Source organism: Typopeltis vanoorti, chromosome 14 (genome assembly GCF_054136105.1).
Source record: "Typopeltis vanoorti isolate ZY-2024b chromosome 14, IOZ_Tvanoo_1.0, whole genome shotgun sequence".
Classification (NCBI taxonomy): domain Eukaryota; kingdom Metazoa; phylum Arthropoda; class Arachnida; order Uropygi; family Thelyphonidae; genus Typopeltis; species Typopeltis vanoorti.
In genome coordinates this window covers 71,785,653-71,857,741 of record NC_143562.1, presented here as the reverse complement: position 1 = coordinate 71,857,741, position 72,089 = coordinate 71,785,653, and the positions used below count along the sequence as shown (strand labels likewise).

General features: G+C 34.0%; 2 protein-coding genes across 2 annotated transcripts; one reads left to right on the top strand and one right to left on the bottom strand.

Annotated features, from left to right (window-relative positions):
• Positions 1-11,915: 11,915 nt before the first annotated feature.
• LOC150099636 (uncharacterized) lies at positions 11,916-23,706 on the bottom strand. Its single transcript, XM_090403721.1, has 6 exons — positions 23,552-23,706; positions 22,663-22,718; positions 22,162-22,269; positions 21,481-21,516; positions 14,598-14,636; positions 11,916-12,721 (listed from the first exon to the last, which is right to left on the bottom strand). The coding sequence occupies exons 1-6, from the start codon at positions 23,631-23,633 to the stop codon at positions 12,626-12,628; spliced, it is 417 nt and encodes a 138-aa protein (XP_090259847.1). The 5' UTR covers positions 23,634-23,706; the 3' UTR covers positions 11,916-12,625.
• A 12,215-nt stretch (positions 23,707-35,921) lies between these two features.
• On the top strand, positions 35,922-63,247 carry LOC150099635 (uncharacterized). Its single transcript, XM_090404123.1, has 6 exons — positions 35,922-36,150; positions 36,653-36,708; positions 45,480-45,587; positions 48,292-48,327; positions 59,588-59,626; positions 62,996-63,247. The coding sequence occupies exons 1-6, from the start codon at positions 36,048-36,050 to the stop codon at positions 63,035-63,037; spliced, it is 384 nt and encodes a 127-aa protein (XP_090260249.1). The 5' UTR covers positions 35,922-36,047; the 3' UTR covers positions 63,038-63,247.
• Positions 63,248-72,089: the final 8,842 nt, after the last annotated feature.

The following is a 72,089-nucleotide window of genomic DNA, read 5'->3' as shown; positions in this document are numbered from 1 at the left end:
TTCATGAACTAAAGTCTTGCCATCCGTTACCACCCCCCCCCCTCGGTCCAGCAGCAACGTCAAGCCTCAGTTAAAATTTGGTTGAAAGTCGTACATTTAGAACAAGCATTAGATATTTATTTTCATTCCCGAAAAGAAGGTTTGGACCAAGTACTTTTCAAAAAAAGAACTGAAATTTCGAAGATAACTTGAGACGGACAAACTGCTGTAGCCACTGTCTCTTAATTATTGAGAATAATATTGAGCCTGTAAGAAGATAATAGGCAGATATCAAAGAGTGGCTGTGGAGGAGTTCAGTGCAGGGGAAAGCAGAGTATTCAAGCATTGAGCCCTCTAACTCAGGGCTCAATGCTTTATACTCGTTGCTTAATTTGTACAATCATGATATTGGAAATAAATTGACAGGAAATATGAACTTGTTTGTTGATAGTTCATAATTAGGATGAGTATAGTCAATGAAAGTGAAGTAGATGACTTGCAGGATGACTTAAATAGGTTGTCGGTATGAGCAAAGTTAAGTTTTGTGGAAAAAGCCAGTTTTTACATAAAAGCAAGTGTGACGTAATGCTCTTCGCTAGCATGTGATCATATGCTCAGTACTATATCGATGGAATTGAACTGCAAGAAGTTGACGAGGCAAGGAACTTGTGGGTGGTTGTGAACAGAGAACTGGAATTAGAAGAAATATTGCAAAGGTGGCCAAAGCAGCACTTCATATTATTTGATTGCCAAAGAATACACTGATAACCAGGGATAGGGAAGATATTGTTTCGCTTTATAAGGCAATAATAAGGCCACATCGGGAATAATGGGACCAGAACTGGTCACCTGGATTTCTTGGTGATGTAAATGCAGCGTACAGGATCTATAGGCAAGCGACGAAGATTGATGTAGCTCTGTGTAATGTTTCATATACGGATAGATAGAAGGTTTGTGTGCTCCGAAACCTAGCTAATAGGAGAAAAAGAGGAGATATGATGTAAGCATACCAGTATACCAGTATACATTATTTTGGGAGTTTTGCAGCATACATACCGATCACGTTTTTTTTTTACTGTACAAGAACGAAGAAAACGAGAGGTCATCGTTGAAAATTGGGTAAGTGTTGTTAACAAGAGTGTTATGACGGTTGTGAGTGCTTTTTCTGTTAATGAGTTTAAGGAGAGTTATGAGAGGTATTGTGTGAATAATGGATAGTCTGTCAATGGACGGTTTCAGCGATGAGTTTTCTGACTCCATGCAAACATTGTTATAATAATGATAATAATTATTATTAAGAGACTCAGCAATGGAGACCACACTACAAGCACCAGCTATAATACTTATTCTTCAATTTCATTCAGACTACTTGCACACGCAATATCGCATAGGGATCCATTTAAATCACGCACCAACCTATGAGATAAAGATCTGACTTCATTTCATTACTATCGGCGTTCATTCTCAACTTCCAAGTATGACCTATCGTCCTTTACGCATTGTCCATAAATTGAAAAATCTAATCAATTGAAATCTTGCACGATCCTTTCAGAAGTTTGTAAATCTGAATCATAAGACGACTTACTGGAACAAAATTACTTCTTACCTTTATTTCAAGTCCTGAATATCCCTAATACCTATGGATTAACTCGAAATTTCTTATTATGTATGGAAAATAAACGAGTTACGTTCGCCAATAATTAGACAAGGACATGAATTTAAAATATCTACAAATACTTTGGATACTTTCATTAGGCGAGGAAGATATCAATACAGTGACGCCTTATTGCATATTTATTTATTCTTTTTATTAAATCAATTCTAAAATTAAATACTATCTTTTTTTATCTCACTTGTACCGAAAACTACACAACTCATTTCAATTATTTTGAGCATGTATTCACATTTAATTCCATTCAATTGCTGAGCTATTTTGACCAATTTGTTTTTCCTGTTAACCAGATTTGAATTGTCCTTTGAGAAATCTCGTTCTGCAATTCTAAACAAAACAAAACAATTGATTAATTATAGAATAATTATATCATATAGAATAGATAGAATAGAATATAGAATATACGCAGACACACGTCACGGTGAATTTTCTAAAGTAAACCTTTGTTATTCATGGAGCTTAAGTGCTATAGAATTGTAAATATGGAAGCAGCATATAGTGTTGGTGTCCATAATAAAAGGAGGCGAGAGAAAGATAAGGGGAAATTCTCAAGGCAACATTCTCCACACAACAACCAGTCAATTGTTGGGTGGAGAATTTCCACGCAACAATTGACTGGTTCGAAAAGACGTTTTAAAATTCCATTTATGCTGGCTAACGAACTTTCATTAACATTGATTTCACCAATTATGCAGAAGTTTCGATCCATTTTTAGCATTTTCCTGTATAACAGGCGAACTAAAAGAGGTATAATATACCTAAGCTGCAAGCTGTACTTTCAGAAAACTACACTGCTTAATATTGTTTCTTCCGACGTTTTTAATGCATTGAATGGTTGCTTCAGTAATTTGTAATGAAGTGCAAAGGACACGAATCAGGTTTTGAAAATTTATGTAATACTGATATGACATGACATTCTTTAAACTAGTCGTATTAGACTAGTACACGATTAATATTATACGATCAAAGATTATACGATTAGACTAATCGTATAATCTTTGATACACCAATAGGAAGAAAGACAAGCTGCCATAAATAACAGTCTCCTGTGTGTTTGCGTGTGCGCGCGCGCGAGTGTGTATGTATACCCATAATTTTTTTATTTGATTCTAGTAATGAGATTATAGGGGTTGAAGAGGTCAATTGACTTTCGGCATTCGACATCACCGTCATCAAAATATCTACTGCACAATCGCAACAATATTTCATCAATGCTATTCGAACTGAATGTACTGTCTAAATAAAGTTAGATTCTACATTAAATTTATGCTTATTTTACACATTTCCTTTGACAACAATTATCACATAATAAGAGAAGTTAGGAGTTGGCTTACCGAGAAATCTGTTTGGTCTTTCCCTCCTCCTTCCGCTGCCTGCAATGATACAGAAATACAAGCAAAAAATTATTTACTATGAAGGATATTTACTTTAAATGTTTCTTGCTGAATAACTATAAGATTTCTATTTATGCTAGTGTGATCTTCTTCAACTGGAATTCTCGATTTGCGCAAAGAAATAATAATGAAACTAGAGCAACCAAATTACCAAAGTTTTAAAAGACGCATCTCACAAAACAATACAATAAAGGCACTTGAATCATATAATAAATAATAATAAATAATAAATAATAAATAAATAATAATAAATAACAAATAATAAATAATTTGTTATTTCAAATGAACAAAGACAAACTAAGTTTGTCTTTGTTCATTTGAAATTTTGAGAAGCGTAGATCGGCTTAAATAAGAAATGTCGTTTCGTAAGAAAGAAGTCAATGAGCACACAGGGCATACAAATATTGAGTGAGATCATTCATTACTGATAGGTATAAAGATTCATTAAAGGACAAAATAGTATAGCAGTTAAATTAGCTTTACCATTAGTTTTCGGTGAGAACTACTACCAGAATATTAATTTTAATTAAACACGTGCAGTAACTTAACTAGAAGCATTTATTGGATATATCATTTCTAACAAAATTTCGTGGTGCTGATGGATCGGGAAATATCTAATTAAAAACCGCATATAAAATAAGACGAAAATTTTAATAGAAACCTTTCCTTACATGTGTGTTATTCACATTCGTGTAACCATAATCACATAAATAAAATCATTATTTTTCAATAATTGCATTTCGTGTATTATTCCATGGACGATATTGTCTTATTTTTTAGGTCTGGATAAGTTGTCGAATTATAATCATATTTCTTTTTGCTTAATTAACCTCTGTCTTCAAACTTTCAGTGATTTCTTTGTAGCAACAGTGGAAATCTATTGTAATGTTTGTATAGTATGCCCACGCTTTAGAGATCTTCGCTTGGAGACTTGCCAAGAATAGTCGATTCATGCTGAAATGGAGAAAGAAATGAAGGACGTACGAATTGGTCGCAAACAGCTTAATCACGTGCTTTATAGTAAATTTTTCCAACTGTTATAGACAGTGGCGTATTTAGGTATTTCCTGCCCCTAGGCCAGCAGAAAGTGCCGCCTTTCATATGAGAAGCGTCGTCCCCCCATGACCTGCTGATAGTTAGCTGATGTTCCCAACCTCCAGTGACTGAAGTTGCCGTAGAATCCCACTTGCTTCACATCGCGTCACTTTCTTCTGGATGGTGTCATTTTCAATTTCGGACAAAGTAGAAATTATTTCCGTTCATCTCTCACGAAGACTCGGACAGGCATCATCACGAGCTGACCAATGGGTAGGCGAAGGAAGTTTGATTACTTTTGCAGAAGTTTCCAGGTGCTTTCTTAGAACACTCCACCGATGTGTTGAAGATATGAAAAATACGTACAGTTTCTGAGGGACATCAAAAAAGGTTGAAGTGTAGGGACAGGATTCGGCAGCGAAAGTACTAATTAGAGGCAGAGAATGTCCAGCGCACGGTGTGAATTCTGCCAATGGATTTATTTCAAGAATTCTTGCTTGCAGTCCTGTGTACTTGCCTGACATGTTACTAGCATTAACATATGCCCTCTGCAATTTATTACATCTATCCCGAGCTCGTTTAGTGAAGTCAAAACCTCTCTCGTAACTTGTGCCTTACGTTAGGAATGAAACGCAAGAAACGTTCCACAGGAGTTCCATGTTCTTTCGCATATCGTACAATGCAGGAAAGCTGATCAATATGAGATAAGTGTTGAGTCAACACTTATAGAATAGTACTTAGCTATTATAAGTTCTTCCACAATAAATCTGATTACTTTCTCTCCTATGATTGTAATAAATTCCTCATACGGCAAAGGAAAGATACGAAACGAAACGTTTCCTTTTTTCACGCGTTTGGCAATGTGCTCAGCAAGAAAGAGATCAATTTCACTAATCCCTATTGTCTTTGTGTCAAGTTACCGTCAACAATACAGTAGCTTTCCGTGCACGTGTGTCTTGGTCCGTACAGTTACGCAGAATCTAATTACATGCCAATATGCTTGCAGGCAAAACTTACAATGAGGAAAATAAAATATTTCTGTAATTGTAAGTAGATGCGGCATATAAGTAACATGTTATAATTACAAAAATGAGAGTCTGGAATTTCCGCAGCCCCTCAAAATTAGCCACTATAGGCACGAGCCTATACTGCCTATACCGAATTACGCCACTGGTTATACAAGGTACAGAGTTAACTACAATGATCATAAGAGAAAAGTTAATTTACCGACGTGTAATAATAAACAACTCACCCCACATGACGGATTGATTATCTTATTATCGGAATGGATTCTCCTTCTGTTGACATGCGCAGAAGTGTCGAAGGGTCTCGAATCTGTGGGCTACAATTCAATCATTGTGCTCAGAAACAAACCAAAGCAAACCAATTAACAATATTTTTTGGTGAGTGCACCAGAATTTCCAAACATAATACACCAAGAATATTTAATATGAGAAAGAACATGACAAAGAGTAGTTTAAAGGTAAGTTCATTTACTGTGAACTATTGTTTTTCCATCCTTCTCCAGTCTTCCTCCCGCAAACTTAACCCAACTGATTATAAATTTCGATAAATTTCATATTATAGGAAGAATTCTATATATTAAATATTTGTATATTTTATTCTATATAATAAATATTAAATATTAAATTCAATATATTAAATATATTTCGATATCGTTAAGTGTGGTGAACTGAACTATATAGGATTTCTGTAAAACATTTCCGCTATATCAAAAATTCTACGATGATGGTTCAGAAACACCTATTGTTTAGAAATTAGTTACGATGATTGTTTAGAAACTTAGTCTACGATGATTGTTCTAAAAAGGTTTGTGTTCATGCGCGCTTGTCCTATTCTAATACATATATGCATTATAATGGCGAGATTTCGAGTAAAAAAGCTCAGTGAATTTTATTACCAAATTTGATTGAGTGATTCGTATGCTTGCTATTCCGCTACTGCCATTTTATTTAAAACATGTGTTACAAATAAATATAATTATATGATGAAAGAAAAATATAATTAAGAAAATTACCTCATGTGCTTTGCTTTCCTCATTACATTTACTAATCACATACGCTAAATATGGCTTCACTGTCGAAAAATTGCGATGAAAGACAACCTTGGAGCTAAAAATTGACTAAAATTAGATAGAAACATTCTGTTAGCTCATTTCTCTGTTTGAATGCATTTGAATTCATTCTAATATTCACTGCATTCTTTAAAATGTAAGTTTGTACCGTGCCAGCTATTATTGTGATAATCTGGATCTGGTAGATTTTAGCGTATTATGTATATTAAATTGTGTTTTAGGAATGCTTTCGTTATATAATACATGCTTAATTATCCAAAGGAAATTTAATTAAGATTATAATATTACGAAACTTATCCTTGTAGGAAATATCGTGGTTTTCTACTTTCTAGTTTTCTAATTTCCAGTTTTCTAGTAATATTGCAGTTTCCTAATTAAATAACTGTTAACGAAATATCAAGAACAGAAAGTTGAATCTGGATTTGTAATTTATATTACTGGTAACTAATTTTTCTATTGATTTTGATAAACATTAGAAATAAAATTTCCCAAATAGTCATAGCTTTCAACTTTTGTATCTCATATAATTCGTGTACCTAAAATTCGACTGAAAAAATTTCAACATGACCGTCAAATTCATTCGCGTTTGGTGTTTCCAAGACATCTATTTGTGTCGAGATTTCTTATCGCAGTACCATTTTCTGGGGTGCCCCCTAATCTTTGTCACTTGTTTGCCAGCTTCCTTTTTGGTCTGTCAGCCTTGTCGTGAAGTATCTTTACGATTAGGCTACTCGTATATAAAGGAGAATTATTTACTTAGGCAATATTAAGTGGCTTATTATCCCATAATGCAAAGCAAACATCCTTGTTTGGGTGTATATGATGCTGTGCATTCTGGAAAGGACTACTACCCAGACCAGTTTCGACCTTTATTGAGATCTTATCAGTGGGAGCCAGACTAAGTAAAAACAGATCTGGACAGTGACCTTTCCCATAACGTATAGAATAGTAGGTGACCAGTTAGGTGGACCTTGGTCCACCTAACTGGTCACCTACCATTCTTCTGTATTCCTGTAATGATATCAGCAGCCACTGGTCAACATCTGTGCACAGTCTAACTCCAAACAAATAGTACTCCTGTCCCGTCTCTTTCTTTCATTTCAAATTCCATCCGCCTCTTTTCATTAGCGCAACATTTACCATTCGTTGTGTTTATCGACGAATACAACCCAAACATCTTTTGCTTTAACACTAGTCGACGTACGGTATTGGGTTGTTTACGTTTGGTTACACCTTCTGGTTGAAACTAATATTAACAAATCGGATATTTAATCTAACGTTTTAAATAATTAAATGATATTGATTAATAAATAAAATTCTTAAATATAAACAAATTGGAAAGAGAAGGCCGAGCAAACCTCAAAAAAGGATATTAGATGGTAATCAGACAGGAACAGACCAATATGGTCTATATCCTTAATTAGTGTTATGATGATTAAAACTAAATCTACAGTTTCCAATATTATGTTAAAAAATAAACTACTTACTCTCCCTCTGATCAACTTCATACAACCAGAAATTGTTCTTTTGTTTTCTTCATTTTCTAAAAAAAAAAGTTATGGAACACACTCAATTTTATTTAAAAAAATCCTATGAAGTGCGATAACTGAGACATATAGACTTAGATAGAATAAAATGTTAATTTTGATAGTTATATTATTCCATTAATATATATATATAATTTTCCAAATTCACCCTTCGTGTCATTATTGGAAACACAGACAAAATGAATGAAATTGTAGATTTAACCCAAATGTAACATTCAATTATCAATTGCAAAGATTGTTGCTAAGGAGCTTGGTAAATTAATTGATCTCTAATTAAAAAGAAAATTTCGTGAATATTTTATATGGCACGTGTTGTGTACAAAGCAAGGTTCAAACTAGTTCTAACATAAACATTTGAAATCCTGTAATAATTTTATAGCAATTAGTAAACAAAACATTTTTATTCCATTATTGAACTCCCAGAATGTTCACGTTTATTAAAAAAAAAGAAAGGAAACTAAAAGGTATATTTTCACTATGTCGCATATTTCGATTTATTTTGAATGATGATTGAAGAATCTAGTGATATGCGACGGGTATACTTGTTTCTTATCGGTATTCTGTTCATCTGTCAGTTGTACACGTCTACTTTACAAGACCGGATAAACTCACTTTCAATTGAATATCCTTGTAAAGAACATTCGCGTCCTAATCGTAATTCAAATACAGCACTTTCCAACATCGGGGTTTTGTCATTACTGTCTGAGGTACGTCGGTAATAACAACAACTAGTCTACGGCTAATAATCATTACGTTCATAGGAAAACGAGATGCGAAAAATACGTACTGCATAGAATATTTTCCTATTCTTTTTCTTTTCGTTCTTCTGGCTGTTCTATTCTACAGGAGTACCTAACGAGAATACCAAAATTCTCGTGGAAAGGCTTAGACATTGGTTATGCATTTTTACTAAATAGCTTAAGGAAATTAGAACGTATATCAGGATATTCATCAAAATGAATTTTAATACACTTCCAATATTTCGGCAACGTCACGTCGCCATTTTCACAGGAACTTAAAAACATCACACGTGCACGCAAGCACAACAAACAGTAAACGACAACGAAGCAGGAAGCTATTCATTCTCGTAAAAGTCCTGATGGTGTTCCCTATTGGGCAATGTTGGTATTCTTGGACGAATAGGCTGAAGGTCTTCTGATGTAGGTTTCCCAAATTTGGAACAGTCTCATGCAACCAAATTTGTTGAGGTTTGGATTGTTTCTTAGGGCTGAGGCTGATTCCATGAAAACCTTTCGTATTTGAATTTACTACGGTGTGTTATCGTGATTTTCTTCCACGGTATTCTATGTGGGTATCCAGCGCATGGTCTGCAAGACCAGAGTGGCTGCATTGGTGAAACCGGAAGTAATCCTTGTGTTCTGAAATTTTGATATTCACTGTCCTGCCTGTTTGGCCAAAGTAGGACAGTTTACAGCTGAAAGCGACCTGGTATAAACCAGGTAAGTCTAGGGAGGTTGGTCTTTAGTAGAGCGGATAAGGGATGCCAGTTTTTATATGGTCTGTAACAAGAAGTTAAATCATGTGTTTTTAGGATTTTTTAATTTTTTTCAACGTGCCTCGGATATAGGGTATGGTGATGGATTTAAAGTAATCCTTGTTTTGAGGGGGGTGCGGCGTTGTGGTTTATTGGTTTCAATTTTTTTTTTGGATTTTGTTTTGGGCGATAGCCGTTGGCTGATAAAGTGTTGAGAATGTGATTTAGTTCTGTGGTTAGGGATTTGCCATTTGAGCAGATAAGTTTAGTCCTGTTGTATAGTGTCTTAATGACTCTATATTGTTGTGGTGGGGGAAATTGTTGGTGAATGTATCTGCCTGTATGAGTGGCTTTTCTATAGACTGAGAAAACCAAGATTCCATCAGGCTGGCGGGTGACTAGTGTTTCTAAGACAGGAAGGCAGTTGTTTTTTCCTTCTTCCAGGGTGAATTTGATTCTGGGGTGTTGGTTGTTTAAGTGTGTTAGGAAGGAGAGGAGTGCATCGGAGCCATGTGGCCGAATAGCGAACACATCCTCAACATAGCGAAACCATATGGTTGGTTTTTGTGGGGCAGAGGTTAAGGCTTTTTCTTCAAAAGTCCCCATATAAAAGTTGGCCAAGGGTGGGGAGAGTGTGGAACCCATGGCTGTCGCATCTATTTATTTGTAGAATTTTCCTTGCCAAACAAAATAGCCTGACTTCATTGTGAACTGAAATAGGGCTGTAATATCGGGTGGAAATTTATCTTGGATTAGCTCTAAGGATTCTTTGAGTGGGACTTTTGTGAATAAGGAGGAGACATCAAAACTGACCATGACGTCAGTGTTTTTAAGTGTTAGGTTTTCTATGCTGGCTTTGAAGTGGGCTGAGTTTTTTAATATGTGAAGATGTGTTGCCAGTATAGTGTGTGTGAGTTTTGGCCATATGTTTAACTAGTTTGTATGTGGGGGAATCAATACCATCTACTATGGGGCGTAGGGGCACATTTTCCTTATGTATTTTTGGGAGTCCATAAATACGGAGGGGGGGGGGTATGGAATTAAATGGTTTAAATTTGTTTGTGACTTCTACAGGCCAAGATATAACCCCCTTAAGGAGCCTCTGGAGTTTTCTAATTTGAGAGTTGGTGGGATTGTCATACTATGTACATACATTTATTCTTACCTCACTTCTCTGATAATGTATGTCTAGAATGCTTTTCAATTAGGTTTTCTATAGGGTTCTCTTTCTCTGTCTCTCCATAGTATGGGATGATCTTATACTTGCATCACAGGCGATTAACTAGAGGATATTTTACGGACTAGTATGGGTTACCTGATCGAAGTAGTGATTGTATTTTGAATAATGAAATAAAAATGGTCTGGTTTTATACACCTTAAGGATTTTCACTTGGTTACTGAAATAGAGCCAATAAAACGAAGAGAAATATATCCACTGACTTGATCATTGCCAGGTGTGGTTTCAATACGTTCATTCACTGACAGGGATCAAGATGTTGTCCGTGTTTTTTAAAACCGTTTGTAAGAAAGCATCTGTTAGAAATTTGAGGTTTTCTTTAGCTACCTCTTCCTCTTCATTAATAAGAAAACGAGTATCGTTTCTAATGTAATGTTATTGCCAAATGTTTGTGAATTTTAATTATGTGAAAAAGGCGTGAAAGTGTTTATTAGCACATGTGTTGACATTAAATCAGTCCTGTCTTTAGTGTCATGTGTGTGTGTGAAGAAATGCCAAGTTATACAGAAGGAATTGCCTGTTCTGGTACATGATTGTGTATGACTGCTCGACCACACCTTGGAAACAGTTAGAAAAATTAATGCTATGATTCGCATTCAACATGTATTTCAAAACCAATTTTCTCTTGGTCCGATAACAGCGCTCTAAGATTTCTCATCCTCCGAAGTTTTTTTTTTTTCCTGTTGAGGCATCATTGAGGAAATAATCTTTCAAACCCTCTTGTCACAGCACTTGACCTTTCCATAATAGATTGATTTACGGCGTAGTTCCTGAATTAATTTATGTCTATAGAATCAGCGTCGTGTTTTCAGACAGAGCTTTGTTGTAAATAACGTTTTCGTGGCATCTGCAACAGCTCAACTGGTTAACATGAGCAGAAGGGTATGTGTCATGATTTGCTACTTCAAATTACAGTTTTCCAATCCTCTGATTTCAAGTCATGATCAGCACTGCTACACAAGTTTAACTTGAAGTTTATCTGGAACAATTATTGTAATGCACTCAGCAGAATAGAATGAAATCTTGACAGATATGTCCTCAGTGAAACTTGAGTGTTGGAATATGGGTATGTAGTGCTTTGTGGAAATATATTTATCGCTATAGATATCATGAAATCCCAGTCTTGAAAACAATATGTAATTGTATTATATAATTAATTATTCATATTAATTTAGTAATAAATGACACAAAACGACCAAGTGTTTCTTTTTGTTTATTTTTTTAAAAAATTTTTCTTCCCTTTTCCGTGTAGTTTGCTGTACCGTTTGTTAAGTTTATTTCTGACATCATCCAGTTTCCATTAGCTTAAATAATGTAAAATACTATCCATCTATTAAACTCAGAATATGCGTATTTAACCATCCAGGTTGCTCAATTTCTTCCCTGCGTCTTTGTTCAATATTAAGAATAAGAATGATGCCGTGTTTTGCGGGTCATTTCGCTTTACAAATGAAACAGAAGTTATATTTTTAAAATTCAGAAATAATAACATTTTATTCAAAGAACAAAAAAGTTACATCTGCTATGCACAATATTATTCCATTATCTTATATTAGATAAGTATATGCTATTATTAATTGATGAGTTTGAAATCTAGAACACCGTTTCTCAACATTGTTTAGCAGGATAAATTTCAAACTGAAGTGAGTATATGACGAAAGATAACTTGAAGTGTTATTCTGTTTTAGAAAGTAAATACAATCGTTGTTATCCAAATGATAAGTTTGTTATACTCACGAAGATGTTGTTCTATACATATTGTGCTTTGTATTACTCTCATTATACCAACGTTCAACGCGTGCCCGCTCACACAAGCCAACATATTCAATATATTCTTCAATGCTATCGAAATAAGCTAATCTCACGTACATAACTTTCAATTGATTATGCAATAATTTTCGTATACGTTTGTGGAGTTTTTTTAAACAAAATTTATCTTTCCAATTAATATTACTACTAAAGTACCGCAAATTTTTAAAAGAAGTGTTATTTCAATCAGAGTTCAAGTTTCATGATGCTCATTGTTGTACAAAACATTTCTGTGAACCAGTAACGTGCTGAAAAGGGTATTTTTTGTTTTAAAATATAAAGACTTAATTGTAGGAATATTGAGAATCGTTGCTCTTCAAGTATTCAGGTTAAATCTTCCAATACAGAAATCTAATACGTGGCTACTTCTTTCGCCATACATTTTCAATTCCTACTTGAGGGGGAATCAGCACATTTTGGCGAAGACGTTCTTCTTCAACTAAGGTTTCCACGCATATCTTTAATAAGAGAAAAAAATAAGAGAGAACACATGAAAGAGCTATTATAATTTAAAATCAATGAATCAATCAATAATATTTTTATATATAAATAAGTGTTCTATTTTAATAAATTTTCTTATGTGAATGAGAAAATTGAATGTGTCATACAGGATATTTTAACTCCCTTTTTTTTTATATACTTAAAAATTTTATTCATTTTTTGCTATTGTATAAATTGATCGTGCCATACAGGCTTTCGTCTATCCACGCAGCAGACGAGTCTTAGCTAGTAGTATGTTGGTCAACTATTACGTAGGTAATTCACTCAATTCAGCATGTTTTGACAGGAATATGGGCGCTTGCAGTTATTTGTTCAAAGAATGAGTACGATGGTATCGCAAACCAGTCAATGCATGCAAGTCGATTCGGGCTATATTTCAAATCTATCAATACCAGTGGTTTAGGAATAAGTTTCATTATTTTTAGTGTACTTTACCAACAATCATCAGTCGAGAGTGTGATAGATAAGTGGAGTCATACAAAGTGTAAATTAAATCTTTTATTTTGGAATATTTTTGCAAATTTTATTACCTCATTATGTCTGAATATAAGAAGAAATGTCGACAGCACAGTATTGACTATTTGAAATATGGTTTTATTCAGTCTCAAATATTTGAAATATGTTATAATAGGGGGCGTTACAAAATTTATGTATTGCAAAGTGGGCGGTGGCCAGAAAAGGTTTGGCAACCTATGATTTAGAAGAACAAGAAGTGATCAAAAAAAAAGGTGGGGAGCAAATATTGACTTCATTTAATATTCATTTAGAAATTTCATCATGTAAATACTGCCTTATAAAATTTATTATTATTATTATTACTTTTTTTTAAGCAGGAGTGGAATTAAGCTATGTTTTAATTTAAAAGAATGCTAATAGCTTTGCTGTTATTTCTCACTCTCGTAAATAATATTCATTCTACGATTAAACTCACTGCTGAATTCTAGGTAAATACGTTTTACTATTTATGGACACAGAAACAGAAGTATTCGAGCAGAACACGTTGAGAGAAAAATATTTGAGGTTAATTCGCCATGACGATATTTGTCATTATTCGTTCACTACATGATATAGCTTACTGATTCTAAACTAATAAAATAAAAGAAAAACCAATTGGTTCATTACTTGACCTTAATCCTACTAAAATGATTACACTACAACATTTGTCAACAAAATTCTACGTTTACCTCCAAAACATGAATATGAAGTGCAAGACTTCTGGGAAAAATACTTCTCCCTTATATACATTAATTAATAAAAAATAAAGGTTTTCTTTAATTCCCTCAACAAAATATCTAACAACATGAAACCTTCAAAACATCCTCATTCACTTCTCAGAATGTATTGAACTAATTAGAACAGGCATGCAGGGTCGGGAGAATCCCGCGAATCTGAACACATAAAGAGAATGAAAGGGATCCGAAAATAGGACGGACAGTATTTTCAAAGGAAACTAAAAATCACGTATTATGGCAACAAGACCAAATGTTCCAGAGAGATTGCAGAGATTTTCCTCGAGTCACCAGCAATTCGCAGCTAATCAGACACAACTCGATTTTTCCTCATGATGTGAAACACAAGAATATTCAGGAAAATTGTTGCGTTTTCAATAAATTATTCTATCCATTATGTTTGATTAATGTGGAAGAATACGAGCAAAGATATTTCTAATTCAAATACAATCACTTTCCATACTGTGGATTTCTGCAACAAGAATGACTTAAATCATTTTATGAAGATCGCATAATTTAAATTTTTCTTTCTATAAGTGCTATACTACTGTAATTTCTGATAAAATACAGAGGGAATAAATGTTGAAATGAAATAATGACTTACCATGGTACTCTTGTAATCAGACTCACTAGTTTCTTTTGGCTGCAAGTAATACATAAATGTAAGTTTCTCTCATAAATAATGCTTTAGCTAATCTGGGTATTAGTATATATCTTTGAAAGAATATATATATATATATATATATATATATATATATATATATACACACACTATATATATATATATATATATATATATATATTTTACCTTGGGTATAATAAATGTTAAAGATACCAAGCTATTTTTAAATTTGGTTTTACTCCATTTGCCAAGTAAACAAACAGACAAACAAGTCAAGTTTGTGTCTGCAAGTGTTGCAAGTCTAGCTGAGCCTGCAATTAGTGCAAGACCAACGCAACTCACGGTAAATGTAGAATTAGCTCTGATCACTAATCTTAATATTTACCCTTAATGCAAACCACATCTCATGGAGGAGATGTATGATGCTTTGTATTAAACACACGGACCACTACCCAGACCGGTTTCGACCTAATGAATAAGTAAAGCCGTCTCTAAAAATTCGGACGTTCCCTAGGCCACTCAATTATGGGCGAAAGACCGTCCATCTCAGCGTTGGCTCCACTCGGTGATGGCCTTCCCCCTACCACTACCACTGAGCAGAACCGCTCATATTCCGAAGAAAAGCAGTCACCGACAAAGACCCTCACCGGGCCGTGCCGGAAAACACATTCAACGGAGACTCAAATTGCTCCCTTAAGGCTAAAACTTTAAGACAGCGAACTCATAATAGTCCCCACCGGTTTCAACCATTATTGAGGTTTCATCAGTGGGAGCCAGGCTAGAAATACCAAGATTTAGTAATACAGAGCTTATAACTATTTTACCAGAACAAGTTACCATAAGTGTTTTAACCTTATTAAATAAAAATCTCAGGAGGAGATATAAATGTACAAAGTATTTTACCTTGGGTATAATAAATGTTAAAGATACCAAGCTATTTTTAAACTTGGTTTTACTCCATTTCCCAAGTAAACAAACAGACAAACAAGTAATGTTTGCGCTTGCAAGTGTTGCAAGTCTAGCCGATCCTGCACGTAGTGCAATACCAAGACAACTCATGGTAAAAGTAGAATAAACTCTGATCGCTAATCTTAATATTTACCCTTAATGCAAAGCACATCTCATGGAGGAGATGTATGTCGAAACCGGTGTGGATAGTAGCCCCTTGCATTTAATACAAAGCATCATACATCTCCTCCTTGAGATGTGCTTTGCATTAAGGGAAAATATTAAGATTAGTGATCAGAGCTTATTCTATTTTTACCATTAGTTGCCTTGGTCTTGCACTACTTGTAGGATCAGCTAGACTTGCAACACTTGCAGGCGCAAACATTACTTGTTTGTCTGTTTGCTTACTTTGGAAATGGAGTAAAACCAAGTTTAAAAATAGCTTGGTATTTTTAACGTACAGATATTCAATAGGATTGTGATCAGAACTCTGTGGAGGCTAATCAAATGTGATGATGTTCATGTCTATATATATATATATATATATATATATATACTGTATATATCCTGAAAGTGTGTGTGTGTGTGTGTGTGTAGAACACTCATAAAACCACAATGAAGCATTATGTTTATGTGGAAATATCGTTCACAGTTACCTGTTAAAATCTTATCAAAACAATGATATTCACATATCCGTGTATTCTAATTTTAATAAGCAAACAAAATTTGTTCAGAGACAAATTATATAAATCTAAACGTCTTTCCACTAATGAAGTAAATCAAATTCTCTGCATGTTTTTCCTAAACATTGTTCAAAGTAAAGTTCCACGATGTACGGATGTATCTAATGGTATCTGAAGTTGTTGTCAACGACCACATGGACCTTTGTGGTGTTACCTCCACTTGTAACATTATTCGACTGTTTGCATTCATTTCTACAAATATTTGTTCTCTCGCTTTGTTGCCCGTTTATAGCTAGCACCTCCCACTTGTCATTACTTGAATATTACTAATGCAGCCCAACCACTCAGTTTGAATGTTATAAATGATAAAGCATCTACTTATTTTTGAGTGTTCCTCAACTTCATCATCATCTCTTGGACTGGATGTCCATGTATTACGAGAAATATCTTCCCGATGTTTCCCCATGATGAATTTTATTTCCTAATATATCTTCTTCCTTATTTGATGTATTTTATGCTCCTGTCTTTAAAGTACGCACTAGTATATAACTGCATCTTAATGCATCCTGATTTTGTATGTCCTGAAACTATGCGTCCTTAGAGAATGAGGCTCTTTCCAAATAGCCATAATTATTTATAAAACATCAATTTTCTTTCTTCTCTCACTTAGACTTTTTATGTCACGAAAGTTTTTTAAAGCTTTGATAGATTACTCCCATTGGTCGCTTAAAGATTTTTTTCTATTTTTATTACTTTTATATATATCTTTTGATTTGTTTTAAATTTATTTTTAGTTTATTCTGCAAACCCTGATCTAGAAACCAAAGAAATCACAATTATCCGTAACCCATGATGGATTCGAACGTGCAGAGATCGTTGAAGAAGGAATACCACTCTGCCACCAGGCTGGAAAACACAGTTTTCACAGACTGGCGACAAAGCCTTGAAAATGTTGATCTACTGGTGATCAAATATTTCTTCGAGTTTCAACGTACATTAATAATACACAGTTTAATTATCTGTGTGTTCGGTTCTACTGTATTCAAATTCGATATTAAAATAGTATTTCTGTAAACATAGATAAAACAACATAAAAGTGACTTTCCTACCACTTGTAAAGATATCAAAATCTCTTCATCATCCGAAACCTCCAAATCACCCAATGAAAAAACCAGGAATTTACAATATTCACTGTTCCTGTGTTGTCTGCTACGTAGGCCAGACGGGGAAATCGGATAATATCCGCACATTTCACACAACCTCTACTGACCATGATGTACTCTGGGACAGAACACACATGTCCTACATTGATAAAATTTGTTTCACAAGAAAATTCAACGCGGCAGCAAATATGATCAAATTCCTTCGCAGTGCAACAAAAATCAAGGTTTGATTTTAAATCAAAAGTTTTTTCACCGTTTATCAAACAATTACCCAATTCAGACCTCGGACAGAGTGAAAGTGAACCACAGAATGTGACATCAAATAGAATTGTTTCCAGCTAACAGGTGTTAACGGTTGTATATTTCTGTTATTTGGTTTTTTAAAGAACTTTTTTGATGTTCATAATACTAAAAAATGAACTTGTTTTTTCGTGATTTCTTATAATTTGTGCTTTAAACTGTTAGTATTCTTTACCCCTGAAGATGTTAGTCTGACGACAAACGAAACTTGGGTTTGTTCTTTAGTACTTGTTTCGTTTTAAAACCATTCTGTTTTAATAAAAATGTGGTCACAAAACCGAAAATTCGATTGAACCTTTTAACCAGAGCAACCTCCGCATGATTATATTTTCGATCAGATTTGTTTATCAACATTTAGATGGAAATGAATTTTATCTGACCTTTTATTAAAATAAAATCACTTTTATTAGTGTGCCCTAATAGATGAATAGGTGAATCCTTGATGAATCCTTGGACTCTGTGGATTTGTCACGTAATAATAATAATAATAATATTAATAATAATTAACTTTTACTTAAATCAAATGAAAATTTCACGGATTCTCATTAAATTTTAAAATTGTTTGCCATTTACATATTATTATTAATTGATTGATTCTAATTCACTAAATCATTAAATCTAAGTGTAAATTTATCCGCAAGCATCACGGTCATTTAAAAAATACTTATTGGATGAAAATATATGTCGTACAGTTTTCCAGTATATTTCTACAATAAAGAATATGATTTTCAGTTTCTGAAATTTATTCCCACGTCAGATAATTCACACGAAGAACTTAACAGTAATAATAATATAATTAATGTAATTAGGGTGAAAATAGACATTTCTTACAGATTTACGCAGGTATGATTTATGTTATACATTATTCTTTCTGACAGTTTTGATAACGTGCGCATATCACAAAACTCTGACCTGAATCACTTGTTTGCGTCGTAACTACCGTACGAAGAGAAACTTAGATGTTCCACAGCAGAAATTCGGCTGCACCTGTTATGGAATAGTATGAAGAGGTGGGTGTTAAACGACTGCCCTGGCCTGCGCCGAATTCTGACCTCAACCCCATCAAACACAAGCACCAAATTGTGACCTTATGTTTAATTCCTTTATAATTGCATTCCTGGGGCCCAGTTCATAAAATAACATCCTGAATTTTGCGCTTGTCATCCCACATGTGGCAGTTATCTGATATTGGCTAGATGAATAGCCGCACACTAAACATATTCTTTTCATAAATGAATTACAAAAAATATTTAAAAAAAACTGGATTCATCCTGATTATATTTAAGACTATATAGTGCCATTCTCATGGTTCAAATGATAAAAAATATTAACTCTTCCACTGGAAGGTTCGTGTACTGCAATTTACATCAATAAAAAAATATTTATTTAAATTTTATATGACACATACTTATCTATTGATCATGGAGGCAGATATGGAATAATTACAGAATTTAAGAAAAATAAATAAAGGCAAATATAAAGGCATTTCTTATCTTTTATTTAACTATCTTAATAAAAAACGAAAAGTGATCAGAAAAAATGTGTGGTTGTAAAGCGAATCGCATTTTCAGAACCGAATGTTTCCAATATTGAAATTTATAATATTTTGGGTGCCCGAATTATGCGGTGTGGGAGAATTTGTTTTATAAAATAATAGAAAATTTGCAAATATTTCATGGCCAAAACGACGGCACTGCAAAAATGAATCAAGTCTGGAAAGAGCAAAATGGGATATTTTTTAAAATGCATTGAAACCTCGATAATCTAACTACTATATCTAAAAATAATTGTGCGGACAACCCAGTTATTTGAATTTATGTAACATTCCAGGTTTGTTAATAACCTAAACACCCGGTGAACAGATAGAAAGAAAATACTATTTCATCGTAGCAGTCGAATAGAGATAGTATGGCAACACTACTTGAATTCAATGACTTCGACAGAGGTGTGAACGTGGGGCTGTCACATTGATGGCATTTCCAAACGTACCATTGCTGTTCAAATAGAACAGGTTGTGTGGCAACACGACGTGAACTCAGTGACTTCGAGAGAGAGAGAGAGAGAGAGAGAGAGAGAGAGATGTCATCATCACACAGGTGGCATGAACATCCGTGATGACATTGTCGCTCTACTAGAGTATCCAAAATCAATGCTTGGCGATGTAATCAACATATGAAGACGTTCTGTCATTAATAGTGCAAGAAAATATCCAGGGTGGCCGCTTGAAATGATTGACAGAGACAGAAGAGTGCTGAAACAGGTGGCATGCAAAAACCGGCTACAGTCGGCACAGATAATACGTGACGACGAACAAAGCCGCTCGTCGGTCCTGACGCAAAGAGCGTGTGAATTAGACACTTGACCTACTGTGGAGCAATGGATGAAGGTTCACCTGTTTCCCGTCTGATGGCACTTGCTAACAAATGTTCAGCAGGCGGCCTCCATACCCAGAGTAAGGTTTGTAGGAGTACGAGGATTAATGATGTGTTATGTATTCGACTTGTTTGGAGTGGCACCATTGGTTGTTGACCATGGTTCAATGAGTGCAGCTCAGTACCCTGATATTCTGGATACTCAGGTGCTGCATACGCTGTGCAGGTGTTATGAAACGGACCCGTGTTATTATCAAGACGACAATAGCAAATGCACCAAAGCTGCAGCGCTGTTATGGAATGGTATGAAGAGGTGATTGAAATTAAAAACACTGTCCTGGCCTTCGCAGAATCCTGACCTCAATCCCATCAAACACCTAAGGGACGAATTGTAACGCGATCGAGGTCCAGAGCAGCAGGCTCTCGATTTGTCGTTGAACTCAGTGCTGCTGTGGTGGAGAAATGGAGATAAATTACACCTGACGTCTGGTGGAAACATTTCCGCAAATTGGTGGAAAGATTCCTTCAAATGGTGCCGGAAGCGATCAAAGCCAAACGTGGACATTCCCGATAATAAGGATCGCCAGTTCGTGTCAATTGTAAATGGCTAGTCTTCGGACAATTATTGGCAAATAGTGTACAAATAACTGTCAATTGCGAATGTAAAAGGACTTGGAAATGTTCGGCGCTGAACGAAAGGTACGCCTGGCTACCTCAACAATATCTTGGAGTTCGAAAGGTGAAGATATACAGACATCTTTGGAAAGTACTCAAATGTAAAATAAAATAATGTAATTTAAATAACTTTTTGATAACGAAAACCAACAAGAAGGAAAATGTGTTACTTCTTCAGCAAACACAAATGTAATTTAAAATTAAGAAATGGGGATTCTTCATTTCAATTACATCAAATTTGGTATAATTTAATGCATGCGCACCGGCATACACGCATTTAGTGTATATTGCCAGTGCATTTGAAATTTAGATTAGATATAAATGCGAACTCGATTGTGTGTGCAATGAAAAGAAAATACTCTAAAAGAATAAGCACGGGTTAAAGTGGGTTATGCCTACAATTAAGAAATAAAAAAAAATTACTAAACAAGATGAATTCTTGTGCTGGATTTCGTTAAGCTTGTGTTTGGAAAAATGTTTTTTTATTAAGCGATCTAAAGCCTTAAATAACGTATAAGGGTCGAGATTTCGTGAAATATGTAATAATAAATCCCAGCACTAGAAAAAAAAAAGTCCCAAATCACAAAATGTTTGCGATTTGAATGTCATTCTTGTTCACTTATCATCTGCAAATAAATCATCAAATGCCTCACACATAATCTCTAAGAATTAAAAGTAAATTATTATTATTTTTCTATTTAAAAAGCAATTTCTAAATACATACCCGATTCGGTGTTTTTTCATCCATGCAGCCATGGAACTAAATGGTAAAAAAAAAATCGTAAGTCAGAATTTCTTCATTAGCGTTAAAGTCTAAGCATTAAAATATATGCAGATACATTGATCTAATATTTTCTAATGAGATTTTTAGATCTATTATCATTAAGCGATATAATTCATGGTATGTGAGTTCTGTTAATAAATTCAGATTTAATAAAAATCCTTTAAAAAATGTGATAGATGGAAGTATTGCATCATCCAGTGTCATGTAATTCCTTTGATATTACAGGACACGAAATGAGTCTGATATCGTTTCAGTTCTACTGGTTTTATTATGATAAAAAAAAATAAAAATAAATAAAAATGTAAGTGATGGCTGGAATTATTAGAATAACTTTCCTAAACTTTGATTCTATATTTAGATCTAAGGTATAGTTGGAATGAGTGAAGTAGGTCAAAAAGATGAGGCGCGTAATAATTAATCGAAATTAATTCCGCTTATTTTACAAACAGCATTTACAACTTAAACACTATACATACACTTTGCTTTATGAAACAAATTAATTACTTAATACAAGGAACAATCTCATACTAAAAGGAAATTCAAATAAAATTAAACAAATTCGTTATAAAGTATAATAAGGTAAACAATACTAAAATATCGAACAGATTTAAATACGCTTACCTCTTTGGAACTATTACCATTATTGCATGAATCAGTTACGAATGACAGTTCTGGAGTTTCACTCTTAGGGAAGTGTAATGAAAAGCATTCTGTAAAAGCGAGTCGAATCTGAAAAAATGATAAAAGCGCATTAATTTCTTTCTTGTTTGATAGTTTTAAATTTCACCATAATATAAATTTTGATAAAAAGAAATTAATCGGAAGAGGGAGATAGCATAAGGAAGTCCAGTTTAAAACTATATGTGAATGAACACGATTCAATAACAGGAGAATAATAAAATGTAATATATAGATGTAAAATAGTTAAAAGAAACTACGAGATGAAGATCATAACTGAGTTTGATATCATATTAGTATTTCAATAAAATAAGTAAACATTCAGTACTTCAATGTGAACATAGATCACATTATTTACTAATATTTTCAAGAATATCCCTGCTGTCAAATTAAGTACATTAATTACTTTTAATTACTATATATTATAAATCACATTAAACTTACCTCCCCAGCTAAAAGCTTTAAACAATTAGCAGTTCTGTTTCGGGTTTCTTCATTTCCTTAATGATACAAAGAATAAATTAATTTAAATTTCAGGGAGCCAGAGAGAGAGAGAGAGAGAGAAAATGTATAGAAATGGGAGTGACAATCAAAATAGCTAATTAGCAAATATGTTTAGAATTTTGCTAATTTCCAAATTGGCAAGCAATTTGGAAATGTTGTGTATTATTCAGCAAGTATCTTTGAATATGAAGATCGCACTATTATAACGCTACAACTCAATTTGAAAAATTTAAACAGTCTTAAAAAGTTTACAGAAATGATTCCATATAATGCAAAACTTAACTATTTTCCTTTTCTTTTCCGGTTTCTTACTTATGTGAATACTGTTAACCCGTTCTTCTCTTTAAACTGCTGTAATTTTTCATGCATAATTGAGAAGGAAACAGCCCTTATGAATATGAACACTCATATTTGTTTCAACACAATCAATTCATAAGTCAAATTATCCGATAAGAATTTTGTTATTATTATTATTATTATTATAGCTACTAACCAAATAATTTTTATGTCTTGGTGTGACACTGCACCCTGTATTGTCAAAATCAAACTTGGTTTGAAATATTACTAATACTTTTTTCTGCACAAGAGGATTCTTGTGTATTTAAATCCTAATCCACCCAAAATACTAATAGGATACGTTTATAACTTTCTTAGGTGGTATTCCCATAAAAAAGAATCTGTTATATTTTATTATATTATATAAACGCCATGGAACATTCAAAAATTTAGAGTTGTTTGCGCTGCCTCATACTACAAGGAAACATTATTCGAAACAGGAAGAAATATAAATTCTTACAATAAAAATCAGTAAAATGGTTGGAAAACTTACTACAGAGAAAATCGTCTTCTCCATTAAGGTTTCCAAGCAAAGCCAGGAAGATACATAAAAACGCTATGTTCTGGATAATCATCGTTTACTTTGAATATCTTCAATAGTTGTTGATCTTAATGCAACTATGGCAACTCGCTCTTCCTTTTATAACGTTTCTGTCGAATTTCTGTGACTAAATCCAAAGTTCATCCAGCAACCTTGAATTACTTCCTTCCGAATTTTGTACAACAGCAGGAAATGAAATATAATTAGCAGTAATTTTTATAAGTTTATCAGAGAGACCTTCGAATTTTATCGAAAAAAAAAAACAAAAACAAGGACGCCTACACTGATACGAGCAACCAGGAAGAAACACAACGCACGATTCCTGATACATACTTGATTATATTTTAATGTGGCACGTTATGTTAATTATGAAATCTTTCTTTGCAAGAAATTTCAAATAATACATTTGGAAAAGCCTGACGATGGGATGTTAGGATCATTGTTATTTGAGAATTTATACTAAACTTTATTTTAGAATATAAATCTGAGATAATTTAGGGTCGTTATTACATATTTTTCATTGCATAAGTAACTCATTGAACTGATTTAAGACGAACGTTCAAGTTCCACAAAGCCTTTTGTTCATGAGAAAGTGCACATCAAAACGATAATCTTCATAGTATTATCGCTTTATTTGTATTACTTGATATTAGCCACCACATAGCCCTGATGACAGTTGAGGTCATGGGGCGTCAGTCCGCTCCACACTCCAGTAACGTATTACATGATTTTAGGAAAAATGATCCAAAATTCTCATTGATCGCTATCATACGCTTGTGGAAATTATACCCCGTAGGGTTGCTGCAGTCATCGTAGTGGAAGGAGGTTTTATATCGTATTAAGCTGGGCGACATCACTCTTTGTTCCTCATGCTATGGTGGCCGTTGACAAATCCTATTTTGTCAGTTTCACGAAAATGGCACCTCCGGAACATTGCTAAACGTCTTGTATTATTATTATTATATTATTATTATTATTATTAACTACGAAATAAGAAAAACCAACTGGGAACACATGGCATCAGATTCAGCAGATTTCTTTACGACAACATTAGACTCAAAGTGGAGGAAATATATAAGAAAGCTGCAAAGAAAGTCAGAATTCGCTCACAAACTACTCAAAATCCTTGGATAACACAAAACGTAATACACTGAAATACACAGAAAGGACGCTCTATGGAAAGAATTAAAGCGATATCCATATAACAAGGAATTAAAAACTGAATATAGGATAACAAGGAATCGCCTTACCACACAAATAAGAAATGCAAAAAGAAACTACTACAGACAAAAATTAACCTCTGCACAAAACAACATGAAAGAAACCTGGCACATGATCAACGAAATACTAGATTGTGCTCCCAACACCACCGCCTCCGAAACCATAAAACACAGCTTCATGAAAGACGCAAAACGTATCCAACAACTAGCAAATGACTTTAACCAATACTTTGCAGACTCAATCCAAGAACTGCACAGAAATATTCTCGCAATAATAAAACGTGATACTCAACTTGAACCAAACAAAACAGACATTATATTTCCCAACAATAAAAGAAGCAGAACTTCTCTCAGCAATACATCAAATCAAACCAAACAAAGGCCCAGGAAATGATCGTATAAGACTAAAGGATATCAAGCAACATGCAACTAGCTTAGGTCCTATCCTACTAAAATTAATAAACAAAATATTTAAAACAGGACAGATACCAAGTATGCAGGACCGCCATAATCACACCCATATACAAATATGGAAAAAGAAATTTAATCAGCAATTACAGACCCATAGCAACATTACCAATTATCAATCAAATTATGGAGCGGATCGTACTGAAGAAACCCACAGCATACACAGAGACCTTTCATGTTATCCCCAAAACTCAATATGCTTTTCAGAAAAATAAGGGAACAACATCTCTCTTGGAAGACTTTACAAACGTAATTAATACTGCCTTAGACAAAAACAAAATTGCCATGGTAGTCTTTGTTGATCTAACTAAAGCATTTGATACACTTACACATCAAACCTTGTTAGAAAAGCTTAGGCATGTTGGAATAGACGGGCCTCTGCACAGGTGGTTTACAAACTACCTCCAAAATAGAAATCATAACACACGTATCGGTTCAAACCGAAGCAGAGAGCTACCAGTAACCTGTGGAGTGCCACAGGGAGCTGTACTCTCCCTAACTCTATTCAACATTTACACGCACGATATTAATCAGCTACCTTTCAAAGATAAGGTATTCCAATATGCAGACGATACAGCGATAATATCCGTCCATAATAACACAAACATAGCCCAAACAAATATGCATCATGACATAAATCTGATCACAGACTGGCGCACCAAAAAATCCATAAAAAATCCACCTAAACTCAAATAAGTCAAAGTTAATGATATTCAGAAATGCACTGACTAGACCAGTTGATAACAAATATATAACCATCCAACATCCACTTTCCAACATAAAGAACACACAGAACAGCAAAACCACTACAATCACTCAGGTTGAAACAATACGATACCTTGGAAATTACTTCGATGCAGATATGAACTGGAACAGCCACATAAACGATCTGCACAACAATTTCCGAATAATAACTGGCAAACTCTACCGGTTAAAAGATATAGTTCCCACACGCCTAAAAACACTTACATACAAAACACTATGCCAAAATATGTTAAGATACGCTATAACAACGTATGCTTTCAGTGCACCCTACAAACTAAATTGATTAATGTCGCTACAGTACAAAATCATAAAAGTGATCTTTTGGAAACAAAGGGACAATAACGACTTTATAAATATTTCAATGTCAGAACAGAAAATACTGACAGCAAAACATTTATGTCACTATGCAGCTTTGCTAAAACATTATTTTGATGCCAACTGCAGGACAGTCAGAAACACATATCGCATAACAAGACCTCAGACAACTAATCATATCACATATAAATACAATAATCACTACGGAAAGGCCAGACGAAACTTCTACATCCCAGACATGATAAATAAATTACCTTTGGAATACAGAAACCTTACAAACTATACAATAGCTTGAAAAGAGTTCCATGAACAAGAAACAAGTATCCAATATACCATACAAACTTAATGAAACACAATATATTCGTTCAGGCTTCCAGTTCAGCGACGCATCAGTAGATTCCAAGTTATTGTGTGTGTGTGTGTGTGTGTGTGTGTGTGTGTGTGTGTGTGTGTGTGTGTGTGTGTGTGTGTGTGTGTGTGTGTGTGTGTGTGTGTGTGTGTGTGTGTGTGTGTGTGTGTGTGCGTGCGCGTGCGTGCGTGAGTGCGCGGGCGAATTTCTTAATCATAGATTTCTTAGCTTCTCAATACAGCAAACAAACCAATAAATAATAACCAACTGGTGTCATCCTCAACTAAGCTTCGAGAATGAAAGCAGAGAAATTACTTCTCATCCAAAATGCATCATATGTAGCCAAATGCATGTAATGTACGTAGAACATGTAACCCAATATATGTAATGTATGTATTATATGTAAACAAATGTATGTAATGTATCACATGTAAACAAATATAAATAATGTATCAAATGCAATCAAATGAATGTATGTATGTAATAACTACATATGTAAGCAATGTAATCAAAAATATTATTATTACTATTACGGGCGACTCCAGGGAGGCATTGGACTCATGGAGAGAGGCCTTAACATCATGTCCACACAACAATTTGACATTCTCGCAGTATCTATCATACCTTGCCTTGAACTCACTCACTGTCATAGCACCCACAACAGATTCTGGCAGCTTTCGGAATATTTCATTAGTTTGCTATTTAAGATTCTGCTATATATTTTGTAACAGGAATTTAGTATACTGATACCTGTATAGTTTTTAGGGTCATCTCTATTACCTTTTTTAAAGATAGGAATCACAATTGCTTTTTTCCATTCTATTGGGGGGATACCAGTTGAATAAATTTTATTTAAAAATAATAAGAGTCTTTCTTTGAATCTTGTTCCTGCGTATTTACATAGTTGTGAACCTAGCTTATCTTCTCCAGGTGACTTTCCGTTTCTTGTTTCTTTCAGGCTGATTTCTAATTCTTCTTTAGTTATTTCCTTTTCATTTTCGTTAATTGTTTGCCAGTTGACTTTTTTGAAATATTTGTCTCTCCACAATTCTGTGTAGTAATTTTGAAATTCTTCTAATTTCAATTCAGTGTTTAATTTTATGTTTTTTTTGGTACCTGCATTTAAGTGTTTCAAAATCTTATAAGCATTGGGTCTTTTATATAAATCATGTTCTAAATTAGAACCAAATTTGTTCCATGATTCTCTACTTCTTTTTCTGACTTCTCTTTTAGTTATGGCTCTTATTCTTTTATATTCTATTTCGTCTTCTAATCTTTTACTGCTTAACCATTTGCGAACGGCTTCTTTTTTCTTCTTGATTATTTCTTTGATTGTGTCATCCCAGATCTTCAGTTTTTTCCTTTTATTGAATTTTTTGGTCTTTCCTAAGCTTTCATTTGCTGCTGCATTTATATATCGTTTTTATATTAAGCCATTCTATTTCTATTTCTTCATTTTGTTTTATTTTATCTAGATATTGGTTAATTCTTTGTTCGTATAGCCATTGTACATTTCTGTCATTCAATAGTCTAGTTTTATAAACAAATGTTTCAATTTTTCTTTCTGTTCTTGTTACTTGTAACCATTTAGGTGGTAATCTTAATTTTAGTTTAACAAGGAAGTGGTCACTGCTTATTTCATATCCTCTGTGAACTCTAATATCTAGTGAAAATTTTGATGTCTTTTCATTTAATATAAAGTAATCAAATATTAATTTCCATCCTCTTGCTGCCCAAGAGTATTTATGTATGTCTTTATGTTTATAGAAGGAATTCATTATATTATTTTTAGGTTATTATAAACTACAAAGTCAATCAAGTTTTTACCATTCCTATTTAGAATATGTTCTCCATGTATTCCTATATTATTATTAATTTTTGTGTTTCCTATTCTTGCATTTATGTCTCCTGCTAAAATTACGTAATCATTCTTATTTATTTTATTATATATGTTTTGTAGCTGATTATAAAAATCAATGTTATCCTGTTCTCTTCCTTCTTTTAGGGAATATAAACCAATTATTGTTAAATTGCCTTTATCTGTTTTTATTCTAGCTTCTATTATTCTTTCATTCCATAATTTATAATGTTTTAACTGTTTTGAAAGGGAGTTATGAATCTTGAGTCCTACTTGTGCTCCTTGGTCTCTGTCGACTCCACTGTATATCACATTACAATTTTCGGTTCTCACAGTTCCCTTTAATTTCTTTTTTGTTTTCAGTGATTACTTCTATTTTAAAATGTCTTTCATTTAATAATTTGTCTAATTCTATTTCTTTATATGCTATTTCTCTTACATTCCAGTTTGCTATGTTTATTATATTTTGTTTTCTATTTTTGTTTTACTTTTTCCATTCCAGGGTCGTTTCCCATAAATTCAATCAGATTATCTTTTTCTGTGAGCTTAGAAGTAAAATTATGTTTTCCATATCAGGGGACTAGCCTGTCGATGGAATAGTTAAGTGGTAGGGATGCTGCCTTAAGGCTTCTGAACTAGCCTTCTTCCGAATTTAAACCCATAGGATATATTGAAGGGGGGAAATAGTAGATTACAGAAGAATTATAGTAACGTTTATAGAGAGAACATAGTTGTAAGGCCAGAAATGACCCCATGGCCCTCGAGTATTCTAATGGCATAAGGGTCATAAAATAAGAAGAATTGGCATTAACGCCTTATAGGAAAGATTAAAATAAGTGGATCTTCCTCGAAATACAAGAAGGAGAGGATAGATCCAGCTAGGGGCCCATGGGAGTGCCGCTTCCCTTACAATCAAGATGATTGCCCCTTATGGCCCTGTTGGTCCACGAGTCCTTATGCAGTATGTTCGGACCACCCCACCACACACAAACACACACGGTGGGTTCCCCTATCCGGCACCCAGGGGACGCGTCCCTACATTATCAATGTAGGTGGCATAAAGAGATAAGGAACTTTTGATTCAGCGAAGAATTTCCAAAGAACTGAAAATGGTTTCATAAATACACGATAACATGTCAATCAACATTGTTTAAGTCACATAAGCACAGAAATGAAATATTTGCAGAATTATGATATGCAGTAAATGCCAGGTTACATTTAAGAGGAAAAGTGATTTAATTTGCAGGAATAAAGTGAGAATTTTGCACTTTGTCTGTTCTGGCCTTGGCCAATATAAACGACATTCAAGTAGAATGAGAACAAACATTACGAATTTAAGTACTTGTATGATAGGAAAAGCAATACAATCGAGTTGCTTCAACAACAGGAACTAAGACAGCTAAGAGTAGAAAGAGAACTTAGAGATAGGGAATCTAACAAAACAAACGCAGTTAACCCCGTTATGAATGTAATAATCGACCAATACTTGAAAACGGAAGTATGCTCAATTACATTTTTTGACAGGCTGTTCTATAATTAGAGTACATTCGTTACAAGAAAACTTAAGGAATATGAAAGAAGTTGCAAGTTTAAAAATAAAAGAAGTACCTACAGATGATCAAATATATTGTCTAGAGTTTAAAAGTGCTAAAAAACACATTCGATATAAAGGATATTTTTAAAAATATGCAAAAGACAATTACAACACGAACTTATTAATGGTCATCTGAAGGAAATTGTCCTCATCGTCCTGAAACTACATTAAAAGAAGAAATGAAATCAGCTGACCATTTTAGAGACACTGTCTTAGTCAAACAGGATGTCTTTCAATGACACAAAAGTATATCCACTGTTTTATCGAAATCTTTAAAAAAAGTCAAGGTGATTCATTCTCTACTTCTCCTCTTGTAGTGCTACTTTCAGTTGTATCCATAATACAGAAGTTGATAAACAGTCAGCACAAAAATAAATAAATAAAAAAAAGGAAATAGATGCAATTAAACTACCCCATATTCAGACCTTAGCTCGATCTATCATCCAGAATGTGACCAAATTTAGTAATAGATACTAATGAAGAAGACGTGTTAAAAAGAGTTTCCATGGCAAAAATTTTGAAAAAAAAATAAACCTATAGACATAAATTTCATGAAATCGTGGTTTCTACATATATATGTAGAAAACCTTTCTACATATATATGTAGAAAGGTTTTTTACCTTGGGTATACTATATGTTAAAGATATACTATACGTAATTATTTGTCGATGTAAACTATAAATACATTATTTTCATTTTGCATCGATAATTAATGATCTTTAATTCTTTGGGAAACAAAAAGGTATTCAGAATTAATAGTTTTAGCAAAATTTCATATATTAAAAAATTGACAGGCATAAATTATTAAAAATAAACTAACTAATTAATCTTAAATGAAATTATTTCAGTTTAAAAGCAAAAAAATCATAAAACTAACAAGTAAAATAATGTTAAATTACATACACTTAACATTTAAAAATGTCTTTTTTCTTTAAATTTGTTTCACTATAAATTTACAATTCACACTTCACTAAGTGACTCACTAGACACAGACAGCAAAGTAACCGGTCACTGTTCACAAATCAGAAAAAACATGAACCAAAAACAGGAACACATGTTTTATTACTGACATAAAACACGTGTTCTATGGCTACCTCGCAACAGGCCAATTTATAATAAAATTTTAAGACAGACAAAGCATTTCCAGGGTTGAGGATGTAAGATTACATTTCTCAATCAATTTTACGATTATAATTTGTGGAATAGATGGTATACAGATAGAACTTATAAGGAATATAGGTGAAAAAGGTATGGAAGTGTTATGGCAAATTATTAACGGAATTTATGAAGGACAAGAATTACCAGAGGAGTTTAGAAGATCAATTTTTATCCCCATTCCAAAAAAGACGGGAGTTTTAGACTGTAACAATTTTAGAACGATAAGTCTTATAACTCACACAGCAAAAATTCTGGTGCAAATAATTTTAGAGAGAATTAGGAATAAAATAGAAAAAGAAATGAATGAGGAACAGTTTGGATTCAGAACCAACAGAGGAACTAGAGAGGCTATAACTTGTCTAAGAATTATTGGGGAGAAAACACTAAATGCTGGAAAGTTGTTTTTGGGATTTCTAGATTTTGAAAAGGCATTTGATACAGTGAAACATGAAAGGCTTTTTGACATTCTAGAAAATACTGATATTGACTCTTATGACTTGGAAATTTTAAAGAGATTATATTGGTCACAAATAGCGTCAGTATGTGTAAATGGAGAGGAAACAGGAGAATTCCCGGTGGAGAGAGGAGTCAGGCAAGGATGCAAGTTATCACCATTATTGTTTAACTTTTATAGTGAACAAATGTTTAGAGAGGCACTTGAGGATGTAGAAGAAGGAATAAAAATAAACGGAAGAATCATTAATAACTTAAGATATGCGGATGATGTAGTAGTGATGGCAGAAAGTGAAAATGGGTTACAACAAATTATTCAAAGAATTGAAAACTCTTGTAAAGAGTATGGACTAATAATTAACACAAAAAGACCAAGATAATGATAATGGGTAGAAAAATAGGAGATAATGTAAAAATAAGATGTAGAGGAAAGATTTTAGAAGAAGTGGAAAGATTTCAATATTTAGGTAGCTGGATCTCAGAGAAAGGAACTTCAGAGTTGGACATTAGAAATAGAATAGGTAAAGCTAAATCAGCATTGATGGAAATGAAGAGAATTTTTATAAACAAGAACACTAAAATATGCGTTAGAATTGGAATAGTTAAAGCAACAGTTTGGAGTATTGCAAGTTATGGAAGTGAGTCATGGACACTAAGAAAGAGAGATATGGAAAGAATTAATGCATTGGAAATGTGGTGTTATAGAAAAATGGAAAAGATTAGCTATACAGAAAGAATATCAAATCAAGAAGTTTTAAGACGAGTTGGGATGGAAAGAACACTGTTAAAGAATATTAAGCAAAGAAAGACTAGATTTGCAGGACATCTTCTGAGAGGTTCTTCGGGACACCTGACAAGAACTATATTACAAGGGAAAGTTGAAGAGAGGAGAAGACGTTGAAGACAAACTAGAGTGGTTTAATGACATCGTGGAATGGACTGGTTTAAGAATGATGGAAGCGACAGACAGAGAGAAATGGAGAAGAGCTGCTCATCTGCTGCAACCCTCTTGCTAGAGGATGCTACCGGATGACGACGAATTTGTGGAATTTTTTAATTGATCCCGAGGAAAAGTACCCCGACCCACCCCTGTGGGCGCTCCTGACCGTGGGATTGCATTTTATCGATGTACGAAAGTTTTGAGAGGGCATAGCGCATCAGCACCCATCTTAATTGGTCCAATACGATTCATTGCAGGATTACTTTGAATATTTCTGCGTAGAGTGGGTGAACAATCTGTTTTATGATTGATTAGAAAACAAGTAAGTGATAATGCTATATTTTATTATTATTATTATTATTATGACGGACGACTCCAGGGAGTCCTTAGACTCATCGAGGGAGGACCTAAACATCATGTCCACACAACTATTCGGCATTCTCACAGTATCTATCATACCTTGCCTTGAACTCATTCACGGTCGTAGCACCCACAACAGACTCTGGCAGCTTATTCCGTTCATTTACCACTCTAAAAGTAAAGAATCCAGCTCTAACACCCTTGCTAACCACAATCTTGCCCAGCTTCCATAGATGTTCCCTAGTTCTCCTACCACCAGTCCTGATCACAAAAATATCCTCTGAATTAATCCTATAGAAAGCCTTCAGCAATTTGAATGTCTCAAACATATCTCCCCTCTTCTGCCTATCAACCAATTTCTGCAACCCACAAATCTTCAACTTGGTCTCATACAGTTCATTCCACAGACCTGCTATCATGTCAAAGTGTCAAAGACTTTGAAGTTCATATTTTCTGACTGGATATGTTCGGATAGATTTTAGATCCCCATGATATAGTTTATAAAATAATTTAACTTGTTCTTAAGGATATGGAGAACTGTGTAGGCTGTGTAGGTGGGATTCTCTTTAAATTATATAAATTGGAATGCTTTCAATCTGTCTTATATCTGTGAATATTTGTGAATCCTTACTCGACAGGAAGAACTTGTAGTTTTTCTCTGTTTTTGTTTTCTCTGCTAGCTATAAAAGATTTTTGAAGAATGGAGTGTAGTGTTCTTATTTATAGATTGGTGTTGGGTTGGTAGTTTCTTCTCAGTTAGGATGGAAGTTTTCGGCCTTGTTTTCTTGGTTACTGCGAGTTGCTCAAACATCTATTGGTAAAACAAGCGATGATTGGTGGCTGTCTCTCTTTGTTTTTTTTTATGGGCCTTGGTTAATAGAGGCGATGTCTATGGTTGCGACTTGAATGCCAATTTTGCTGCCGATCAGTTGCACTATTTGCTTAAATCCCCTGTCTTTTCTTTTGGTATTCCCTCAATTTGAAGTTTTGTTTTTTCTTTCTTTTTGTAGTATGTGCTCGATTTGACACTTGAGTGTGTTTACCTCTTTCCGCAATTCTTCATTTTCGCGCTTGAGTGTTTCTTCTGCTTCTATCCCTAACGATGATTTCGTATTTGTCTTGCACAGTATTTCTAGTATTTCTTAAAACGTATCATTATTGTAGGTAATGTTCATACCCCTCGAGTTTTATCTTAATTTGTTTCATGGGAGTATTTTGCAAGTCTTTAACCGTTAGTTTGAATGAACGTAATTTAACTGTAATTTAGTATCAGGAAGGGACTTACATTGGTGTGCGTTGTTGCTTTTCCTTGGTTCTTCGTTCTTCATTCTCTCACGGCATTCTGGACAGGGCTATTCGATACGTTTCACAAACCCCTTTGTTTTCCATGTGGTTTCCGAGATCACGGAGCAATCGTAGTGGAGTCTTCTATCGCATCCAGATGGTCCGTCCTCGTCGTCGCTTAACGGCTTGGTACGCTTGTTGCAGGCCATTTTGAGTAGTAAAGTTCGATGTCTCGGTGATCTTTGGACTTTCTATCCCTGAGCAACTATAGGGTGTGTGTTAAAATGACGGCGTCCTTTGTTCTTTGATCACTGGTGACCACAGTCTTCTTTGTCAAAGACTCTCAGCATCAACATTTTGATTCTGCTTAGCCGATTTCGATGAACTATACATCTCTGTCTTTAGCGTGACACGTAGAATTATCTTGCAACACTTATAAATTAAAAACCTCAATTAAAACCACTTTAAAAATATAAAAACGCGAGCATCTATATCAGCGTGCGTGTATACGTAACAAGTATACGTGTGTGTAGTTATGATACTAATATTAATAATAATAATAATAATAATAAGCCGCCTGGTTGGCTGAGTATTTAGTGCATCTGCTCTCCAACAAAAAGGCTGCCGGTTCGAATCCCGCCATGGGCAAGGATGTTTGTGATTATCTCTGAAAATGGGTGTGGTGGGCGATTGATGGCGTTGGGGTAGTTGCAGTTCGTCGTGGAGTGAGTGGTAGAGACAGAGAGCTGTAGAGTTGGTACCCTCCATCGAAGAATCATTGGACTCTCTGGAGATATCACATAATAATAAAAGCGCGTGTTTATTGAAACTGTACTGTTATTTCTAAGCTTTGAAGATTAATCAAGGATAATCACATTAGTTTAGTGCCACGTAGAGAAAATTTAGTCATGTAAATTTTAACTTTTGAAAATTTACATGATTTCAGTAAGTACACAGTAGTACAGGACTTTATTAATTCTTTTGCATTCCAATATAACATTATCGTACTAGAATCGTGTTAGATGGCATTCTATCCCATGTCTATTAAAGCAAATATTTATAGAGTCCATTCATCTTACAATAGCAGGATTGAATATTTTGATCTCCCAATTCCATAAAATTGTCAAAAGAATGTACAAGATTAGAGATCCAGCAGAGCCTCTCTATCATTATAAATATAAAATTCTATTAAAAATCTGAGTTTGCAGCTATTTCATTGCGAAAGAAATTGGGCCTCACATATTCATATATTTACATCGGGACCACATTTAATAATGTGGGCGGCAAATCAACTTTTCCAAGGAGGGTGGAATAAAAAATGGATCGAAAGTATTAAATTATTAGGTGATGCTGTTTAAGTAACATGTATTACTTGTTGATGTCACAAATACACAAAAAATTAATCTCGTTCATATATGACGTCAGTATTACACAGAATTCGTGTCTTCTTTGCTCTTTAGACATATGAAGACATCTGATATCTTGTGTTTATATTAGATTTCGCCATAACACAGATATGCTCTTATTCACATGACTTAGTTCAAAGAAGTTCCAACTTGATAAGCGGAGATGATAAGGATGCCTTTTGCTTCTTTCCCCGTTTAGAATACGTGCATACGAGGTGGATGAGGATTATATCGCTCAGTGTATTTCTACTGTACTGATTTAATTTCTGTAGGAGAGAATGAGATTCAATTTCATCATAATGTGTTTTGTTTTGTTATGTGCTATGCTGGAAGCTAATAAGTCATCACCGCGTCGAGTTAGAAGAAGTACTCCTGTCTGTAGTAAGTACACTTACGAATTTCTTTACAAGATAATATTTATCACACTATAACGCTCAGATTAAAAAAAAACTATACTTGGGTTTTTCGTATTATTTTATATTAAGAATAGGACTGATGTCAGATAAAATACTCTCAAGATTCTCTTTGATATATGCTAATTCAGCAGAGTTTATATTAAAAATCAGTTTTCAAATTTCATGTCGATCGCGCTCGTTTTTTTTGGTATTAATGTTAATCCCTTCACGAGCCTCTAAGGGAGATTATATTTAGAATGAATATTTAACTTGTATCAGTTTGCGAGTTTCATATACGTCGAATTGTTTTCGACAGTTTTCGGTGTGTTTAAATTTGCAAGACCATCGGATTTTCAAATATTGCATAAATATAAGAGTATCAAAATATATGCCAACCATTATTATTTCTCTCTCTCTCTCTCTCTCTCTTCTTTCTTTATTAAACCTTAGAGAAAGCGAGTAAAGAGTGTTCAACATTTCTTTTTCAGCAACTCAAACCAATAAACAAAGAATTGCTGATTGTTTGAAGCTGTACACAGGACACGTAAGTAACTAATTTTCCATTTCATATTTGATGAAACTCCAGAGAGAAACAGAGAGAGAGGTAGAGAGAAAGAGAGAGATTCTTTGAGTATTCTTTCATATGATTTCACTCATTTAAGTTGTAAATCTCTCAAAGATTAATACAGCGAAGGAGATGACGCGTTAGTTAAACTGCAGGCCGCTTACTAGAGACAAGTCGTCGAACTTTGTCAAACCATTTTATTCAAAAATAAATATAGTTATGAGCTCAAAGATGGAGCTGAAAGTCATCTACGGTATAAACTCTTTCATAAACATCAGCTCCGAAATATTAGAATATTTAAGAACACACTGTACTTAGAATAACATACACATCTGATTGGTTAACTTGGTGCTTATAATAAATGTTCAAAATTTGCGTAATAAGCGATTGCGTTTCTAATCTTCTGTACGACTTTTCAAACCTCTTTTATTTATTTCCATAAGCAAGGTGAACCTTGCTTCAGTCAAAAAAATTAAAGTGCACCATATTATTGTATCAACAGTTATATGTACCGTAAATTTTGAGAAGCATCTTTCGTAGCTAAGTGGGTTCCATTATGCTTTTGAGCCGGAAAGACCATCATTCGAATCCAGTCTAGAACGCGAATCTGTACAAAGATTATTTTTTTTGGTCTAATAAGAATTTGGAAGTCTTCTAGAAATCGAGATCTCCACCCCGCACCATGCAAACGTCCAAGTAAAACTCTCGCAATTTACTCACAAAGTATGTTTATAGGCATATAGGCATACAACTAACCACCTTAATTTAGAATCTAGATGCAATCTAAGTATACTGAAAGCTGGAAGGGACTTAATTAAGGCCTGTCATGACGATCATAAATGCGTTCTGCATGACCTGTTTAACGATTACTCTTGGATGCCTCTGTAACGACATTGTAAAATTATGTACATTAATAATATGAGAACTTGAAGTGTTGAATTTGAATTTTTCAAAATACGGTTTTGTAGGATGTCCCTATGTCCTTAATGATGTATTCAATAGATATTGAATAACAGAAGAGAAATTAGTCGGAGTGTCTTAAAATCATATAATTAGTTTGAATGACTATATACCGAGAATGAAAAAGAATAAGGTTTAATGTTAAGATACTACCAGTTTCGTTGAATAAATCAACTTCTTAAGGTATCAAAGGCAAAGAATTATATAAAATGACAGAGACATGATAAAATTACATCAACAGATCTAGTATAAAAGACAATAGTACATTTTAAAACAGAAATGCGTGCTGGAGTTCCAATTGAAGTTGGCTATGTGCGTGAGCATTCACGAGTGTGCGAATACTGGACAATGGCAATGTGTGCGTCAGAAAGATTGTAGCTATGGCTGTTGTTAATATGTGATGAATCCAGGGATATTTCTATGGCTTCGAAAATATTTCTTTCGAATTCATCATAACACACATGGATATTAGAAGTTTGCGGCCAGTCTACGAGGTGTTGGTGGCCTTCATCCGAGTTAATAGAGAAGAAAACGTGTCTAAAGAGAGCGCCGGCCCTGATCCTATTATAGGATATATCTCTTTGGTTTTTTTCCATACGAAAAAGGATAGATTTAGCTGTCTGGCCATAATATGGTTTTCCACATTCACACAAAATCTTGTAGACTCCTGGATACTGAATAGGAATATGTTTCACTTTAAGTCTACTTAGTATAGAGCGAAGTTTTGGAAACGTAGTGAAGCAAGTTCTAATGTTGAATTTCTTAAGAATTTTTGCAAATTTTGCGGAGAGAGAGCTGATGAATGGCAACGATATAAAAGCTGTTGGGCGAGAAGAATCTTCAATAGCAGTTGAGCGATGGAAAGTGAAAAATGTATTAATCTTTTTAAGATAGAAAATATTGTTGACAAAAGTCCTTTTTAGTTTACTAAAAAAGAAAAAGTTTACTAAATGAACTCTATTTATAGAGTTCATTTTCAATTTCTGTTTCATCTTTTAGTAAAGATCTGGGTCGATCTGCCAGGGTTGAAATAATACCAAATGTTTGCGGAGGGTAGTGATGGGAAGAAGCATGGAGGTATCTATCTGTGTGTGTGGGTTTTCTAAAAAATTGATATTTTGATATTTTCAGCGCATCTCGTAAATCCAGAAAAGTCCAGAAAGGGGAGACAGCCGTTGGATTCCAGTTAGTGGGTAAAATGGATTTTCTCATGAAACTTGTTGAAGTGGTCTGGAAAAAAATTGAGGTGGTTGACACCGTGTTCCCAGATGAGGAATACATTTCTATATAACGATACCATATTTTGCGTTTAAGTGTTGAAGAATTAATTACTTTTTCTTTAAAATCTTTAAGAAATATATCAGCAAGAATCGGAGAGAGCGGACTGCCCATAGCCAATCCTGAGTTCTCTTTGTAAATCTTGTTTTCGACTTTGATGTATCCTGAATTTACACATGAATCCAACGGCTGTCTCCCCTTTCTGGACTTAAAACTTACGAGATGCGCTGAAAATATCAAAATCTGCATTTTTAGAAAATCCCCCCCACGCACAGACAGATACCTTCATGCTTCTTACCATCACTACCCTCCGCAAAAATTTGGTATTACAGGAATACCTCGATTATTGCGGTTCTCGATTTATCTCGGTTTATAATTTGATACCAAAATTCCAATTATTGCGCTCCAAATGCGAATTATCGCGGCCACGAGATGTAGCCCACTACATATGCAACCAGTTCGAGTCGCCACTCTCCAGGTATCGATCTCTTGTAGAGCTTCGTTTTTATCCGACGGCGCCTGTTCACCACTCACCAGTAACTGTCAGCCTTTACCTGAAGTACATGTGGATATTTATTTCTCTTCTTATTTACCCCTACAATGAATGCTAAAAGAAACAAGGATGATATCAAGTCTACAGATATCAAGAAGAACCTTAGAGTTATCAGCTTAGAAGATAAGTTGCATATGATAAATAAGTATGAAGCAGGCATAACCAAAGCCAAAATTGCAAGAGAGTACGGTCTAAATGAATCAACTGTTCGCCATATTTTAGACCTCGCTGAAAACCTATAAGCAACTAGGACAAAGTGCATCGACCTCGTCTGGGTCCCAAACCACGAGAAACAGAAGCCATTTTATGATTGAAAGGGAAACGCTATTGTCAGTGTGGATAGAAGATTGTAACCAAAAGAGAATTCCTCTTAGTCAAATGACTATAAAAACAAAAGCATTGAATTTGTTTGAAACTTTAAAAAGAAAACAATTAGAAAGCGAAAATGATTGGCGTCAGTAGTGGTAGAAACTTTCTCTGCAAGTTCAGGGTGGTTTGATCGGTTCAAAAAGCGATCGAGCATTCATAGTGTTCGTGTACAAGGTGAAATTGAAAGTGCCGATGAAAATGCAGCAGCTAGTTTTCTGGTGAATTGCAACAGATCATTGAAGAAGGAAATTATACCGATGATCAGATATTTAATGCTGACGAAACAGGCTTATTATGGAAAAAATGCCCACAACATTTTTAGCAAAAAATGAAAAATCACAGCCTGGCTACAAGGTTTCGAAGGAGCATGCAACACTTTTACTCTGTGGCAAAGCTTCTGGAGATTACAAGATGAAGCCTATCTCTATTTATCATTCACAAAATCCTCGTCCGCTTAGAAGTTTAGATAAAAATTTTCTCACTGTTCATTGGAGATTCAATAGAAAAGCTTGGATGACAAAAACTATTTTTGAGGATTGGCTTGAAAACTGTTTTTGTCCTGAAGCTGAAAGGTAGTGCAAGTCATTAAATCTTGATTTTAAAATCTTGTTGATATTAGATAATGCACCTAGTAATCCAACAGCACTGAATGATTTGTGCAAAAATGAAAAGTTATTTATTTACCACCTAGTACTACTTCCATCATCCAGCCAATGGATCAAGGAGTAATCGCATCCTTTAAGGTATATTACCTACGAAGAACCTTTTCACAAGCAATAAAAAAGACTACAGGAGATGAAGCTATGTCTTTGACAGAATTCTGGAAGGCATTCAATATCAAAAATTGCATTGAGAATGTCAAGGAAGCATGGAGTGAAATAACGGCTAGCAACCTTAGGGCGGCATGGCAAAAGATTATTCCTCATTATGCAAAAGATTTTAAAGGATTTGAAAATGAAGTAACCCGTGTTATCAATCACCTAACTAAGCTTGACTTCGATCTAGGACTAAAAGAAATTGAAAACGGTGATGTTCAGGACCTGCTTCAGTCACAGGATAAGGAGCTGGATGATGAAGACCTAATTAACCTCGGCAGAGAACGTGCTTACGATGTTCAAATCGATTATAATGACGAACAAACTGACGTGGCACCGAAGGAATTTACCCTTAAAAATTGGACAAAATGTTTAGAATTGCTGAAACTTTTAAAGAATAAAATCTTGAACGGCGATCCTAATCTCGAGCGACCAATGAACGTTCGTCAGGAAATTTAAAATTCCATCCGTTGCTACCGAGTTTTATACGAAGAAAAAAAGAAAGAAAAAATTCCGCCAGACAACACTACACCAATTTTTATCCAAGAAAGAATAATTGTATGTACTGTATGTACTCCTTATATATAAACAAAGATTAAAGAATAATCTTGTTTTTCTAAATGAACCTTCATTTTTTACATAACACCTTTAACACATTTCTTTTTTACTTCATATATAAATTTTAATTAATAGATTTGAAAAATCCTCGGCAATCGTCACCCAGTTTACACGCATTATTTATCCCAATTATCGCAGATTCAATTATTTTTCATGGCAATAATAACCGCGATAATCGAGGTATTCTTGTATTTCAACCCTGGTACATCGAGCCAGATCTTTACTAAGAGATGAAACAGAAATTGGAAATGAACTCTATTTACTAAAAAGGACTTTTTTCAACAATGATTTCTCTTTTAAAAAAGATTGATAAATTTTTCTCTTTCCATCGCTCAACTGCTATTGAAGATTCTTCTCGCCCAAGAGCTTTTATATCGTTACCATTCATCAGCTCTCTCTCCGCAAAATTTGCAAAAATTCTTAAGAAATTCAACATTAGAACTTGCTTCACTACGTTTCCAAAACTTCGCTCCATACTAAGTAGACCTAAAGTGAAACATCTCCCTATTCAGTATCCAGGGGTCTACAAGATTTTTTGTAAATGTGGCAAACCATATTACGGCCAGACAGCTAAATCCATCCTTTTACGTATGGAAGAACACCAAAGAAACATATCCGAAAATAGGACCAGGGCCAGTGCTCTCTCTAGTCACGTTCTCTTCTCTACCACGTAACCGGCCAAGACCTATATATACGTCCAGTTTATCATGGATGAGAAGTGCGTATTAAAATTGTAATACCTTTGATATTATATTGAAATATGTGATGGATACGAAGCATATGAGGCTGAGTATTTGATCCATAATGGCCGGTAAGGTGGCTAACTCGGATGAAGACCGACAACACCTCGTAGACTGGCCGCAGACTTCTAATATCGATGTGTGTTATGATGAACACTAAAGAAAGATTATCGAATCTAGAGAAAAATCTCTCGATTCATCCCATATTAACAACAGCCTTAGCTACAATCTTTCTGACGCCACACAGTGCCACTATCCATTATTGGCGAACTCGTGACAGCTCACGCACGTAGTTAACTTCAATTGGAACTCCAGCACGCATTCCTGTTTTAAAATGTACTATTGTCTTTTATACCAGATCTGTTGATGTAATTTTATCACGTCTCTGTTATTATATATACTTCTTTGCCTGTGATGCCTGAAGAAGTTGATTTATTCAAAGAAACTAGTAGTATCTTAACATTAAACGTTATTCTTTTTCTTTCTCGGTATATAATTATTGAAACTAATTTTTTATGACATTACTGCCGAGTAAATATGAACGATAATATATATATATATATATATATATATATATATACACACACACACAGCGAGCCAAATCTGGGTAATAGGGTATATTTTCGAACAATTCATAGTGCATATCCCTTAATTTTCTCATTGCTAAAACACGTTTGTGGACAGGTGCATTGTTCTGATGAAAGATGATTTTTTTATTCTGTAAACCGGGTCTTTTCTCAAGAATTATTTTCGTTTAGTCTTGTTAAAAGATCGGAATAATATTCCCCGGTTATTGTTTTATCCTTTTCAAGATAATTAATAAACAAAATCTGTTTATTATTTTGTTTAAAATTTTGTTTATTAATTAACCGGCTTCTGTCCACTATTTTGACTGCGGTTTGGATTCTAGTGGGAAATGTTGAATCCAATTTTCATCCATAGTAACAAATTGACGCACAAAATCAGTTTTAGTCTTGTTAAAATGCTTCAGGCGCAGTTCAGATATTTTCATGCGAGAGCGTTTTTGATCTGCTGTGAGCAAGCGTGGCACCCATCCCGCACCTTGCTTTTTCATTTGCAATTCTTCATGCAAAATACGTCCTACGCGTTCTTTTGAAATGCCTATAGTCTCAGCAATTTCACGCACTTTGACTCGTCGGTCATCCAATACCATATCGTGCACTTGATCAATGATTTCTTTTGTTGTTACAGTTTTTGGACCTCCTTCGCGTGGATCAACGTCAAGGCTGGTACGGCCACGTTTAAGCTCGGCAGCCCATTTCGTAATTGTCGCAAACAAAGGAGAAGAGTGCCCATAAACTCTTCTGAACTTCGAGTGAATTTCTTTTGGCGTTAAACCTTCTTTTACAAAGAATTTTATAACTGCACGATACTCAGTTTTATCTATTTCGAGGGATACAGACAACACTTTTGCTTCAGACAGCTGTATAAAACAAACTACTTGACAGAATGACTTGCAATTTCACACAGATTTGAGAGATGTAGTAACTTAGAACAAAAATCTCTTGCCTATAGAGTTACCATGAATGTTTCAATATATATATATATATATATATATATATATATTACGATTCTCATGGATTATGGATGTTCTAATTCTTATTTAAGTGCCAATATGAAAAGATCTCAAGATTTTATATTTTCTCTAATCCTTCCACTTATTACTAAAGCATTATCATTATAACCCTACCAATTATTGATGTAATATTCTGACATCGGCCATAAACAACTGCTATGGGTTATACTCGCCGAACGAATTTTTTTCCCTCTTTAATGAACCACAAAGTTTTAACTGGTTGGGGAATCCTATAGTACATTCATGCAATGAATAGCATTGAAGGAACTTATTCACATTTGAATAGAACTCCGAATTGTATTCAGCGGAAAACACATGTGGCATCAATTCCACACCTGATATCAGCTGTGAAATTGATGAAGTAAGAGGAGAAGAAATTTGTTTTGTGCCTGCGTTAGAATTTGAACTATTGAATTAATGATGGCAATTATAATGAACAGTGCATATAGTAGCATTCACAAAAGCATCCATAACTAAATACGTCTGCGAGGGTGATCAAAGGATAATCGTGACAGAAAGATCACTCAGTTAATCAAATTTACCTTTTTGGTATAGAATATGGTATTTTTAGAGGGATCTTATTGATATCATTACAGATATGTTTATAATATTTATATGCCGGGGGATTTATGATTTGTATAGAAATAGGAGCTGTTTGAGTTAAAGTGGCACCTCAGCGGAAGAGAAAATCTTATTGGAGGCACAGAAGATAACATTTATAATGTGTTTGATATCTGTGGTTAGTGTTATCTCAAGAAGATAAATCTAATCTTGAATAGAGATTAGTATATTTTCAAAAGAATGACTGGTTCAGAAGAGAGGTCTTCTTTTGTAAAATAAAGCAAATAGATGTGTTTGCCAGCATCGTTATTCAGAAGATTATCTAAATTCCAGTTTTGATGTTTTGAAAACTACAAGTTAAGATAATCGAGGTTAAGGTTAAAGTTGTAGTGAATTATGCATATTTTGAACATTTTCAAATTAAAAATAACGCAACAGGCTGTCATCACAAAGCAGTGTATTACACTGACAGTAAGCTGGATGAAACTTCTATTATATAGAAGGAAAAGGAGTTGAGTTGAGTTAAACAACAGAGCCAAGTGCGGTCTCACTATAAGTGAACTGATAGAAGAAGAAGAAGAGCCACTCACCATCAATCGAACTGAATCTGAATGAAGAAACTAGCAAACTAATTACAGAAATCCAGAGCAGACAAAATCAGTGTATTTAATAGACTTCTGATTCCTCCAGCTGATTGTTAGTGATTGATTACATACTAACTTTATGTACTAGTTGAGTGGCTTCAAGTCAATATAGCAGTTGTTTTTTCTGCCCATTATCTTAGAAATTGAAATTGAGTTACCTTTTCCGAAGCAATTTTTCACATAAATGCGAAACTAACTTTTTTTTTTGGAAATAAAAGTAGCAAAGAAATATTCAAGAGTAAATCACAGTGAGAAATATGGGATATGTAAAATTCAAAATTATCATCCATCATAGTTGACGAAGATTGGATTCTGATCATTTAGATTTGAATGGAAATTCTGTTAAAATAAATTCACTATTAGGTATTAGTTATCAAAATATTTCTGCAGGTGTGCTCAAAAAATAAAATTACACACAGAATATACATGAACTGATACTACATCGTGATCATGAAATTAATTTCTTACCATATACGAATTTAAATTTCAAAGTGTGTATAGTAGAAGGGTTAGCTGAGAAAAACTGAGTGCTAAGAAAATAGTTCGCTTTTAAACTAAGAAAATCATTAGATTTGTAAAATAGAAGCATATTTAATGAAATTTATTTATTTTCAGACTGGAGAAACTGTAGATAACTGCCTCAACGTGCACTTTCCAGAGAGTGAAGACAGATATATGGATTATGTTAACAATTATTGTAATCATAAGCCGATCTACTTCAATGTAAGTTTCGTAATAACATTTGGTAAGAAGGAGGATGTTATATAAATTTGTATTTCTAGTTTCGGAATAATAAATTCTGTAATATGAAATGCAAATATATCTTTAATAATATGAAGAAGATAAGCATACAGGTATTCTAAATTTAAATATATTTGATTTGTAATATTTGTTATTGTGATGAAATTATGGGACCCGAGCGTCATTTCAAGTGAATCGAAATGAAGTGCGATCAACGTATCACTTACAAATCAAATACTTTCTGTTAGATGCAACACTTCCAAAGCAATTCTACTTATCAGATATGTCAGCCAGCCATCCTATCTAAGTAGATAACAAACATGTTCATTCGCTGGAAAATCCAAGGTTCGATCAAGCGCTGTTCTCGGGAAAGAGAGAGCTTAGGCTTCAGAAGGCGGTGAACTGATTTTTATCCCTCGAAATATGCTTCACACATCTGTGTAGTTCTTGGATTTTGATTACAAAACTTACGTAATAACTATATAAGCCAAATTTCTATAATTCTGGTTTGAAGACCAGTAGTCTTTAATGCTATAGGTATCAACATAATGGATTCGATTCGAAATGTTGCGACTAGGAGATAATCAGAATATTGTACTTTATAACAATCTTCAGGAAATGGACGTGCAAAATTTGTTCCCGAAGAGCTGAACAAAAAATTTCTATGTGGAAGATTTCAATAGAACCTCCTTCAATCAAGTTGGTATTTGTAAAAATACAAAAAAAATATTTTGAGGAAGTTGGATTAGAATAATTATATTGTTACTTAATTACTAAATTAGTTTTATTAAGTATATTATTTTAATTAGTTTTATTTTTATTAGTGTAGCGAAAATCTGTACACTTATATTGTATTATTTACTACAGTATCGGTTTGTATAAAATTTTAGAAAATATTTGGACAATGTGTTATGTTTCTTCACCGAAAGAATACATTAGTTTAAATATAATAACCAAAGACATACATTTGATCATTCAGACAAGAGAATTGATGACATATTTTAATGGTTCATACAGGGATTTCCGTCTTACGCCTAGCAAAAATTAAATGAAGAAACAGAGAGAGAGAGAGAGAGAGAGAGAGAGAGAGAGAGAGAGAGAGGTGTGCTAAATAAATCACTCTCTGTACTGAGAACATTGTGGTCACCTATGGTCATGATGTGATTCACAGAAGGATTTATATAATGCTGACGTACTTAATTGAATTTTTGAATTTAGCAGTCTTGTGGGTTATTTGTTCGCTGAGGGTGCGAATATGCAATGTCACGAACAGGGTGTTCTCTCTAATAAACGTCCAACACACACACACACACACACACACACACACACACACACACACACACACACACACACACACACACACACACACACACACACACACACACACACACACACACACACACACACACACACACACACACACGTACGTATATTCGGACAGTAGATTCCCGATAATCACTATCGAATGAAATAGTTAATCCAAGATTTAAAGAGAGATAAGTATGGGCATTATTGAATTCTAAAGGATCCTCATACTAATGCTACAAGTATCAGTAGCAAGTGGATCAGTTCTTTGTATTGGTTCGTGCAACTCCGCTAAACTGTACATTTAAGACTTAAAACATATGATTAATTAGAAAGATGAACGATTTAACATTTCTAAGCGGAATAGGGAAGATATGACGGAGTAATGGTACTCCGAATGAAAACCGATGAATTAGCGCCAAAGGAAAGTACGGTAGAATCGAGAAGATACTAGACCTTTAGAAGTATGGTTGGAGAGTGAGTCGAATTAGACAGAATATACAGTTGGTTTCTGATATAGGAGGACAGTTCAAGGCATGCTGTTGACGCCATACATCAGATTCAAATTTAAATACAAACGATTCAAATTCTTCCTGTCAAGGAAGAATTTGAATCTTTTCAAATCTCGGTGTATGAAATTTTGGATCTGTTCATAGGATCAGAATTGCTGTCTACATTCCTAACGACTGGGGAGAGTGCATATGCGGGCTTATGTCTCCCTGTAATCCAAACCTTGGCGGATTAATGCATTATGGGCGACTGCAGAATTTGCAAAGGATTTCGCTGCCAGTTTCAATGTGAAATTTGTTGATTCTCAAGTTTATTGGTTTCTTATTGAAACTGTAGCTTAGAAGCTTAAGAACATCATAAAAAAGCTTACGCAGCTGTTCTATGATGATTTAGTAATGACCACAGCTGCCCTATTGTTCTATCCCTCGATCATGAACAGGTATGATCGATTTGAGTCGTGAACCGAACTGGGCACCATGGAATAGTGAATCCAAGCATGAGGGGTTCACCCTATGAACTCTTGTCATTTTGGGAATAGACAGCATTATAATGTGTTTGTTAGCTCAATTACCTATTTTTGAAACACTGTTCTAGTTAGTAGACTGCATTAATCAGTTTCTCGGTTGGTAGTGTAGGTGGCAGGTCGTCCTGCTGTAGGTCCATGTGGAGGAATGGTGTTTTTTTAGACAGCAGATGTTTAATATAGAAGTAAAATCTTGATATACCTGTATCATATGTTTATCAGTACTACAAAAATCTTGATTGATAATGACATACTTTGTTTATAAGCCTTATACATATTCAGAAATCAGTTATATTGTCAATGTTTAGTAACTGTTTTCTTATAAAAGAAAGTGCTTTTTTCTTTTAGGTTCAAAAGTGTATTTCTGATAGACGTACGTTGACGGTAAGTATTATTTTAGATAATCTAGAGGTGTATTTGAAAACCAAAATAGAATATTTTTAGGTAGCGCCAAGATTATGATTATATTATACTATGATTATATTTTAATATAATAGTATAATCATTGAATATGATTATATTATAATATAATAGTATAATCATATATAAATATAATAATAGTATCATCTATATCAGGTATCATGTAATCAGGTATCAAACAGTTAGTTTTGATGCATTTTTACCTTTCTGAGAAGGTAATAAATAGATATCAGATTAAAAATGATGCTACGACTTAACTATATATATATATATATATATATATATATTAGAATTTATTGATTAGAAACACCGAGATAAGACAAAAACTTTAATTGGAACACAACTAGTTTCATCTTATAGCCGATGTCTTCCGGTGTATCACAAAAATAGTTGAAAATTAGCAAGATAAAACAGTGAACAAATAAATTAAACAGTTTCTCGAGAAAAAATCCTGACGTTTCTAGAATCAGAATCGGATACCTACTCTCAACCATACCGAGACCTGACGAGAGAGAGAGAGAGAGAGAGAGAGAGAGAGATACATAATCGAACCAACAATCTGCTTAAGACGGCAAAAGAACTTCCAGTAAACACACGTCTTTCTCTTCAGTTCTTACCTCCACTTATTCCAAGATTATACGGCATTCCAAAAGTGTATAAAGCAAATTGTATGCTCAGGCCAATAGTTGATAGTATTGATTCACCGACATATAAATTATCAAAATATCTAGCATCCTGCTTAAAAGATCTCGCAGGAAAATCTTCCTCTTATATTAAAAATTCTACGGACTTCGCTTCTAAAATCAAAGATATAAAGCTGAAGAATTCCGATATTATGGCGAGCTTTGATGTTTTGGCAATTTTTACAAATGTTCCGACGCAAGATGTTCTCAGCAAAAAATAAGATCTCTAAAGAGATTTTTGAACAACTCCTTTCGCGCTGTGTTAGTTTAGGGTATTTTAAGTTAGAAGAGAAAATTTAGAAACAGAACAAAGGCTATGGGTAACATCCTGTTTCCAATACTGGCCAACATTTTCTTCGAGAATTTCGAGGAAAAAGTCTTCTTTAAAGCAACATTAAAACCTAGAACATTGATCCGCTATGTGAACGATATATTCCTTATTTCGGAGCATAATGTAGAGAATCTTAACATCTTCGTAAATCATTTAAACAACTGCCACAAAGACAAAGTCGAGATTGAAGAAAACGGTCCCCTTTCATTTATAGATATGAATCATAAAAAGATGTCTGCTTCGTTAAGGATATCAATCTTCAGGATATCAGCACACACGGATAGATACTTACATGCATACTCAGATCACTACCCGCATAAAAGTTAAGTATCATTTTCACATTGGCTCACCGTGCTCGCTCAGTATTGTCCGACGCAGAAGACTAAAAATTTAACTAAATATCTACCAAGAACTTTCTTAAATAATGGATACTCTTCCAAAAACATTAAGAGGCAACTATATCAGCGACCTTGAAACAACACAGAGATCCCTAACAACTCCAAGAGATATATTTCTTAACCGTATATCAATTCACTCTTCTGGAAACTAGGAAGAAGTTTATAAAAATTTAATATAAAAACTTGTTTTCCAACTCTTCCAAAACTAAGGTGAGTTCTGAGACATCCAAAAAAAAAAAAGAAGAAGCTCATAACCATCTTCAATTCCACGGTGTATAAAAAATATTATGTGATTGTGGGAGGCCATACTATGGCCAGACTGAGAAGTCAATTCTCTATGGCTAGAGGAACTTCAGAGAGACATTTCATACAAACAGAATCAGAGCAAGCGCATTCTCAAGTCACGTCTTATTTTCAGTGAACACAAACTATGAAGGCAGCCAACACGGAGTTGATTGGAACGCAACATCAAACGTTTATATTTGTCAAGAAGAAGTGGAACGGCGCATAGTGGATCCAAAGAAATTGTTCTAGACTCTTCTCACATCAACAGCAACCGCAGTTATAGTCTACCTATATATATATCTATATATATATAGATATATATAGGTATATATATATATATATATACATATATATATATATATATATGTAGAAAGTATTTTTACCTTGGGTATAAATATGTTAAAGATACCAAGCAATTTTAAACCTGGTTTTACTCCATTTTCCAAGTAAGCAAACAGACTAAAAGTCAAGTTTGCGCCTGCAATTGATGCAAGTCTAACTGATCCCACAGGTAGTGCAAGACCAGGGAAACTCGTAGTAAAGGTGGAACAAGCTCCGATCACTAATCTTAATATTTACTTTTAATGCCAAAACACATCTCCAAGAAGGGGATGTATGATGTTTTGTATTAAAGGCAAGGGGCCACTACCCAGACCGGTTTCGACCTTTATTGAGGTCTCGTCAGTGGGAGCTAGGCTAGAAATACCAAGATTTAGTAATACAGAGCTTGTAAGTATTTCACCAAAACAAGTTACCATAAGGTGTTTTAACCTTATTAAATAAAAATATCTGGAGGAGATATAAATGTAGAAAGTATTTTTACCTTGGGTATAAATATGTTAAAGATACCAAGCAATTTTAAACCTGGTTTCTAGCCTAGCTATTTCTAGCTATTTTGCAAATATATATATATATATTTGCAAAATATAGATTTAATGACTATAAAACCGAGATAACATATAAAGATTTTAATGATAAATACTACTAGTTTCGGCATATAGCAGCCTTCTTCAGGTATTTATAAAGGAATACTAATAAACATTGAATTATCTAAACAAACTGGAAATTACAGGTACAAATTGCCTCACATAATCGATACATAAAAATGTTGTATTTCTTCAAGTTGTTCCAACTGGCGTGCCATTGTTTATTGCAATTGTGCATGCAGGTTCACGTGAACGCCAATATTGAACAACTGCAGCATGGGTATCTGGGATGTTATAACTTAAATTGTCGTTTAAGTGGACCGGGTTCAGCAGGATTTCTCTTGATTCTACAATTTTCCTCTCAAACTCATCATCACAGCGAAAGATATTTTCTGATCTATTCCAGCAAACGGAGTGGCTTTGTTGGTCATCATTAGGATTATTTGAAAAAAGAACATGACTGGATAACGCAGTTGCATGAGATCTTTTGTATGAGATGTCTCTCTTATGCTCTTCTATCCGTTGTTCAATAGATTTGTTTGTTTGTCCAAAGTATGGGATATTGCAATCGCACCACAATTTATATACTCCAGGGTACTTAAGGTTGTGATGAGTAGGTTTTGGATGGTTGATTAGAGAACGGATTTTAGGAAGTGTGGTGAAGAAGGTCCTGATATTATATTTTTTAAGGACTTTAGCTATTTTTTTGGAGACTGTGCTAATGTATGGAATGGAGATGCTACCTTTAAAATTAATAGTCTCTGTTGTGCACTGCCTAGGAGGATCCAGAAGAAATTTCTTAATTGTTTTTTCAGAGTATCCATTTTGTTTAATAATAAGAGTGAGGTGATTCATTTCTTTTTGTAGTTGATCAGGATTTTCAATATATTCAATTCTTCAGGAAGATCCTACAAGAGAATTACAAAACCGTACAAACAACTTGTTAAAGACTGCGAGTGAACTTCCTCATAATGTTCGCCTCTCATTACGCTCTCTACATCCTTTTATCCCACGCATCTATGGAGTTCCCAAAATTCATAAAGAAAACATCCCTCTTCGCCCAATTGTGGAAGGAATTGATTCACCTACATATAAACTTTAAAAATATTTAGCAAAGTACCTCAAGTGTTTCTCCAATAAATCTTCATCTTTCATCAAAAACACCACAGACAGATTTTGTTTCTCATATTAAAGATATTCCTATCGATGAAAATGACATTCTAGTCATTTTCATGACTAGATACCAAGGTTATACCAAGTATAACCTTGGTATAACCTTGGTATACGAAGGTTATACCAAGTATTGGTATAATTCAATATACCAAGGTTATAGTAATACAGAGCCTTATCAACTTTACCTATAGAAGTTGCAACAAGGTGTTTTTATTTTTAATAAAAATCTCTGGAGGAGATATAGATGTAATAAATGTTTTACCTTGGGGATATTGTATATTAGGATAACCAAGCTATTTTATATAAACTTGGTTATTTTAACTCCTAATCCCAAGTATGCAAACAATTAAGTTTGTACCTGAAACAAAGTTCAAGTCTAAAGATGATACAACATTTACCCACCTTTACAAGGAGTTGCCCTGGTGTTGTATCATCTTTAGACTTGAACTTTGTTTCAGGCGTAAACTTAATTGTTTGCATACTTGGGATTAGGAGTTAAAATAACCAAGCTTATATAAAATAACTTGGTTATCCTAATATACAATATCCCCAAGGTAAAAAATTTATTACATATATATATATATATATATATATAATATATATATATATAATTAAACAGAATTGCATTAAGGTATAAAGGTATGGATTTATATATCAACTTCTAAACAGAATAACTGAGTAAAAATTTCACTGTGGAAAACACAACAATACATCTTTGTTCGTTAAGGTTTACAAATGCATATTTTATTTTGCTGAAATATTATTATTTATGGAGAAAAATTCGAAACGTGTCATTTCTTAAAATGATTTCATAATATTTAGTTTACACCCTTAACATTTTCCAAAGAGTTTAATAAAGAAAATGTTTGTTACTTACTGTTTCTTGGTTACATAAAATCAAAATAGCTGATCATGCTAAAGAGTCTTAAGAGCTGATACCATTGGAAGCACAGCTCCATACATTTGATATTGCATTAGTCTGGAAATGACACCATGCTTCTCTCAACTAACGTTTGTCCCCAGTTATACACAAGCAGTTTTCAAATAAGGTTCATAAATGTCCCAAAATAAAGAATCTTTATCGAATTGAATAAAATCTTGAAATTTGAATTTTACCATTGATGAATTTAGATGGTTAGCGATAATTCTTCCCATGATGTGAATAGCTGGAAATTCAGTTTCCAAAAATAGTAAATGATTATCATTGTTGTACATTTTTGGTGAAAATCTCTCAGCTTCTTCACAACTAATAGAGAAAACTTTACTTCCACCACTTCCTGTATCATCGCGCATTAGTTCAGTATCTTGGTATTTCAGAATATAACAGACACCAAGGTCCATTTCACTGTCAACTCTTCTTTGCAAGTAAGCAAGGATATCAGACCACTTCCTCTGTAACTCTTCCGAATTGGTCCTGGATAAATATATCACAATGTACGTATCTTCTAAAATAATAGCAGGTTTCCATCTTTTTAGAGCTAGTATGATAGTATGATATCTTTTTAGTATGATATCTGTACTGGATGAATGAGTTGCAGTAACTGAAAATGCACTCGACTTGATTGTTTTTCCTTATAGTTCTCTTTACTCTGACCATTTCTTCAAAAATATAACTATCATGCAGATGACTCATGAACATGTTTTCTCATGCTGGTGTATATAATATTCATGTGATTTTTATCTTACTTTGTGACATCATAGGACAAGCCTTCTCTCTGTGGCTCGAATGGTATTCTATATTATTTATCCTTATTATGTTAAGTATTTTTATCCTCAAACAGCGTTTTTGATGTAAGGCAATAACTAGTTCTGTCAATCATATGCCCAAAATTGTTGGGATGGAAAAAATGTAGCATTAGGTAGTGGAGGGTGAAAGGGTAGTCGAGAGGATGACATTGGTCTTCCCTGTAATTCTCCCTCTCCCCCCTCCTCACCCCACCCTTCTCCTCCAGAAGATGTCTGCTCAGTCAAGGGAAGATGAGCGACCTCACCATTTGCAGATATCTTTTAGCGATGTCACCTCAAACTGATAACCAGGGAGATGTGTGGCTTCTCCTTTTGCAGATATCTCTTAGTGATGTTGAAACTCATTTCACAATTTTACTACCCATACATTCTAGTGTGGGGCAATTAAAATTAGGGGCCATAGCAAATAACAGAATTGTAGTTTGTGAATAAAGTACAAATTAAATGAAAAGTGACAATTTTGTTACTATATCTGTAGATATCACCAGACTAGAATATATCAGTCATACCAAATTCTATCAGCATGACTGTGAGAATTTGTTTATTTTACAGAGATAGAGTAGGTATTTTAACCCATCACATTACGAACCTCTTAATAGGCAGACCTGTTCTTGATTTAAATGATACCAAATGATGAAAACAATATGGGTATGAATTTCAAAACTTAAAGCTGATGAATTTATTGCTTGCATTGATCATAAATATTTATTTGAAGATAAACATTTAATTTTTCTTTACATTTTTTTATATATATATTTTATTTTTGATGGTTGACATCGATGTTGCATATTGTTTTCAAGAAACATGTTAACTCTACTTTCAGATACTAGTTAAGTTTAACGTTTTAATTTCTGTTTTTTATGAATGTGAAAAAAAAATTACGAGTGCAAAAAGCTGTTTCTGTATGTCAAGGAAGGATATATAAAAATTAGATTTTGAAAAGCATATTTGAATTTTATGAGAAATGTATCTCTTATTAAGAAATGTCGGAAAGCAAGCTCAAAGCTACAGAGCAGTTTTCATGAATACAAAGAAGTCGGGATTTTGAGGTTCAGTGGCCAGATGTGATGCATCCTCATAATATGTTAATTCAATATCTCGACTTACAAAATATCAGTTGTTGAAATACACAATCACTTTGCTGATATTCACGTTATTAAAATACTATTACAAGATTGAAAGTAAAATAGAAAAATACAACCAAGCAGATTGAAAAAAAATATATATGTAGAAACATGAAAAACCCACATCAAATGATGCGAATTTTTGGCTTGCGATATTTCAAATGGTGAAAACAATGTGGTGTGAATGTCAACACTTTAAAACGCATCATAATTTATTCATAAATATTTATTTGAAGGTAAACATTTCATTTTTCTTTACAATTTTTGATTATTTTTTATTCTATTTTTCTTTTTGAGGTTGACATTGATGTTGCTTATTGTTTTCAAGAAATATGGTAACCCTACTTTCAGACACTTGTTGAAATTAATGTGTTAATTTCTGTTTAGTTATGTATGAGAAAAAAAAAAGATGACTGAAAATTACCATGTCATAGGGCAATTGTCACACTACATTGTAAAAATTAACAGAATAGGATAGGCTTTACTTCCAACCCTAGTTTGTCTCATTTTCTTTCACTCAATACCTACTAAAGCAAAAGAAAAATACCGGATTCTGAAGTATAATCTTTGGAAGTTGTTTCGAATTGTAATAAAGATAACATATTCAGTTGAAATAAGAATAGATAATTATTTAAATTAAGGGGATATTTAATCCCACATTATTTCAAAATCGAACAAGAAAACTCTAAGATAGAAATCAAAGCGTTTCATATCGAATATAGCAAGCTATAAAAGTTTGGCGAGTCCAAGCGTGAGCAAACACCTGGGTGGTACAATACGGACAACTCGTTGTAAATGTGGATAAAGCTGGGATCGCTGTTCTCAGTATTTGCCCTAATGTAAAACTCATTCCCTAGGAGATGTATGTTGTTTTACTCTTTGATTTCTATTTTAGAGTTTTGTTATTCGGCTTTGAAATAATGTTGGATTAAATAACCCCTTAATTTAAATAATTTTAACGTCGCTGAAGGGAAGCCTTTTGGCTCTTTATTTCATTAATAAATAGATATTTATTTGTCTTGGAAAAAATACCTAATATAATAATTGGTTTAAAATATATAAATATCACTACTGTGAAATTAATGCCGGGAATGAAAAATAAACCCAAGTTTTAAAGTAAAATAGAGAAAAACAACCAATCAGACCAAAAAAAAAAAAAATATATATATATATATATATATATATATATATAGAAGCATATCAAATCTCCCCATCAAGTGATGAGAATTTCGGGTGGCAAACTAAAAATTGAGAAATATTGTTCTATCCAAAATACAAATTTCTTTAGGAAATAAAGTTGAGTCTTCATTATAAAGAAATTTATAATGCAAAGTCATTTTCGTATTTTAATTTAACATTAATTCTGATACTGTACTTTTCATGTTAATTCCTCTGCTACAAGTTCCAAACAAGATGCATCCAAACTTATCTGAGAGGACAACATTCAATTGTGGCTAACGAGAATGAGTCAAACACGGGACTTAATACCTTTCGTTCTTTGCATTTGTGCATACTTAATAAAATGTTAGTAAAACTTGTTTTGAAAAACATATTTTCAAACTTTAAAAGTAAAATAGAGAAAATACTCCCCATCAGAGTAAAAAAAAAATTACGAGTGCAAATACCAAGTCTTAGTACAAACTCTTGGACTACATTATGAAAATTAACAGAATAAGCAAGCAGCGAGTTTACTTTTCTTCTCATGATGTTACTATGTAGAGAACCTCCAGAACCGTGGGGAAAAACAGCCATGAGAGCACAGTGTGAAGGAAATAAACGAAACGGACAGAAACCTATAAGGAACAAGAGTCAACTGAATTTTCAGGTTATTATTTACAGCAATTTCGTTCTTTGAGGCCTTGTGTTTGTGTGTGTATTGTGCTGTGAATATATGGTTCTAATTCAACTATTTTGGAATATCTATTTGCATTCAGAAGCTTGTTTGTTCCAAGATGAGCCAATCTGGAAAAAAATCACTCTTTCTTTTGTGTAACTTAAACATTGCAAGTGATATTTATAATTTCAAATGACCACTGCTCGTATATTTTGTTAAGCGCAATTCTAATACTAATACTGAATAGTTTTTCATAAGAATAATCATAGGGTATGTACATTGGATTGTATCACCATGGGATACATTAGCGACTTTTCATGTCTAAGTTACTAATACATGGTTATGAGATGTTTGGGGAAGAGAAATAAAAAAGTGTTTGTGCTTGAGGGGTGAGGGGACACCAGTGAAAGCCAGTAATTAATTATTTCAGAAATGTGAACATGAAATAAAAAAATATGTGTGTGGGTGTGAGTGTGTGTAAGTGAGTGTGTGTCTTTGAGGGGACAACAATGATAGCCTGTAATTAATTATTCAGAAAAGGTCTAAAAGCTGATGCAATCTATTGGCTCTAAACTCATTCCTATATTCAATAACAGGAATGAAATACCATAAACCTATATTAGAAAATTCGTACTGCCAACTATAGACAACCGAAAACACAACGTGATGTGAATGACGGATGTGTGTCCCCATGCGAATTCCAATGTTTCCATATTCTATCTTATCTCTAACTTACACCGACAATGCAATACGCAAACCAAACACACAGAGGGATGTCACTGAGAGATGGGGCCACCGGCGAAATTCCAAACATTCCATACTATATCTTGTCTCAAACCATCACCCATAATTCCGGACGCAAAGTAAATCACATGGTGTGACGTCAATGACACGTATTCCCAAGAAAAATTGCAAACATTACAAACTCATGACGTCACGAATCCTTATCTCTAAACATCACACACAATTCTATATGCGAACAAAAGCACGCGACCTGACGTCAGTGACACATGTGCCCTCAGGGAAATTCCAAACATTCCACACTCGTGATGTCACTCACAGAAAATCACAAACAATTACGTCAATCACCATATCACCCAATGACGTCACGATCCTTATCTTATGGCTAATTTGTATGTCGTTTCCCTCTTCACGAATGTACCTATCGAAGAAGTTTTTACCTGATAAAAGATAAATTATCAAAAAAGTAATGTCGGTATTGGCGCATTGTGTTAAATCTGATTATTTCCAGTTTAATGATGCTACATACAAACAAAAGGTTGGTTTAGCCAACGTTTTGGAATCTTTTGAAATAAAAGCTATTTCTTCTTTCCTGTTGAAACCAAGATTTTGGAAAATATATATCGATAATATCTTCCTAATCTGGAGTTACAGACCTGAGTCGTTAAAGAATTTCCTAGACCATATGAACAGTCAACACCCGAAAATCCAATTCACTGCAGAATTAGATATTGATAGCTCTCTTCCGTCATGCACGTCAAACTCACTCGCGTGTCTGAGAAATAAAATTTTGAAAAAAATAGAAGTTGATCTATGCCTGATCTATTTTCATGCATAGATCTATTTTCGCAAGAAAATAGATCATGCACAGTTCCATCACTTTCCACCTAAGCTAAGCAAACGTGCTTACTCCCTCCTCTGTGAAAAAGAACATATTAACAAGGAATTCACTTCCTTCTTACACCATTTCAGCAAAATGTTTATTCAAAACAATCAGTTAGTAACCTAATATCTAACCCGCTTTCACGAAATGTTGAAGACAGAAAGAGTGAAAAAGGTTACATATCCCTACCATATATCAATTCAATTTCGCCAAAGTTCTTAAAAAAAGCAATTCCAACTTGTATTTCACTCGTTTACTTTAACGTCGATCCTTGCTCAGTCCGTCCAAACAAAAACATAACTTGAAATACCCTGGCGTTTACGGAATTTGGTGAAACCGAAATATATCTTATTACAGCCAGAAGGAAAAATACATCGAATTAAATCTAGAGGACTATAAAAGAGGTAGTACAACCAGAGCAAGTGTTCTGTCGAACTCTGTCCTGAATTCTGCTGACTGACGATGAAAGATCTATCATTCATCCAGTATAGGTGACAAATCAGAACATATCTTTCGATGCTCTGATTGTTGTAGAATTTAAAGAAATCGTCCTGAATCCAATACATCTCAACGCTACCCTCAGCTATAATCTCTCAGACTGTCATTGTTTTTAATTAAAAAGTTTTTTAATTAAGTCTTTAATTTAATAATATTTTAAATAAAAATTATATATTAATTAAAAACAATTAATTTTTAATATATATATATATATATATATATATATATAAATATAAATATATAGAATTTACCATTCATTAGAATCAGATGTTTAAAAATACAGATCTTATTCTATAACCAATGGATAAACACAATGATATGAATTGTCAAAATCTTGCGTATTTTGTTTGTTATATCGTTGTAGATAATCTTATCTTTATACTGTATAATAATACTACTGAACCCTTTGGAACTCTGTGTAGTGAGTGCTTTTTTATCTGTTATACCCTGAAATTCAACGAAATGTAGAGGAATGAGGGTCTGATGAATCAGCAATGATAACGAATTTCAAACTATGTTAGAGTCATTTTATAATTTCCTCATGACTTTAGTTTAGCCTGTGCTTAGAATGAATTCGGTTCATTTTTCTTTCTCTATTGCAGGACTATGATGTATATACTAAGGAAGTCCATCATGCAACGGTAAACTACTCTAAAATTTTATAATTTCTATGATTATAAGAATAGCACACAATAAATGTAACCTATACAAACAACAACTTCTTTATTAGTAAAACTATTTTATTTACAGGCTCGAAATATCGCATTTAACAGTGCATGGATCATTAAAAAATAGAAGGTAAAGAAATTAACCCCTCAAGAAACATCCAGGAAGATATACACTCGTATGTACAAATATATGTTCGGAAACTTTAGCAATTTACAATTGATACCAGCAGAAGAACTCTAATTTCGGGTATATCCAGATTTGTATTTGATTACCTCCTTCACCCTTTGAGGGACGAATTTGATTAATCTGCGGCAGATAATTGGTAGAATTTGTGTCCATTCCTCCATAAAAGCAGCACTGAGTTCAGCGACAGATCGATGTCGTACTGATCTGGACCTCAATCGCCGCTCCAATTCGTCCAACAGGTATTCAATGGGATTGAGATCGGGAGTCTGTGCAGGCCAGGGCAGTCCTTTAACACCCACTACTTCATACCATTCCATAACAGCTGCAGGTATGTGGTATGGGGCGTTATCGCCTTGATAGTCACAAGGTTTCTTTCCCTATAAAGTCCACAATGTAGGCAGCATCTGATTATCCAGAACATCAATGCACTGAGATGCCTTCATGGAATAATCTGCAACGACCAGTGGTCCAACACCAAACCATCTGAATGCACCACATATAATTTTTCCACCTCACCATCAAAAACACTATGGGTATACAGCACACTGTACTCTTGCGCAATGAACCATGATTTATCGTTCCAGAGTACGGTTTTCCACTGGTGAATTGTCCAGTCCATTTGCTGATCACAACGTGACCAACAAATCATGCCACCATTTGTTGGTCACATCGCCAACCGTTGATTTTGGGTGCTCCAGTTGAGCGGAAATGGCACCAGCCTACTAGAATATCGCATGTTGCCATATTCAACTGATACCATTAAATAGTGCTTACAGAAGAAGATAGTTTTTCACAACCAGGTGTCCAAGATACCCATTCGAATGTATTTCTCAATGGTCTTTATAGCAATGGATTTCAATGATGGAGACCAGAATTTTGTTTTCCTATCATTCCAAACGAAAGACATCATCATCATCAAATTCCTGCCATGAACCCTCAAGAGGTGTACATAGTACTACATGAAAAATATACATCATTACTAACTTCCTATCTACAATTTTCCTCCAAATCAGTCTGTTACTTGTCAAGACTCCAACAATATCGGATTTTATATTTCTATCATCTAAGGCGCTTTGTACCATGTCAATCCACCTATATCTTGGTCTTCCTCTGATCGTTTCCCTGCCAACCTGGCAAGGAAAACCTGTTTTGCTAATCTTTCCTCGCCGGTTCTGTTTAATTGACCATATCACGTGAGATTAGCTCTGCTAACGCATTCCTGGATGCTGACAATGTGAAGTTCTTTCCTAATATCCTAGTTTTTAATATGCTATTGCCATTGATACCATCTGTTGACGCCTCTAATCTTTTAAAAGACTCTCATATCTGTGGTCTCTAGTCTAGTTTTACTTCTGACCCAGCTCTCAGATCCATAAGTTAAAACTGGTTTGAACACTGTCTTGTATACAGCTAATTTAGTGTTTCCACTAATTTTTCTCTTATTCCTATGAATGTATTCAGTTGACTTCTTACCATACCAGATTTGTTGATTCTGTTGTCTATTTCCATGTTTAATTTCCATCTTGACTAAAAAAAAAAAAATCGTGCCTAAGTAGCTGAAATGGTTTGCTTATTTTTCAATTGATATTTTCAATGTTTCTGCCTATTTTCATTGTCTTTGTATTTTTAATGCGACATTCATATTGTATCTATTACAACAGTTATTCAATTTAGTCTTGGAATCTTGCAAACTTGTAGTGCATTTATTTAGAAGTATAACATCATCTGCATAAAGCAAAGAGCTGATATTAACATTTCCAATCCAGATATCATATTTAATACCACTTAACTTCATAATGTGATCTATATAGATAATGAAAAACAGAGGGGATAATATACATCCTTGTCTCACACCAGATTTAAAATTAAACCATCTTCCTGTACTTGCTTCAATTCTAACTGCTGACTTACAACTCAAATAAAGACTAAGTATTGCTTGATATAATGCCCCATTGACACCATATAACTGCAGCGTATTGAATAGCTTCTCTCTTGGCACCTTGTCATGTGTCTTTTCCAGGTCGACAAAACTTAATACAGATCTTTGTTATATTCACATGCTTTCTCAACTATTTGTCGTATAGTGAAGATCTGATCCTGACAGCCTCTATTTGGCCTTAATCCAGCCTGTTCTTCACCAAACTTTCTTCCACAATTCTTCTCAAACCTTTTCTCAAGTATACTTGCATATATCTTACCAGGAACAATCAATAGGGAAATACCTCTGTAATTCTCACATTCAATTTTATTTTTTCCCTTTTTATATATGGGCACTACAAGAGCTCTACTCCAATCATCGGGAATTCGTCCCTCTGTCCAGGCCTTCTGACTACACATATAGCCACTGTAAGACTTTTTTACCACCATATTTCTGCATTTCTGGCCGAATATCATCTACTCCTGCTGCCTTTCCATATTTCAAGACTTTAATGGCTTTTTCTATTTCAAGTATGGATATGTATTCCTGACTATTTGCCTGTTGAGTCTGTTTTGCCACTGTGCTATCACTGCTTGTTTCATGTAGCAATTTTTCGAAGTAATTACTCCATAATTCTTCTTTATAGCAATGGATTTCAATGATGGACAACACCAGAATTTTGTTTTGTTATCACTCCAAACGAAAGTCGCGTTCAAATTATATCGTGAAGTTTTTACTACCGTGAAATTCAATTCTTGGATTTCTTGCTTGCAATATGTGTTATTTACCGACATTTATCAACCCATATACTGTGCTGAAGTTGGGTTATGAATGACCTGCTCTTGCTATATATCGGAGCATCTAGTTTTTATTCATAAAAATGAACAACGAACACTGGACAGGTTTTAATTTATAAGTGATTTACAAGTGAATTGGGAGTTATTTTATTTGTCAGATTATCACTCTCACAGTGCACCCTGTTATGATAGAACTATGAGCATATGGCTCTTGATGAGGTGTGCATAAATCACATTAGACAAGATTTCTGCATGATGAAGGAAGGTTGCGCTTGGTCAAAATATTTTATGAATTATTTCTGTGTTCTTGTATTTATATTTGTACTTATTAATAAGTTAATTATACTGTATTTTCAATACAATTTCGAAATTCCTGGATTTTTCTATATAGAACATCTTCAGAAAGTGAAGAACGTATATTTATTTTCTTCTCTTTTCAGGTCTGCTTTAATACTTTTTTCAGAGAAATCCGCAGTCATTAACTGAACAAACATTCCAGTAGCAACACATCAGAGTCTAATTAAAACGTGGACTAGAACTGTAGTGGATAACAGATCCGAATTGAAAAATTATGACTTCAATTGAATGAATTCTCAATATAATGAAAATGCAGAGGAACAATTTTCAAAGCTTCGTAAAATTGGCTGTAATTATAAACATTTCTAAGCATTAGTAAATAGTATGATTCACTACTTGTCGATTTCTTTTTAATTTGGAAGGTAATTTGATACAGTCTGAAATCCAGTTGTTCGATGAGCGTGTGAAATATTCAGAGCTGGTTCCCTTACTTATTTCTGACGTAATAAGCTAGATATATTGCAAGCATTCAACACATTAAATTATTAGGAAGTGCTCGGTAGATCACAAGGAAGAACACACAAAAAAAGTCGGAATTTTCAACCTATTGAATAAACGAAACAGTTATGTTTAACACAAAGTGTTTTTCGCTTCTTACAATTCTATTGATTAAAGTTTTCGCAGACAAAATATACTAAATAATAAAAGTTTGTTCTATTAGCAACGGCCTTGTGTAAACATATTGGATCTCAAACCGTTCACAAGATAAGGTGGTGAGCCCTACACCCTGGTGTATCCTATGTCCGTAGTGGTTTTGAGTTCTCAAGGCTGGTTTGCGGCATCAAAAATCCGAGATAAACTGGGGAGAAAACCCTACTGTACACGCCCAAGACCGGCTAACTTGGCTACGGCAGATCCTTAAGCTACTCATGTCAGCGACGGGAATCGAACCCAGGACACTCCTTTCCCAGGCATATGGTTATGAAGCGTATAGCCAATCGGCTAACCGCTCGGACTTTATTTGCTATGTTCATTCAAATCCTTTCTGACAAAATTCTTTATAAATATCAAACTTTTTAAGTAAAGTAATTTAAGTCAGAAATACGTTTTATTGGATACAGAATGGTTAATTAAATTTTATTTGTATCTGCAGATGAACATAATTTTGTAGAAGAGATCTGCTACAGCACCAACCCTATCCAAATTGAGACAGATGCCATTCCTGTTACTGTCACTTTCATATAAACTCATAACAATAATTGTTGGGAGTTTATATAAATGTCTGAAGTTTGAATGTTTGGTAGCTATATGCCATCAATTATGAAAATTTACACCCAAATTTTCGTAAACCAGTCTAATGCGGTATCAGATTTCGCACGCACGCACGCAAGCACCCCCCCCCCACACACACACACACAAAGTAGGCTCGGACGTCAATGGATGTGCCTGGAATGCTTCTATTTATACCTTTATTTTGTGTGGTATCGAAGAAGAAAATTGCATCTGTATAGTACAGACTGAAAGAGCTCCCACAGTGCTCTTTCTAAGAGCGAGTAATTTACTCCAGAGTTTCATCGTTCTAAGAGCATATCGTATGGATGAAATACTGCATGTTCATGCAAGTTCAGCTAACCACAAAGACAACGCCCAGCTCATCATAGGAAGTATATTTTATTAAACTTTGTACCTTAGAAAACTTCTCAGTTCAATAGTTATAATACCACAACTTTGAGTAACATCAGGATGTCGGCACTGGTCGAATTAGAGTTCGCAAGAGCCCTAGATTTGCCGTGTAATATTGCCCTAAGAAATGAGTTAAGAAAGTAATATACTAACGGCAGAGAGCGAACTAAAGAAGGTATTCAATAAAATGGAAAATGAAAATGAAAGTATCGGTAGAACTACAAACTACTACAAACAATAAGGAACAGGATGACTTCGCCAGCCTACTCAGCTATATTTGTAAGTCGTTAAAATAATGCTAAAACAAAGACAGTTATGAAAACAATAACCCTTGCTATAAATTAATAGTGAAGCAGATAGCTGAATAAACAACAAAGAAACCAAAAATATAATGAATGAAAGAATAGACCCAAGCAAAATGATAATCAGAATTACAAAAATTAAAAGTATTAACAACGGAGGAGTCTTAATTGAATCAAAAGAAAATACATACATTGACTTGCTACATAACGAAATTCCTAAGACACGAATGCAAAGATACGTTAGTGGCAAATCCCAATACGAAACATTTCCCAAGGCTAATTATATATGATATTCCGAGTGAAGTTGATACGAACAACACAATTGACCTAATCCGAATGCATAACGAAGAATTCTTCAGTGGCGATACAAAATGACACAGAAATTCTTCATGACAAACAAAAAAAAGAAGAAGAGAAACTTGATTATAGAAGTCGATCCAATGGTGAGGAACAAATCGCTGAAAACCGGTGTTAAAATGCTGTGGTGAATTTGCCATTGTGACTACGTAAACGTTCTGGGGTGCTTTGGCTGCAATAAAATCCACCGTAATACACGAGACTGCAGGGGAAAGCTGCCTGTCCATTCCGCTCTAAAGAACATAGGTTCAGCGAATGGCCACGAGAGTGCTGCAATACACGTGGCCAACCTGAAGTCGAGGCAATATTAATTTCACAGCAAAGTAACGAATACTTGCTACCTATCGAAATTACGTACAGAGGAATTAAAGGTATGCTGCAAGAATGTATCTGAACTCTCACATTGACATAAAATACGACTTAGAAAAATGGGCAATATTGTGGATTTTACCATCAACCACGGCCTAATGATTGATGGTTGACGTTACTATCTTGGTAAAGACAATAATGGCATCGCTTTTATGCTTTATCGACAGCACAAACAATATATGCAAAAATTAGGAGAGTTCTTAGAATCAATTTCCCTACGCATACGAAACGACGACTGTAAAACTTCATCATTTGAAAATACCAGAGGAAGCAGCATGTAATACATGATTTAGGCACGTTGTTTCTTTGTACTCCGATAGGCCTGCGTAGTTCAGTCGGTACAAACGAAGCCCTTTAATTAGAAAGACTTCGGTTGGAATCTGATATTCGACGAGTATAATTTTTATCAGTCCTCTTCAATGTAGGGTGAGTTAGCAGCCTAATACGTTCCATGAACACAAAAATAATAGAAATCGAACGGTTATCGGACACGATAAACAATAAGAAACCATAATGCTCTATAATTATTCCCTATTAAAGTAGCATTGCTATTTCAAAAATAATTAGGTTGAGGAGGATGAGGGGAATAGCATTAATCATTATTAGTACTAATGCTACTACTACTAATATTAATACATCTGTTCTTAATAATATTATATTAATTAAAGTATTTCTCAGAGTATAATAATAAAATATATAGGAATTCACAGTAAAATATTGGAACACTTTAAAAAGAAATCATCCCTGAGGATTTTATAGCCATGTTTTACTTATTCACTCTTGTTTCTGTTATTCCCGAACGACAAGAAGTGCCATATGCCCTTATCTCACAAAGGCCCTCGTAGGCAAGTAATTGTAGTTAATAAAGGTAGAATTAAGCTGATGAGTATACAGGAGGATACATTTCTGGGTTTTTGAAGAGAGGATCGATGCACTTTTTTATGTTAAAATGTTCTCTCGAAAAATAATGAAATGAGAATGATGAATAAAGAATCATTCCCATTTGAATTGGAGAGATGATTAATAATTTATTCTTTTTCAGGGTGTCCCGTAATTCTTACAGCAGTTTTGATCTTTCAGTGCTTCAATCGTGTCACAGTTACAGAGTTGCAATAAATATCATTTGAAAGAATAACTAAGTTTTGATGAATGACTGTTATTATTTCCTTACATTTTTCATTAGACGTTTCTTAATTTTTTAGACTGTTGTGATTGAAGATGGCAAATGTTAATGAAAAAGTCAATTGTGTCGTGTGGCGTGCTGAATTAAAATCCATAACAATAGCATGATGAAAATTCTCTGTCCATTATAACATGGGTCTCCCCATAGAAATTTCATTAATAACTGGATGAAAGATTTAAAAAAAACCGTATCAATTCATGACAAACCCAGATCAGCGAAGCGTTGATCAAGGGCAGCGAATGTGGTCGAAATCGAAAGGGCATTTGATAAGAGTCCCAAGAAATCAGTGCGATGGTTGCTGCTTAGTTACATGTAAGAAAAATCGACAGTGCACAGAATTCTAACCAGCAACTGCATAAATATACACAACAATTACGACTATTCAAATGCCACAAGACGAAGATTATCATGCCAGGTTGCATTTCTGTCAACTGATGAAGACCCAAATAGAAAATGACACAGCTATTTATTGACATGTTGACTTTTTCAGATGAAGCAACATTTACATAACTGGGAATGATAACCGGAACAATTGCCGCATTTGAAGTACAGAGAAGCCTCAGGAAATGTAGAAACACGAAAGAGATTCACCAAACGCTAATGTGTGTTGCATGGTTAGGAGGTGTTGCATTATCAGATCATTCCTTTTTTCCCATCAGCCCGCTGTCAGTGGTGAATCTTATTTAGCAATTCTTCAGAATATTTTTTTTATTCCCGATTAAAAGAAATTAAATCTTATGAATAAAACCATTTTCCAACAGGAAGGAGCACACTGCCACAATGCGACACAGGCATACGAATGTTTCTGGATGACACTTTCGCAGACAGGTGGATCGGTAGAGGAAGTGCTCTTGCGTGGCCACCTGTCACCTGACTTGACTCCGTTAGACTTTTTCTTATGGGTCTCACATCAAAACAGTCGTGTACGCTTCAAAAAAAAACCTTCATAAGTTTATTTTTAATTTTTGTGCAGAATCTTTCTTGCAAAAGAATTTGCAATTATAAAACGTTTAATCTAATTTACTATGATTTAAGCAGTACATTTGAAGGAAATGCATGCTCCGTATAATTAATACAGTTTTATGGAATTTAGTAGGATGACTAACGTTTTATTTGATTCATTGGGCTTATTTCAATTCTATATGGTGTTAAACATATTGCAAACATCGACGTTATCTCTGGTAAAATATAGGAATATATAGATAATAAATCTACAGTAGAAATGTGCTAGTGCGCAGGCATATGAAAATTGAGACAAGTACACTGTTCCGAAGATTCTAATACGGATAACGAATACCAGGAACCACACTACTTACATTAAAAAGCGGATGACCTATAATGATAAATCACTAAATGTCATGATCAAAATGAGTAGTTATAACTTGCCCTTAAGTATTCATGACCTTCCATATAAACAGGAGTTTCGCTATCATAATTTCAAGAATAGGTTGTTGGCATTCTGCCTATACGCGTTATCACTTGCATAGTTTTCATGATCACCTTTCTCGCAATGAAAAAACACGAGTTTCAGGGAGAAAAAAGTGCTATTTGCTTAGAGGCGTGCACAATCTATGTAAATAAGGATGAATGTTTTATGCTTTCTTGAATGCATTACAAATACAAGTTCTTTCAACCATTTATTACTGTGTGTCTGTGGATGGAAGTGGATGCCTTAATTGTTAGGCAAAATATCTGTCCAAAGAACTGTTTGTTCCTAAGAGGTTCAGTCAACCTACATATCAATATGAAGAAAAAAATGGAAAGATTAAGTATATAGAGAACGGATAAAAGGATTTACAGAAACATTGAACCAATATAAAATGAGTGTTATATTATGTCTGAACAGAAATAAAAAGTATGAACTTCCGGTTTTCAAATCAGTATTACAAGAACACATTTATCTCTTTAGCATATCATTCAGATGAACACAAGTGTGTGTGTGTGTCTGTGTGTGTGTCTAATGGTTGTTTGAAAGATCCCTAATGTAGAATACGAGGACATATGTTGACCCTTTTAAGAAGTGATGAAAATTATTGTAACTAGAAACTATTTCGAGAAAAGTATTTAACCACCTTACCTACCACTCAAATTCTCAAATTCACAAATCTATCGAATCGTGTTCTCACATTTGGAGTGGGGCTCCTAAAAGCTCCGTCAAAATGCTTGACTCAATACAGAGAAGAGCAATCAGACTGATAAATGACCCATCTCTTACCAACTCACTCCGCCCACTTTCACAAACACGTTTAGTTTCTGTAATTCGTATATTCTATAAATATTTCCATGACAAATATTCATCAGAAACAGCATCAATAATTTCCCTACCCTATACTAAACCCATCGGAACACGTACAGCTGCCGCCCAACTTCATTTCATAGTACTCCTTGAAACCCACAGAACAAGTTTCTTTTCCTCTTCCTTCTTCTGCTGTATTGTGGATCAGACTTCCCCCTGATGTATTTCCTAAGATATACAATATACAGGCTTTTAAATGGATGTCAGCAAGTTTTCCTTTCTCATTCCACTTCCCATATACGGTACTAAAGTAATATAGATTGACCAGCCAAACTTTTGTATAATGGGCCCGACATAAAAAATAATAATAATAAAATTCAGATCTTACCACATGCGATTATTCGGGGAGTTTCTGTGTAAGTCTAGTAATAAAAGGTCGGATGTACTTGATGTTAAGTTCCCACTTTCAGCTGAACTGACAGACTTCCAATATGGGATGATAGTCGGATGTCACATCAGTCTTCTTTCTGTCCGTAGCATGTCAGTAAATTGAAATCTACCGTTGCTTATTTTCATTCGTAGATGGAAAGTTGAAAAACGCCATAGGATGCCATCGACACAAACTGAGATCTTTTTATGGACCTGGAGATTACTCATGAAGTGAAGCTGGCCCCCCTTCCTGTCGCTTAGGTTAAGGACAACGTATTGCTATACAGCCTACAGGGTTTAGGATCAATTAGTTTAAATGATAACACAAAACCAATATGTATTTAAAAAACTATCAACATACATAATACAAACTAATAATAATATTCAAAATTTCTTCAAAGCATATTTTCTAGCTTTTGTCGACGCAATTGTATCAATAATATCAGTAAAATCAACTCGCTTAGCCAAATCATTTTCGATGCACAAAACTGCAAGGTGATTAAGCCGTTCATGGCTACTTATATATCTTTTGGAATTCTTAAAAACTGAGAGTTCTTACTGTCCCTTGCCGCATGTTGTTTTAAGATTATTATGGGCCAAGTACTAGGGTGATCACATTTTATAACAGATTTTTCAAAAGGGCCTGCAAATGAAGCATCAACTATATCATATTTTTCCATAGTTACTCCGTCTGCAGGTTTTTCACTTGCTGCCTTTTCTTCCGTTGCAAGAAGTTCACAGGTAACACTCGCTTAACTTTTGACTGTCTTATGAGTTTCGATTTGAAACTGATATTCTGTTTGGATTTCAATGTCACAAACATTATCACCACCTTCACTATGATCAGTACTGAGAACTATGTCCTTTTCGTTTTGAGATTTTAAAAAAATTTGGTTATGAATTGGCGACCTCATGATGCTTTCGATTCTCTCTCGGATTTAAGTTTCCTCTTCTGAGCTCTGTTTGTATACTTTGAATCAAATATTGGGATTTTATTTCTTTTAACTGACAGAAAGAGAAAATCGGATTGAATCTATGGGAAATGACCCTGGAATGGAAAGAAACAACAAAATAAAATAAACATAGCAAACTGGAAGGTAAGAGGAATAGCATATAATAAAATAGAATTTGACCAATTATTAAATGAAAAAAATTTTAAAATAGCAGTAATCACTGAAACAAAACATAAATTAAAAGGAACTATGAGAACCGAAAAGTTTAATGTGATATACAGTGGAGTCGACAGAAACGAAAGAGCACAAGCAGGAGTCATGATTTGGATTCATAACTCCCTTTCAAAACAGTTAAAACATTATAAATTATGGAATGAAAGAATAATAGAAGCTAGAATAAAAATACATAGAGGCTATTTAACAATAATTGGTTTATATGCCCTAGAAGGAGGAAGAGAACAGGATAACATTGATTTTTATAATCAGGTACCAAACATATATAATAAAATAAATAATTATGATTACGTAATTTTAGCAGGAGACTTAAATGCAAGAATTGGAAACACGAAAATTAATAATAACATAGGAATACATGGAGAGCATACTATAAATAGGAATGGCAAAAAATTGATTAAATTTGTAGTTTATAATAACCTAAAAATAATGAATTCCTTCTATAAACATAAAGACATACATAAATATACTTGGGCAGCAAGAGAATGGAAATCAATATTAGATTACTTTATATTAAATGAAAATACTTCAAACTTTTCACTAGATGTTAGAGATCACAGAGGATATGAAATAAGCAGTGACCACTTCCGTGTTAAAATAAAATTAAGATTACCACCTAAATGGCTACTAGTAACAAGAACAGAAAGAAAAATTGAAACATTTCTTTATAAAACTAGACTATTGATTGATACAAATGTACAATGGCTATATGAACAAATAATTAACCAATAGCTAGATAAAATAAAACAAAATGAAGAAATAGAAAAAGAATGGCTTAATATAAAAACGATATTAAATGCAGCAGCAAAGGAAAGCTTAGGAAAGACCAAAAAATTCAATAAAAGGAAAAACCCGAAGATCTGGGATGATACAATCAAAGAAATAATCAAAAAGAAAAAACGAAGCCTATCACAAATGGTTAAGCAGTAAAAGATTAGAAGAGGAAATAGAGTATAAAAGAATAAGAGCCGCAGCTAAAAAAGAAGTCAGAAAAAGACAGAGAAACATTGAACAAATTTGTTTCTAATTTAGAACATGATTTTTATAAAATAAGACCCAATGTATATAAGATTTTGAAACACTTAAATGCAGATACCAAAGAAAACATAAAATTAAACACTGAATTGAAATGAGAAGAATTTCTAAATTACTACACAGAATTGTGGACATACAAATATTTTAAAAAAGACAACTGGCAAACAATTAACGGAAATGAAAAGGAAATAACTAAAGAAGAATTAGAAATCAGCCTGAAAGAAACAAGAAACGGAAAATCACCTGGATAAGATAAGCTAGGTTCAGAACTATATAAATACGCAATGACAAGATTCAAAGAAAGACTCGTATTATTTTTAAATAAATTTTATTGAACTGGTATCCCCCCATAGAATGGAAACACAGCAATTGTGATTCCTATCTTTAAAAAGGGTAATGGAGGTGACCCGAAAAACTATACAGGTATCAGTATACTAAATTCCTGTTACAAAATAT

Excerpts from the sequence above, each read along its gene's own strand:
- LOC150099636 (XM_090403721.1), bottom strand. The coding sequence starts at position 23,633 with ATGATTATCCAGAACATAGCGTTTTTATGTATCTTCCTGGCTTTGCTT. Across the intron at positions 22,270-22,662 it reads TAAAGCTTTTAGCTGGGGAG|ATTCGACTCGCTTTTACAGA; the intron begins GTAAGTTTAATG and ends TCATTTTTTCAG. Across the intron at positions 21,517-22,161 it reads ATGGTAATAGTTCCAAAGAG|TTCCATGGCTGCATGGATGA; the intron begins GTAAGCGTATTT and ends TTTACCATTTAG.
- LOC150099635 (XM_090404123.1), top strand. The coding sequence starts at position 36,048 with ATGAGATTCAATTTCATCATAATGTGTTTTGTTTTGTTATGTGCTATG. Across the intron at positions 36,709-45,479 it reads TGAAGCTGTACACAGGACAC|ACTGGAGAAACTGTAGATAA; the intron begins GTAAGTAACTAA and ends ATTTATTTTCAG. Across the intron at positions 59,627-62,995 it reads AGGAAGTCCATCATGCAACG|GTCTGCTTTAATACTTTTTT; the intron begins GTAAACTACTCT and ends TTCTCTTTTCAG.